The 72,089-nt window shown below is 32.8% G+C and overlaps 3 protein-coding genes and 1 non-coding gene across 4 annotated transcripts; 1 reads left to right on the top strand and 3 right to left on the bottom strand.

Annotated features, from left to right (window-relative positions):
• Window positions 1–21,788: 21,788 nt before the first annotated feature.
• LOC130965434 (uncharacterized) lies at window positions 21,789–23,316 on the bottom strand. The gene is given in 5 exon segments (XM_057890196.1): window positions 21,789–22,422; window positions 22,590–22,718; window positions 22,830–22,988; window positions 22,991–23,056; window positions 23,299–23,316. Coding segments are annotated over 5 exon segments (594 nt in total). The 3' UTR covers window positions 21,789–22,200.
• A 10,668-nt stretch (window positions 23,317–33,984) lies between these two features.
• LOC130965433 (uncharacterized) lies at window positions 33,985–35,508 on the top strand. Its single transcript, XM_057890195.1, has one exon. It carries the CDS (start codon window positions 33,985–33,987, stop codon window positions 35,506–35,508), a length of 1,524 nt encoding a protein of 507 aa, XP_057746178.1.
• A 7,814-nt stretch (window positions 35,509–43,322) lies between these two features.
• On the bottom strand, window positions 43,323–43,430 carry LOC130972067 (small nucleolar RNA R71). Its single transcript, XR_009083267.1, has one exon. It is a non-coding gene; the product is annotated as a small nucleolar RNA R71 (small nucleolar RNA).
• Window positions 43,431–54,792: 11,362 nt separating this feature from the next.
• On the bottom strand, window positions 54,793–56,756 carry LOC130965431 (uncharacterized). The gene is made up of 3 exons (XM_057890193.1): window positions 55,813–56,756; window positions 55,488–55,660; window positions 54,793–55,403 (listed from the first exon to the last, which is right to left on the bottom strand). Exons 1-3 carry the CDS (start codon window positions 56,754–56,756, stop codon window positions 54,793–54,795), a joined length of 1,728 nt encoding a protein of 575 aa, XP_057746176.1.
• Between the last annotated feature and the right edge of the window lie 15,333 nt (window positions 56,757–72,089).

Here is a 72,089-nt window from a genome sequence, read left to right as displayed (position 1 = left end):
CAAGCTAAATCAAGCTTAAGAAAGGTAAACCATATCATCTTGCATGAATCAGATCTTCATCCTTTCTTCCCTACTCTCTGCTCTATCCGAAAATGGCTGTGAAGGGAAAATTGCTATCTGCCCTATTCTGCTGTGCATCTACGGTCTTAATCAAGACTTGGGGACCAAGTTGGTATTCAAGGGTTCAGATTTTAGTTGACTATTGGAAAACAAGTTCAGTTACATATTCATGGCTTTCGGTCAAGTTGAAAAAGTCAGAAGGAAAGGTTCCAATTTGATGATTGAAAAGAAAAAGTGAATCTGTGGTTGGTGAAGCTCAAGGCTCAAGATGTTGACCTTGGAGGAAGAACCAAGGAACATGCAGGGAAATAAAAGAAGAGCTTGCTGTTCATTCAAGGTAAGGAGAGAAAACCAGAGTTTGAGAAGTTGAGTTCTGTGAAGTATTCCCTGTGAAGTTCCTCTACTTGGACAATGCTCTCTATCAAAGAAGCATTCTGCCAACACTGAAGAACAAATTCAGAGGTTTGCAAAGCTGGTTTTTCACATAGCTTAGAGGCTGTTGATGAAGTCAATCTCCTTCATGTTTTTCTGATTGTAATGTACTTTTCTAAGCTTATCTTTCTGTAATTTCTTGAGAGAAAAGGCAAAGTGAGAAAGCTTAAGAAAAAGCCATGAGTGAAAAGGTTGAGAGATACACTTGAGAGAAAAGTCTAGAGTTAATTTTCAGATTTCTGTAGGTTGGTTAATTGTCTTGTATCTTGTACTTGTTCGGTTTCCCTTTCTTAGTTGGGTTAGCACTAAGAGAAGATAGTTAGGTGTTAGCATAGCCAATGTCAAGTTAGGCTAGAACTTGAGTGTGAAATTGGTGTATGTAATACTGTTAACTATAGTGAAATTCTTCCATATTTGTGGAGGAGACTGGATGTAGGTTGCATAGCACAAAGCAACCGAACCAGGATATATGCTGGTGTTAGCTTCCTCTTCTCCGTCAAGTTCTGTTTTCTGTTTTTCATGAGACAAAAATAAATTGTCTCATAAATTTCTGCTGCTGTGTTCAAACAGAATCAGATTCGTAGCTCTGCTCAAAAAGGGGTCAAAACAGCAACTGTAAAAGGAAGGCATAGATTCAACCCCCCTTCTCTAAGCCTATCACAACCTTCAATTGGTATCAAGAGCTAAGGTCTCAAGAATCAAGCTTAACCGCTTGGAGCAAAGATCCAATGGCGAACAACTTGGGCACAACCACAGTTGCCTGCACCCTCACTGAAGGTCAGTCAAACAACCGACCACCTTTCTTCAACGGGAAGAACTATTCCTACTGGAAAGAAAGGATAAGGATCTTCATCCAATCCATTGACTACAACCTATGGAAGATCGTTGTGAGCGGTCCAAAGATCCCAACAAAAACAAGTGCTGATGGAGTGGTGACTCCAAAAGAAGAAGCTGAATGGAATGAAGATGATAAGAAGAAGATAAAGCTGAACGCTAAAGCAATCAACCTTCTTCACTGTGCTATCAGCTTTGAAGAGTACCGGAAGGTGTCTAGATGCAAGACAGCCAAAGAAATCTGGGAAAAACTTCAGGTTACACATGAAGGCACCAAACAAGTCAAAGAAACGAGGATTGATATGCTGCGAAAAGAGTACGAGATGTTTAGCATGAAGGATGGAGAAAGCATTGATGAAGCGTTTGAGAGATTCTCAATCATAATCAACAACCTTGATGCTATGGGTACAAACTATGCAGAACAAACCTTAGTGAGAAAACTCCTTAGAAGCCTCACAAAAGAGTGGGAAAACACTGCCACTGTCCTAACCGAGAGTAACAACATAAGTCCCGTAACCTATGATGAGCTGAGAGGAAAACTCCTTGCCTATGAAGCCACACACACAAACACAGACTCAAAGAAAAAGGGAATAGCCCTCAAGTCACAAATAGAACCGAAAGAGAGTGAGTCTAGTGATGATATTTCAGATGACGAACTTTTGTTTTTTGCTAGGAGATTTAGAAGGATGATGAAGAACAAGAGCAAATACAAAGGTTCAAGTTCAAAGGAGCACAAGATGGACTTGAGCAAAGTGACGTGCCATCATTGCAAGGAGGCTGGACACTTCAAATCAAACTGTCCAAAGCTCAAAAAGGAAGACAAAGGGAAGAAGGAAAGGAAGAGAGTACTCATGGCAGCTTGGGAAGATCTTGAGAATGACTCAAATGAAGAAGAAGAATTTGAAGGAGATGACAAAGACTGTTTCATGGCTGGAAACAACAATCTTGATGAGGTAAATTATTATGATTTGACCATTGAAGACTTGCATGTTATTATTGATGATCTCACTTTAAATACCTCAAAACTGCTTGATAAATACAATAGTTGCAGATCTGAAAGAGATGTGTTAAGAGCTGAAAATGATTTCTTAAAAGAAAAAGTAAAGGAAACTGAATGTGCTTTGGACATCATTGAAGAAAACAGATTTTTAAAATCAGAACTTGAAAAATTAAAAGGAAAGCACATTATGGATCCTTCTCATGAGTTAATTGCTGAAAATGAGAGATTAAATGATAGGATTAAAAGACTGAATGGTGACTTGGCAAAATTTGCACAAGGTTCTAGTAACTTGGACAAATTGCTTGCAAGTCAAAGACCATTGTTTGAAAAATCTGGTTTAGGCTACATAGCCAAGGAAGATGCCGTTTCCAACACTTCCTCTATAAAATTTGTGGCCTCTTCATCAAATACCAAATCCGTACCAAATAAATCAGGTATCGGACATGTTTCCACTTGTGAAGAAAAATCTGATGAAGAATACACAAATGAAACTGAAATTTCACCAAGAACTGGTCCGAGTTCAAACCGACCAGGTTTGGGCTATGTTTCGAAAAATGAGGTTGTTTTCAAGAAACCACCATTTTACAACAAAACCTCATATTCGAAAGGCAATAATGTTCAAAAAAATCCTGGTGAAAATACTTTTGCAAAGAGGAATAACTTTAATAAAAATCAGTTTGTTAAAAGAAATGCATCTCCTCCAAAAACCAGAAAATTTCAAAGCTTTAATCATTTCAAGCAATATAACTCACCTCAATTTCAGCGGCACACATCAGAAAATCATTGTGTTAATTGCAAGAAATTTGGTCACTCATATGCACAATGCTTCATTGAAAAGAGAGTTGTAGGAAACAAAGTTTACAATGTTGTTTGTGATTTCAATGCTCTTGGGCAGCCAAGATGGATTAACTTCAAAGGATCCAAATTAGTTTGGATACCTAAAGCTACTTGAAACTCTTCATGCAGATTTGCCTAGCATCCAAGAACAAAAAGGACATGTGGTACATGGATAGTGGATGTTCAAGGCACATGACTGGAAGGTCAGCTTACTTCATCAAACTGAATAAGTATGATGGAGGTTTTGTGACCTTTGGAGATGATGGTAAAGGTAAAATCATTGCTGTTGGAAAAGTAGGTAATGAGCAATCTACTTTCATTGATGATGTGCTTTTGGTATGTGGTTTAAAACACAATCTTTTGAGCATAAGTCAGCTGTGTGATTTAGGATATTTAGTTGTTTTCAAAAGGCTTGAATGCTGTGTTATAAATGAAAAGACAAATGAAGTAATGTTTGTTGCCAAGCGTTTCAATAATATGTATGGACTCACTCTTGATGAACTAAAAGATCAAAATGTAGCCTGTCTCCACTCTAAAGATTCTGAGAAGTGGTTATGGCACAAGAGATTGGGCCATGCAAGTATGTTTCAAATAAACAAACTTGTAAAGAAAGAATTAGTAAGAGGTCTTCCCTTGATAAAGTTTGACAAAGACATCACTTGTGATGCTTGCCAAATGGGAAAACAAACAAAAAGTTCTTTTAAACCAAAGGAAGACATCTCTACTAAAAGACCACTTGAGTTGCTACATATTGATTTATTTGGTCCAACTAGAACTCAAAGCCTAGGTGGTAAACATTATGGTTTAGTAATTGTGGATGACTATACTAGGTTTGGTTGGGTTTTATTTCTTGCACACAAAAATGAAGCCTTTTCGGCCTTTGAACCTTTTTGCAAGAAAATTCAAAATGAAAAGGATTTGAAAATCTCTTCTATAAGAAGCGATCATGGAACTGAATTTGAAAATAATTTGTTTGAATCCTTTTGTGAGGAATATGGAATATCTCACAACTTCTCTTGTCCTAGAACACCACAACAAAATGGTGTTGTTGAAAGAAGAAATAGAAGCATACAAGAGATGACAAGAGCTATGCTTTGTGAGAGTAATGTTCCAAAATTCCTTTGGGCTGAAGCGGTTAATACAGCTTGCCACATTTTGAATAGAACAATCATAAGGAAATTTTTGAAGAAAACCCCTTATGAACTTTGGAAAGGCTACCCACCAAACTTAGATTACTTGCACATCTTTGGATGCAAATGTTTTGTTTTGAACAACAAAGAAAATCTGGGAAAATTTGATCCAAATGCTTATGAGTGCTTGTTTGTAGGATATTCCACAACTAGTAAAGCTTATAGGGTTTATCATCAAGATGCTAGAATTATTGAAAAGTCCATACATGTTACATTTTGTGATACTAACTTGGTGCAAAGCATTTTGGAAGATGGTGATGCAGGAAATCAAGCTCAAAAGGATGATGAAGCTGCTCAGAATCATGGAAAAGAAAATTCTGAACAAGCTGAACCAGAATCAGCAAATGCTGAAAATTCAAGAGACAATTCCATTTTGTCTCATGAATCTGAAGGAAACTCTGCAGACAGCAGCATACAGATTCCATTGGTGACCGAATCTGCCTCCAAGTCCACCAGACCTCGTGAATGGAGATTCTTGAAGAATTATCCTGAAGAATTTGTAATTGGGGACGTCTCTCATGGAGTGCAAACTAGGTCTTCCACTAGAAAGGCAAATGAAGGATCAAACATTGCCCTTCTTTCTCAAATGGAGCCTCAAAACGTCAAGGAAGCCCTAAGTGACCCATCTTGGATTAAGGCTATGGAGGATGAGCTTCTTGAGTTTGAGAAGAACCAAGTGTGGACGTTGGTTCCAAGGCCAAGTGGAAAGAAAGTGACCGGCACCAAGTGGATATTCCGGAACAAGTTGGGAGAAGATGGTAGCATTGCAAGGAACAAAGCTAGGCTAGTGGCACAAGGATATGACCAAGAAGAAGGAATCGACTTTGATGAATCCTTTGCCCCTGTTGCCCGAATGGAAGCCATAAGACTTCTCTTGGCTTATGCTGCATTTTGTGGTTTTAAATTATACCAAATGGATGTGAAATGTGCATTTTTAAATGGTGTGATAGATAGAGAAGTATATGTGGAGCAGCCTCCGGGTTTTGAAAATAAAGAGCATTCTAATCATGTTTTTAAATTGTCTAAAGCTCTCTATGGTTTAAGACAAGCTCCTAGAGCTTGGTATGAGAGACTTAGCTCTTTTCTTTTGAAAAATGGTTTTCAAAGAGGCACCACTGATACAACTCTATTTATCAAGAATTCTAATGATTCTTTTATTTTAGTCCAAATATATGTTGATGACATTATTTTTGGATCAGCAAATGAATCCCTTTGTACTGAATTTGGAAAACTCATGACAAGTGAATTTGACATGAGTATGATGGGTGAACTTAATTTTTTCCTTGGGCTGCAAATTACACAAACTGAAAAGGGCATTTTCATTCATCAAGAGAAGTATGCCAATGAATTAGTTAAGAAATTTGGTATGGAAAATGCCAAACCCATGGGAACTCCCATGCATCCAAATTCCAAATTAGATAAGGGAGAAACTGAGAAAGATGTTGATGAGACTAGGTATAGAGGAATGATTGGATCTCTTATGTACTTGACTTCCTCTAGACCCGATATTGTGCAAAGTGTTGGATTGTGTTCTAGGTTCCAATCCAAACCAAAAGAGTCACATCTTTCTGCAGTTAAAAGGATCATTAGATATGTTCATGGCACATCCAATTTTGGTCTTTGGTATCCTAAGATTGATGATTTTTCTGTAGTTGGGTATTGTGATGCAGATTTTGCTGGTGATAGAGTTGATAGAAGGAGCACTTCTGGTTTATGTTGCTTCCTTGGGAAGTCCTTAAATGTATGGTCAAGTAAGAAGCAACCAACAGTGGCCCTTTCCACTGCAGAGGCTGAGTATATAGCTGCTTCTTCTTGTTGTTTTCAGCTTTTATGGTTAAAAACACAGCTTGCTGATTACAAGTTAAATGCTGAAAATATTCCCTTAATGTGTGATAATATGAGTGCCATCAATATTTCTAAAAATCCAGTTTTGCACTCTAGGACTAAGCATATTGAAGTGAAATTTCACTCAATAAGAGAACATGTCCAAAAGGGGGATATTTGCATTCAATTTGTTAAATCAGAAGAGCAATTAGCAGATATTTTTACAAAACCATTGGCTGAGGATAGATTTTGCATGCTTAGGACTTGTCTAGGAATTTTGAGTTATGATTCCTTGTTTGAAAAACACTGATGTATTTGCTGGAGCTTTTTTGTCTCATAAACAGGCATGAGACAATTCTGGGCAGGTGATGAACGTTTCCATCTAGTCCGTGTGATCTGGGCTTGTTTCAAGTGAATCTCAATCTGGGCCAACCTCATTACTCAGATCAAAAGTAGTCCAAGTGTATTTCATTGAATTCATACCACCTCAAGGCCCAAATGTGAATGTTACAATCTTGTTTGTTTTTTCTTTTGTGTTTCATAAAAGGCTTTCACTAAATGTTTTGTGGCCCAAAAGGTTTTCAAGAAAATTTAATTTTGGCCGAAAAAGGTTTCAGGTTATTTTTGTTGTTTTCAAATTTTTTAAAAATCAAACCAAATCTTTCTTTTATGAGGTCATGTCTTGTCAAGTCTTTTCAAATGGTGATGCAGTTGCATGGTTTTGGAAACTTGCTTTTGGGTACGGTTACCAACACTCCCTCTCTTCCCTCCATAACTTCTCCTCAACCCTTCGGTTTCTTCCCTCTCACACCACTATGAGGAAGAAAGTCATTGCAAAAAGGGCTCCTCGTGAAAAGATATACAAACTGCCCACAAAACCTTCCACTCGCTCTCAAGACCGAACCTTTACACCTTCTCCTTCTCCTCCAACCTCTCCTCCTCGGTGTGACCCCATGGCACGAACCAAGACTACTCCAAGGTTCCCTGCCTCTGCCAAACCTACTCCACCACCAAAGGCAACGCCTTCCAAACCTGCCTCCTCAAAACCTGGCTCTTCAAAGCCACCCTCATCCAAAGGGAAGCGTCCGGCGACGGAGGAACCTGTTCCCGAGCCATAACAACCCAGGGCAAGGTCAGTACCTGTGCGATCACAGAGAGGTAAAGCTCGAGTTCCTCTCTCATCTGTTAGAGAACCTGAAGTTGATCCTTTTGCTCACAAATCACACTATATGACATCTCACTCTGACTTTAATCCCCATCGTTTCAAATCTGCCATGAACCATGATTTCTATGAGGGAGTTATTCAGTATCGTACTCTATGTCCATCTTTTCTGGCTGATTTACCTGATTTGAAAAAGAAAGGTTTTCCTTTTGTTGCAAACTTGGAATTTTTAGACTGGAATCACCTTTTTGACATCAAAAAACCTGTATATCCTAAGTTGGTCAAAGAATTTTATGCGAACATGACTTATCATGAAGGAAGTGTGCATTCTTATGTTAAGGGCAGAGACATCTTTTTAAACAATGAAACTGTCAGTGATGCATTGAAGTATACTGATGTTGGGCCTTGTGCTTACACTTCGGTTAAGTGGGATGAAGGTGTTGGAATTTCTTATCTTGATGCATTGGCTCACATTTGTGAACACGTTTCTTTAATTGATGGCATCACACCCACACACAAAGCCCTAGGATATGAACGTGCTCAATTACACCGCATTGTCAACCACATTTTGATTCCTCAAAGTGGTTCATATCAAAGGGTTTCTTACACTGACACACTTGTTTTATATGCCCTCATTACAAAAACAGAAATATCTTTTGCATACTTGATGGCTAGATATATGTTTGATTCTGTTCGAAGTACAAAAGATAAAGCACTTCCTTATGGCATGTTTCTAACTTGCATATTTGAGCATTTTGGTGTTGACTTGACCAATGAGAAATATGAAAATAGACATTCATACCTAAAGGGGGGTGGTTCAGTGAAACAGAACAAAGGACCCACTAGATCTGAAAGAGTCGTCCTAGATGATGAAGATGAGGACTGTGTTCCTGAGGATTCTCCTGCTCCTTCCACCGAGGGTACCTCCATTTCCACTGGGAAGAAATCCACTCTGCTGAATGTGGTCAAGGATGTAGCTCAAGAGTTTGTATCTCAATCAAATCACATGATTGCCATGAGCAAGGAACAAAGGAAGTTAGCTAGCAAGCATGAGAACTTTCTGAAGAAATCTCGGGATAGGGTAGCTGTGCTCATGACCTTCATTGATAACCTTAACAATGATGAAGACATTGCCACTGATGTTGAAGAGGATGCTGCCTCGGAAGGAGATGGTTCTGATGCCTAAGATTTGTCTCATGAAGAATGCTGCTGCTGCTCTCATTTTGTCTCATGAATTTTAATTATTTTGCATCTGTTAAACTTGTTGGATGACTGTAATAACTTTAATTACTGCTGCACTTTTGTTGGTTTAGTTAGAACTTTTCAACTACTGTCTAACCTTTCCTTGCAGGGTTTAAATTGATGTTTTTTGTTGATCTTTTGAGTTGTCCACCCTTGATGACAAAAGGGGGAGTAAGGATAGTATTTGGTATCTTTTGATGTTAATGCAGCTACTAGTAGTTCATTCAAATTTTTTTGTGATGTAGCTCAGTTGATATCTCTTAGACAAAATAAATGTGTATAGCTTTCTTTAAGTACAATGCATAAACAGGAACAAAGAGGAAAGCATGAATCCAGGGGGAGCTAATCTTCAAAAAGAAAGGGGGAGCAACATAAAATCAAAGGGAGTTTTCTAAACCTAACTCAAACTTATTTCCTTTTGATTATTGCTTAAATTATGTTTGTCATCAAGGGGGAGATTGTTGAGTTAAGAAATTAACTAAATTAATTAATGATGACAAACATTATTTTTGGGCAAAATAAATAATTAGTGTTGATTAATTATATCTACTTATTAACTAATTGTTTATTGTTGCAGGCCAAATGTTAATAGCCCAAAAGGTATAAAGACAATGCAGCAAGGCTAATGGGTAAAGACCAAACAAAAGCAAAGAATAAAAGCCAAAGAAATCAGATGGGCCTAACGGGTTACATGATCCAAGCCCGAATTGATTTTCATTTCCCTCCATAATGCTTCAACCAATGCAACGTTCTTCTTCCTTCTAATCAAGTCACATCAAGATTTCAGAAAAAACAAGAAAGAGAAAGAGAAGAAAAGCTTCTTCCATAAGCCATTAACCAAAGAAGCAAGAAAGAGAGACTTGAAGCTTGAAGCACAGAAGCTAAAACAGAAATTCCAAGCTAAATCAAGCTTAAGAAAGGTAAACCATATCATCTTGCATGAATCAGATCTTCATCCTTTCTTCCCTACTCTCTGCTCTATCCGAAAATGGCTGTGAAGGGAAAATTGCTATCTGCCCTATTCTGCTGTGCATCTACGGTCTTAATCAAGACTTGGGGACCAAGTTGGTATTCAAGGGTTCAGATTTTAGTTGACTATTGGAAAACAAGTTCAGTTACATATTCATGGCTTTCGGTCAAGTTGAAAAAGTCAGAAGGAAAGGTTCCAATTTGATGATTGAAAAGAAAAAGTGAATCTGTGGTTGGTGAAGCTCAAGGCTCAAGATGTTGACCTTGGAGGAAGAACCAAGGAACATGCAGGGAAATAAAAGAAGAGCTTGCTGTTCATTCAAGGTAAGGAGAGAAAACCAGAGTTTGAGAAGTTGAGTTCTGTGAAGTATTCCCTGTGAAGTTCCTCTACTTGGACAATGCTCTCTATCAAAGAAGCATTCTGCCAACACTGAAGAACAAATTCAGAGGTTTGCAAAGCTGGTTTTTCACATAGCTTAGAGGCTGTTGATGAAGTCAATCTCCTTCATGTTTTTCTGATTGTAATGTACTTTTCTAAGCTTATCTTTCTGTAATTTCTTGAGAGAAAAGGCAAAGTGAGAAAGCTTAAGAAAAAGCCATGAGTGAAAAGGTTGAGAGATACACTTGAGAGAAAAGCCTAGAGTTAATTTTCAGATTTCTGTAGGTTGGTTAATTGTCTTGTATCTTGTACTTGTTCGGTTTCCCTTTCTTAGTTGGGTTAGCACTAAGAGAAGATAGTTAGGTGTTAGCATAGCCAATGTCAAGTTAGGCTAGAACTTGAGTGTGAAATTGGTGTATGTAATACTGTTAACTATAGTGAAATTCTTCCATATTTGTGGAGGAGACTGGATGTAGGTTGCATAGCACAAAGCAACCGAACCAGGATATATGCTGGTGTTAGCTTCCTCTTCTCTGTCAAGTTCTGTTTTCTGTTTTTCATGAGACAAAAATAAATTGTCTCATAAATTTCCGCTGCTGTGTTCAAACAGAATCAGATTCGTAGCTCTGCTCAAAAAGGGGTCAAAACAGCAACTGTAAAAGGAAGGCATAGATTCAACCCCCCTTCTCTAAGCCTATCACAACCTTCAATGTTAATGCACATATTATACTAACAATGCCCTTTATACGTGCACTAATTTATGTTAGTGTACAATGTATTAATTCAATTATTGGTTTCATTATACTAAAATGTGTGATAGATCCGATTTTGGAATAAAAGTATTCACTAGGAAGATCTGTAATTGGTGATTTTGATAATAAAGGACTAGAATTCAAGTCACTAGTTGATATGGAGTTAAAATGGTATTTAGGCTCATACTTGTATCTTTTGCTTGGAGCAGTGAAAATGAGTAAAATACATTTTTAGATTTTTTATTTTTGGCAAAGTTATACAATTAAGTAAGTATACATGATAATGGTTGACTCAACAACTCCAAGTATGAGAAGAGCTTGCCCACCAAATATTGAGTGTATGATTTCACATGTGGCTGTAGAAGCCATTATTTCTACTGTACTCAAACTTCCAAATGCAATAACTGAAATCGCAGAAGTTTGAGTAAAGTAGAAACACTTTCTATTGGCTTCTACAGTCATGTGTGAAATCATACACTCTAATATTTGGTGGTCAACTTCATCTCATACTTAGAGTTGATGAGCCAACTATCATCATATATATTTACTTGTATAACTTTGCCAAAAATAATGAATCAGTTTCGAGAATCAGTTCTAGGAACGCATTTTACTAATTTTCAATGCTCCAAACAAAAGATACAAGTATTGGGTTAAACACTATTTCAACTCCATTTTATCTATCTACAGAAAGAGTTCTGGAATCCATTTATTTCTTCTATAAAAGGCGATCCATTTCTCTCTTTCTCTTCATTGCATCATATACTTGATCTTACTCAAGTGTTTCAGCAATCCTTTTGAGTATTTTCCCACCGAGAAAAATGAGAGAAATCTTCAATAAATATGTTGGAAAGTCTAATCTTCAACTTGAAAGAGTGATTGAGCCAGGAACCATGACTCAGAGGGAGCAGAGCTCACTGATTCTGTTCTTGATGTTGTTCGCAAAGAAGCTGAAATTGTGATTGCTTGCAAGGTATGCGAGTCTAGTTGTATGTGTTTATCTGTTGTTGATATATATTGCTTCAATAAATAAACTGAAATTGTTTGACTCTGATGATGATGACAGGGATGAGGAATGGGGACGAGTGCATGGTCCTTCATAATTCCGACCAGTTATTCAAATCAGACGTGACCGTGACACCGGCAAGGTTTTCGAGGTTCTTGATAATCTTTTGCTCAAGGACGGATATGTATACAAAAAAGTATCTCCAGATTTGTGCCAACAGAAGAGGAGCTATTGAAGTTTGGACCATCTGAAAACAATGAATCAAAAGATTTGGAGTGGCTCTCTCAACTTTATGGTGAATCAAAGAAAAAACGGGTTGTAAGGAATGATAAGGGAGGTGGGAAAGGAGAGAGCTCATCACGTACTGGAGTGGAAAATGGTTTTGATCTTGTATGATCTTCTCATGAATGTAACATGATCATTTTATGATGGATTTTTATTAGAGTAATCAATCAAATATATGATAATCAACAACACCACATTCATCATAAAGATGAACGTTCAATCATGTTGTGAGCTTCCTTGAAACTTTTTAAGATGAAAGGGTTGCTCCTTAAGCTCCTTCAACAATGCCCTATGCAAAATCTTGTCACCTTTGGTCAAACCAGTTACACCAACACCATCAGGGTCCTGAAGAAAAGGATTATGAAGGGGATTCAACCCTTCCAAATTAGACCTAAGCATCTTATCCTTCCTCAAAAAGCCACCCTTTTTATCAAACCAATCACCCCAACCTTCCCTCAAAGGCGAATCCTTTCTTCCCAATTTCAAAGAAGAGCGTGCTCCACACCGTTTACCTCAACAACCTTCCCCCGAACACGTTCATCAATCGGAATATCATCAGAGCCAAACGTGGCCTTGCTCCGATCTTCATTACCCATTACCGGAGACCCCAAAAAGATTCCAACTTGGCGAGACCCATCTTCCCAATCCTCCGGGGAACTCTTGGTGAAGGTCTTTCTAATGGCGCCACCAACATGGTCGAAGAAGTAGCCGGAAACCTTAAGTGGGATGAAGGAGGGTTCTTCGCCGGCGTCAGCAGTGCCATCATCGTCGGATGTGTCACCGAGAGGGGACTGTTCGTCGACCATGTCAAGGGCGTCGATGACGGAATCGGAGAGGAGGGTGTCGTAGTTGACCAAATGGTGGAAGGGATGGATCCTCCGGAGAAAACGACGATGATGGTGGCGACGGTGATGATGGTGGCGGTGGTGGTTGGGGTTGTTGGATTGGGATGTGTGGTGGAAAGAGAAGAGGAAGAGGGTTGAAACGACGGCACATAGCAACAACTCGTAGCGGGGGCGCCGCTGTGATCGGAGCCGGAATCGGAGATTTCGAAACATTTTTTTTTCGGTGATTGGGGAAAAGTTTTTCTGTTTTGTATGCACTATCATCACCGTCGCCACCATCATCACCGTCGCCACCATCATCGTGTTTGGCCAATTAAAATTGAGTTGTCTTTTTTATTTGGGCCATGGTGAAAGAAGGTCTTGCTTGGAGTATTTCTATGGTTGGCCCATTTAGGAAAACCCAAGTCAATGATTTGGGCTCTAGACCCAACTTGAACACATAAGCTGCTAATAAATAAACTGTTTTGTGCATGCAGCAACTAATTAGTTAACACCAAATCCTTAAATAGATTTTAGATGCCCAAATCTAAATAGAGTCACGCGCATTAATGACGAGTGAAAATACGCGTTTTATCTTCTTCTTCTTTTCTTCTGCGCTTCTTCTTCTTTGCGCACACAGATTCTTCTTCTTTTTCTTCTTTTCCTCTTTCATTATCGTTATCACCAATAACACCAACATTTTGCTAATGAATTATTTTTTTCAATCATAAAATATTTATCATCTTCAATAATGATTAATTCTAAAGTGTTGATTCCATTATTTAAAAATAAAATCGGAATTACAAATTTTAAAATAAAGCCAAATTATCCCAATAACATAAAATCATCTTATTGTAAATTTTATCTTTTATTACAATAATATAAATTTAGTATTTGCTAGGTGTAACAACAAAAATGTGTCATGCATATTTAACTGAAATAATATTTAAAATTATTGTGAAGTGTACAAAATAAATTTGAATTAATTTACTTTATTTGGATTAAAATTAAATTTTTTGGCTGATATTCTAAGTAAACAAAATTTTTTTCTTCAAAAATATCTTTAAATTAATTTTATAAACTACCTAAATACCATGAATAATTTTATAGTTATTTGGGTTATACAAAAACAAATACACATTAATTACATGGCTTTTAAATAAGTTAGAATCAATTGGCTTTCACCAACTGTTTAATAGAATATAACAAATACACATTGAACTCTTTCTGTAGATAGACAAAATGGAGTTAAAATGGTGTTTAGGCCAATACTTCTATCTTTTGCATGGAGCAGTGAAAATTAGTAAAATGCGATCCAGAACTGATTTCCTATCTTTGGCAAAATTATACAATTAAATAAGTATACATGATGATAGTTGGCTCAGTAACTCCAAGTATGAGAGGAGGTTGCCCACCAAATATTGAGTGTATAATTCCACATATGGCTGTAGAAGTCAGTGTTTTTACGGTACTCAAACTTCCATCTGTATTCAAAATAAACTTGATTACAAAGTTGCATATCTTGTATGTATGGTATATAAATAAGAGAGACATGCATGCAGGGGAAGAAGATGAAGTAGGTACCTGTGTCTCTATTGATTTGCTCTCCAAATGTAATAACTGGTAGCAAAAAAAATATAGGTAGTTGATTGAAGCAAGAAAATACAGAGATCAATATGGGATGAAAAATGAACCCATATCAAGACTTATTGACAGTTACTATATAACAAGCAGTATGTAAGTACACATTCTAATCCCTAGTTTAACAGTTGCAACAGTGATATGTTCCCAATATACTAATTACCATCACGAACAGTTACGACAATAACCAGAGAAGAGACATCACAACAGATTTCTATTTGGTATAATAACAATATCATCAAGAGGTCTTCACTATCCCATCAGCCTCCAACTTGACAGTGACAATATCATAAAAGTTTGGGGGAAAAAAGGTTTAATAATAACCAACATCTTTTTTACAAAAAATTTAAGCACTTTAGTTGCATTCCATTGGCAAACTTTGTGTTAGTACTTGAGATGAAATTTGAATAACAAAAAAGCTAAGCAAAAAAAATAATTTCCTACTACTACCAACTTTATCTTCTCGTATAAATTAAAATCCATTTCATTGTCAACAATTTGATTAAAAAGCTAAGCAACACAAATAATTTTAAAGACTTATGGTTCCAGGAATGAATTCCAGATCTGTATGAGAAACTAGATTGTGGAGCCAAACCCAACATGCTATTATGTTTATAACTTAATCTCTTCGGTTTTCTAAGTAAACCAACTTTTTTCCCTCAAAAATATCTTCAAATTAACTTTATAAACTACATAAATACCATGAATAATCTTATAGTTATTTGGGTTATATAAAAATAAATAGAAAAGACAAATAAATCTCTAATTTTTTTATTCAAAGATAAATAAATTTTTGACTAACTTAAAATATAAATACGTCATTCATCTTGAATTCAATTTCATATTTTTTACTATTTCTTGTCCCTTGTCAAATTTTATGCTTATGCACTTTAGTTATTTTTTTTAAATGATGTAAAGTGTAAACACTATTTTAGCAACGTAAATTTCTTTATCAAAAATATTGCTTGCCAAATGATTAAGACCGGGTGGCTTTTGAAAACGTTGAATTTGATTTTGTATTTTCATAGATAAGATTGCAATATTTTTAAATGTAACAATTTTTGTTATATTTTTAGTAAAAAAATAAACGAGAATGTCTAAATTCATAATCTTGTATGTAAAATCTATTCAGGGAGAGAGTTCACTTATACCAACCGGTTTTAAAAATATAGTAGACAATATTATTGTGTAGAATAATCTAGTCAACAAGTAATAAAGCCACATGAATTGATTTCTAGTTAAGGAACTTTAAAAAGAGGTAGGTTATAAGTAACAAGATCTGTTAGCAAAATATGGGTCAAAAGAAGAATCTAAACACTCCTTTCTTGAAGATCATCAACAACCTAGTTTAAAATAGTAATCAATACATTTTTATGTTAGTTTTTTAAGTACAAAAAAATCATTGACACCAGAACAGTTTATTAAGGTGAGTAAGTTTATGATATGATTGAGATTTATATAAGCTAAGCTTATTATATGGTGGGTATTGTATATCTTCTAAGCTAGGTTCACCCACGATGAACTTAAGAACATCACTTTGTTTCTGACTACATTACACAGAGAAAGAAAAAGAGATTATTCCTCGCAAAGCAAAAGGTGTTATGAACACTCAACTATACATCACATGGTTTCTGAATAAAGAAAAAGAGAAAAGGAGTGCGAGAAGATGAACCTAAGAACATCACATGGTTCAAGGAACCTGTTTCAGACTACATGACATCGAAAGGAGCCAACCTACAGTGCTACCTATATATACCAATTTAGTAAAGAAAGAAAGTGGAGAGAAGATGGTGGAGACAAACCTATATCATTGATTCTGACTACATTACACGGAGAAGGAAAAACAGAATATCAACGTACGTGTGTAGCAGTTTCCTCGCTTACTCAATCATATATCACAGTTGATAAGAGAACAAAGAAAAGAAATTAAATAGGATCCGTCACTTACTCAAGTAATTCAGCATCTCAACCAACCTTCTTTTTGAGTATTTTCCCACTGAGAAAAGAAGAGAGAAATATTGATTCATCTCAACCATCTCGTAAATGGAGGTAATCCCATAGTTTGTCTCTCTTAAATTCTCTTTTCAAATTCTTTCTTGACTTGATTCATTTTTCTTTCTTCCAAATTACACATTCACAACCAGCCAGACCGGAGAGAAGTGAGACTGTGAGAGAGTGACGAGAAGAGACTGAGTGAAGAGAGACGTTAAACGGTGATGGAGCTGCGTTTTTTTGTTTGGTTGTTCATACTTCATAAACAGGGGACGTTGAGTGACAGAGCCTTATTGATAGTCTAATAGACATTGAGCCTTTTTTTTTATTTTGGACCATTTTTTTGGTCGGTCTTTTTTATAAAATATTATGTTATTTCTAAGATTAATGTAAGTATGACATCTTATTTTATTTTATTTTATTTTTTTATTTCAGATTTGGAAGGCAGCCTTGGTTGAAATGGTTGCAACTTTTTATCTGATATGGTCATCAACGGCATTAATAATTTTTTGTTTGAATTTTCATGAAAAGCTTCCAGAATTTGTAGTTCCAATTGCAATATTTTTTATATCCTATATATTTTTAATGGTTTTTATGCAAATTGGAGTACATATGAATCCTATTATCACCTTTGTTGCTGTCCTAAGAGGTATTATTACTTTTACACGTGCACTAATTTATGTTAGTGTACAGTGTATTGGTTCAACTATTAGTTTTATTCTACTAAAATATGGGATGGATCCAATTTTAGAACAAAAATATTTCTTAGGAGAATGTGTTATTAGTGATGATAATAAAGGATTAAGATCCGAGTTCCAACTTACATTGTCTGTGGAATTTGTTTCCACATTGTGGGTGCTATTTTTTGTTGATAGTCAATTTGGTTTTTACAAAAAAAATTAACAACATTAGAACTATCAATAATGTGTGCGCTTAGGTAGTGTTTGTTTAGTGTTTTTGTCCATCAAATACATGGACACGGGAGTACATGTGTGTTGTTTGTTTTGTAAGACACAAAAAAAAGAGAGACACGGTTACACACAAGAGTACATAAAATACGTGTATTTTGTGTCTCTCCCAAATCATGAGATACGGATTTTCATCTTGAGACACAAATTAAATTAAAATTTTGGACAAATTTATCCTTAGTTTTTTTTTTGAAAATTCCAGATTTATCCAAACCATTTGGCCCTTTTCTTTTCCTCTATCAGTGTCTCAACCCCCTTCTTCTTCTTTTCAGATCTTGTTCCTTCTTTCTTTATTTCTTTCTTCTTCTTTTTTTTTCTTCTTCTTCTCCTCTCTCTCTTAGAAGTCAGACCACTGTCTCGCCTCCGGCCTTCTTCAATCTCCTTGCCGCCATTGCTAGCCACATCCCTCACTTGGAACTCCGCCGATTCAACCTCTCCTCTCACCATTGTGTTGTCTCTTTTCTGCCTCTTGCCTCTGCGCTTCTGCATCTCGCCGTGTCTCCTTCCCTCCTTGTCACAGGTTTCACCGCATCGCCCCTCCCTTACCGTTTCGGACTTGCCGTCAATGTGGGTGCCTCATTTTTTTTGCCGTCGATTGCTATTATTCCTTCATTAAGAACCGTTGCTTCTGCTCCTCCTTCTCTCTCGAAGGGTTTGGCTACGGAAGTCCAAATCCATCGTCATCCAGATTCGCCGGCGGCTTCAAGCTTCGACGGCGCTTCCCTCCACATCCTCTCTCTAGCAACGTCGTTCATCCTTTCCACAGAGAACGTCTCTGATCTTTTCCTCTTCTATTATCCCTTTATTAAAAAAAATTAAATCTGTGTATCTTATTTTACAGATATGCAACAAATTAAATTTTTTGTTGATTTTATTAAATTTAATTTAGATTGACATATTGTTGCTTTTGTATTTGGTTCAAGATTACAGTGGTATTGATGTTGATGATAACTCTAAAAGAAAGGATTTGACAAAAGTAGTGATAGAGAAAAATGATGGGGATAAAATTGATATTTTAGTAAAATTTTGAGTTGTATATTCTGTTGTGTCTAAGTTACCAAACAAGATAAAAAATTGAGTGTCTTTTTATGTCTATGTACTCATGTGTATTTGTGTCTATGTCTTTATTATTTTAAGACATCAACCAAACGCAACCTTATAGCTGGGACATTAGCTTTGGTTGTGTCTGTATCTATGTTTATTACTGGCAAACCAAGCTATGGAGGAGTTGGACTTACCCAGCAAAGTGTTTGGGCGCAGCTTTATTAAAAGGGGGATTATTGTGGAATAAGCATTGGATATTTTGGGTTGGACCATTTTTAGCTTGTATAACAAATCATGTAATATTTATATGGATGTCTTTTAATACCAAGAAAAAAAAATCTGTATACCTGCCTTTATGTAATAGTAGAAGTGATGCACCGAATTTTCCAGCGCTTCGCCGTCACTTCCAACTTCGTCTCCATCGCTTCCAACTTCGTCTCCGTCTTGCCCTGCTTCCAAATCGCGTCTCAGGTTTCCTAAAGCGTCGCAGGTTTTCTCGGGGTTTCTAGCAGAGGTCGATCGGGAAGTCCCCGGCCAGTCTTTGCCGTTGAGGGGTGATATTGACGAAGAACAAGGCTGTAGGACGTTTGAGATTGAGTCTATTCTGTCCCTAGATTAGGTTGTGATTGATATCCTTTATGTATGTTGACTTTTTTTTTTTTGGTTTCTATCTTCAAGTTTTAATTTGCTCGTAGCATTCTATTCTTCCCAATTCTAATGTTTTTCAATTTTCAAATATGATACTATTTTCAATCTGATGTCATTATCTTCATCAGGTTTGATTCTGTTCCAATATCTGTTGTTTTTTGTTTATTAGTTGAATATTATTGTTCCTTTCTTTGTTTTTGTTGTGGCAATACAAGAATTATAATGAACCCATTTCTGCATCTTATATATGGCAATCTAAATCTCTGTGATTAATGCATCAGATGTTGATGGAGAACCATACCCTTTTTATTTTTTCAATTATGTGGTTTATTTATATATCATGTATATTGTTTTTATACTTGTGATCCTTTTTGAGACATCACATAAGATTTTTCTTTCACCAAGAATTGATTTCTTGCTGGTCCCAAAAACAATATTATTAAAATAGTTATTATTATTATTATTATTATTATTATTATTATATATGAATGGATAAGATAACTTGGTCGGTTCTGTGGGACTCTCTTTTTTTGTTACAAATTTGCAATTGATTTCTTTTCTTTGTTACTTCACCTTTTTGTGCCTATCTTCTTATCAACATATATAAGGAAGAATCTGGTTAAGGAACATGCTGGAAACTAAAAATATTAGTGTGTCAAAGTGTTGATTATTTGCGCTGTTCAAACTTCAAATCATACCTCAAAACTAATTAACTACTATGCTTATTAAGAAAATGCTAGAAAGTTTGGAGTTATTAGACTTTCAGAGTTCGTAGTAACAAAAAGTCGACGTATGTTTGGAAAGTTTTGCTTCCAGCTGCATTTTGAAGGCAATGTCATATTCTGGGGACAAAAAAAAAGTTGCTCTTTTTTGTGGCATGCTTTTGAAAAAGTAAAATTTCTCAGCTAACAAATATAACTATATGTGCTAAAGACAGCAAAAGAATAAATATATAAAGCATAAGATACATTAGTCACAACATATAGCAATATGATTCTAAGGATATTATTGTGACGTGTAAAATCAATGTACCATATGAATCAGGATTAACGCATATGAGATGTTTGTTTTAGTGCTCCAATGGGGTTTTTGTTTCATAGATGTTGAATGAGTTCACACATGGCAAGCAAGAAAAAGTGAGCAAGAGTGAGTTCAAGGAGGTTCTGTCAGACATTCTGTTGGGTATGGTTGCTGGTTTGAAGAGAGATCCAGTTGTAATTCTACGCATTGATGGTAAAGATCTTCTTGAGTTTGTTAATGGTCCAAGTTATGAAGCTGAAATAGCATCCATATTCTCTCAGATTGGTTCCCCTCAAAAATCACTTCGTCACCATATAGTTACAGCTCTTTCTCTAAACTCACTGTTGATCAAGGAATTCATCCTGCTTCAGATTCTTGAGTAATCATCAAATACCAACCTTTGTTACAAACTTTGTTTGCCTTGATCAAGTACATGACCCTATATTCTGACGTCGTTCGATTTGTGTAGTCTAAGTTCTTATTTGTTTGTCTGTTAATTATTGACTTCTTAAAACTGAATATTTTACACACACTTATGCTAAGTTCATTTAGTTCTTAGCTTGCATTGCATTGGTATAAGAATATATATGGCTGGCCAATAGTAAAATATTTTACATCAATTTTATTTACATCTTTAAATTTGATCATTTGGGATATACGATTTTACTATCTTTGGAAGTCGCATTGTTGTTTGGCAAATGGATAATTACTCCATATATTATGCATGCTAAGAAAGGACAAACCCAAAAGATCCAATGTTCATTTCACAGTGAAGATGGCCGGATGGGCATGAGTTAAAACGGATTTGTAATTGACTCAATTTCTTAGAATTGCTTTCTCAAATGATCTTCAAGTTTGAAGATGGCATGAGCCCAAGGCCAACTGAGGGAAATTACACCAAATAATTATATGCCAATTTTGTCTATTTACAGAAAGAGTTCGATGTGTATTTGTTATATTCTGTTAAACAGTTGGTGAAAGCCGATTGATTTTAACTTATTTAAAAGTCATGTAATGCATTTCTGTTTTTACATTGTAAATTTAAATGCCATCTCCATTTCTTTATGCTGCATATAATTCTTTTCATTATAGGAATGTGTAATCAATACAGAAAAAATAGGGACATTGATATAAGTTTTACCATCCTTGTTAAGTAGAAATTCCAATGCATCAAAATTTTGGTATAGTGTTAGATCACGTTAACTGATATAATTGTATAGTAATATGCTTCACTTGCAAGAATATTCACGGTACACAAAAGTCAAAAAAAAGAGTAACATGACTTTTAGTTCTAAGCAATTTTTTCAGTTAGCTAACAAAGCCAATTCTTGGCCTAATATATCTCCTTCAATAAAATAATGAAAACAAAATCATAATGAAGAGTTACCGTTTACAAGAGCTTTTGGAGAATAAATCCTCCAACACGTGTGTTTGGTCATCATTATATTATTTAGTTTTTGTTATCACGTAACAATTAAACTAGCAGTCCACCCGCGCGTAAATGGTGCAGCAGTTATTAAAACAAATAGCCATTTTTTGTACATGGGCATTGTTATCTTAGATTACAAAGTTTCTAAACTGAATAATATTTGTTGGAGTTAATCTTAAGATGGTAACTGATAAGTTTGCTGTGGTATTTGAATATGACCATACGAAGTAATGCTGCATAATTATAAGAGTAATAAATTAGGCAATGTGTGGAGATCATGGCTGCAGATTATTTTTACAATGATTGTGGTTATGCGTGAGGTAATATCATTTGGCCATTACAATACAACTTTAGGAAGCACAAAACCACATGGATTAAAATGCAATTTTTATTTTTCTTTTTTTATGCCATGATAAAACAGCCTAATTTCTGCACAGTACAACAGGAAGTGATGATCAACATACCCAAATAAACCAGGAAGTGATTGCTGACTAATAACTCTTCCATCTCCATGACATTTTCTAAGTTTCCACATTCATAAATATCCCCACAGCATAATACAAACTTGACAAGTCATGCTACTAATTAATAGTTTCCATATGTTATATATTATTATGATATGATTATTATTTCTTAAGTGTCATATATATATACTTGGGAGGAGGTTATGCTGCTGTTTCAGTAGTTGATGGCTTGAGAAGTGAAGAAGAAGAACCAAGAGGCTCAGGCACTACAGAGTTGGAAGAAGCTGATATGGGATTTCCCTCAAGCTGCAACATAATACTTCCTAGTATTTCAGTTAACACTTTCTTGAATTCATCTTCTTTAACCATCTTTGCATCATCTGCATTCATCATCTTGAACACTTCTCCAATAACCTTATCCATCTGCATATATAACAATCAACTGTCACAAAATTCACCTACCAACTTTTGAAACAGATCAAAATATTACTCCCTCTGATTTAAAATACCTGTCAATTTGGATAAATCATGGTCCGAACTAACAGTTATAAATATATAAAACAACTTCGATAAATTATTTGGGATCATACCTCTTCAATTGCACCAAATGGTGGTAATCCAGCAGATGGAGACACTCCATCTAGTGCTAGCCGTAGATACTCCTTTGAAATTTTTCCATTCTTATCTTTAGGCAAATTCTCTACAACTGAATTCAAAGTCTGCATATCCAACAATAGATTGGTCAACTCAATGCAAGATTTTAACAAAAGTAAGATAATTAGTATATATAATATATAATATGATCCTAATTTATAAAGAAATGAATTAACCTTGTCAAATTCAAACTTGTTGGATAGTAGTCTCTTAACACCAGATCCATCAAAGGTGTATTCGCTATGACCAACAATGACAGGTTGCTCCTCAAGCCGTTCAGCTGCACTTAATGCAACTTTCTTAAACCCCTCCAAAAATGTCTCTTGATTTCAGAAGCAAGAGGCTTATCCCAATCAGGTCCACCTTGAGATAACAGTACAGGTTCCACAATGTTGCTAAACACCTAAATAGATTAACATAAACCAATAAGTACAAAATGAACTTAGCATTACTGTGTGTGTAAGTCAACAATTAACCGACTTCGACTATATGAATCAAACGATGTTAGAATACATGTTTGATGGCCACAAAACATGGCCCGAAGTCAAAATTAACTCGTTTCACGCAGCTCCATCATTTTCGCACTCATAGTCTCATAAATCTCAGTAAGGCATTGTCTATCAATAAGGATCAGCAATCTCATACCATTTTCTCCTCCTCCATCCATTTTGTTCTTCAGATTTCTCTCTCTCTTTCACCGTTTTCATTTTTCTTTTCTTTCCTTTTTTTTTTGCGCCGAAAACCCTAGATCTGTACCTCTCTCACTGACGGCGTTTTTTGGCCACTCAACGTTTCTCTTCACTCAGTCACTTCTCGTCACTCTCTCACCTCTCTCCCGGGTGGTGTTGTGGCACTCAAGCGCTCTCTACTCTGGTCTCACTCACTGTCTCGCACTCAAGCTCGTCAGTCGCCGGTGGCAGAAACAGACGGAACCTGCATCTAGTCCCTCGGCAGAAACAAACGGAGCCTTACATAGTAATATTAGATGAAAGACTCGTATCCAAGAGATTGAAAACCGATATCACAGCAAACAGGCCTTAAAAACAGGTCAACAATTATACGGTTGGTTTTTTTGGCTTTTGATTGCAGTTTATAGTAAATGAAAGCAATTACTTATTTTTTCTGTTGAGGCTAATCATATTAAAAGAAATTATATATTTGAATTGCATCCACAACCTAATCACCAATGTAAAACTATATTGAAACAATCACAATGATAACCCGGTTTAATAATCAAACATAAATCTTTCTTTAATTAAATCATCGGGGTTTTTCAACGGAGAAAAAGCAAAAGGAATAACAATTCAATGCAGTGAAAGTGAGAGAGAGTGTGTGCGATGACAAAAACCTTCTGAAGACAATAAATAAATATCATACAAATTTTAAAGAATAAAATATTGGGAGCTACTCAAATGAAGATGCAAAAAACATCTTTTTATGAAGATGCTTTGTATAAAAGTGTAATTTATTAATTTGGCCACACTTCAAATAAAAACAACACTTTCATAACATATCAAAATCTAATCCTACAATCCATCATCCAAGGGTCAAAAAGAAAAATCATCATATGAAAATAATTATAATATCTTCATGGGAGTACCCACCTAAAATATTTACCATCTTCAAACTTTATTTTTTGACGAAGGTAAGGCAGGACAGATCCGGACCAACCCGGAAAAAACCACAAATCCCAAAGAAGTTTACCCTCGTTAAAAAAAAGGTTTATTCTTTAAAATTATACTATCTCCGTCTTATTTTATTTTCTTTTTGCTTCAAACATAAAAGGCAACAATGATCGAGTTAGTTGCCACAAGAGTAGAAAGAAGTTGCTCTTAATCTATTAGTCGCAGTTGCAGTGTTTTTGATATCATTTAAACTCCTACTAATAATGGTTTCCCTTTCTAAAAGACACCTTAGTCCGACAATAATTTTAATATCACTGTGTAATGACATACATTAGTATAATAATGATATTAAAGTTATCGCAAGACTAAGTGTCTTCTAGAAAGTGAAACCCATGTTCGTCGCACTAACCTCCCAAAACTTTCCTCCTATTTGGTTCCCACATTCACCAGCTTGAATGTGCAAGATTTCTCTCATTTTTCTCAATGGAAAACTACTCAAAAGGATTGGTGAAACACTTGAGTAAGATCAAGTATATGATGCAATGAAGAGGAAGAGAGAACTCGATGGCCTTTTATAGAACAAATAAATGCAAAGAGGGGATATTATATGATAAGACTTGTAAATTTGGTATTTCACTCTTTTTTCTCCATATATAAAATCATAATTATTAGGTAAAAAACCATATCAACTAGAAACCGTGTAAAATTATTTTTTCTTGCAGATTTTTATGTAATTAATAATTTTAAATTTCACTTAACCAGTATTAAAGTTTAATTAATGACAATAACTTTAAACTTTAGAATTTTTACCACAGGATATAATGGTCATTTCATTTAGAAATACCTATACATCAAATATGCTGGTTCTCTATTATATGGTCATTAGTGCACGAATTATAGTAATAACATCTTTTAAAAGTGCCTATTTAGATATATCATTGGTTTGGATTTAGCTAAAAGTTTTGGAAGCACTAAACACATAAAGTAAGTTATTTCTTTTGAAAGTGCAAGGGAAACACCTTTTTATAGTTTGTAAATTTTTCTGAAAGCTTTCAGTTTCCTCCTTTAAAAAAATAAATTAAAAAAAATGAAGATTTTAACTAATTTTTAAAAGAGTATGTATTACTCATAATGTATTTTTTTTTCTATTATAAAAAAGGTAATCTTTATTTTTGAAAAATATTTTTTATCATAATCAATAAAACCTATAATTTAGTATCGTAATTTTTCACAAGGGTTCAAATGCTTTCTACTCTCAAAATGGAAAGACTAAAAATCTATAAGATATTTTTTCTTATTATAAGCATAACATGTGTTGGATCCTAATTTATAGATTAAAGTATTTTTAATTTTTTTTAGAGATACATGAAATAAGTTGGTTATTCATTTGTTTTTACAATTGCATCTTCTAAAAATAATTTATGAAAGATGGGTATGCTAGATTGTTTCAAAAAATAAAAACCAATGAAAAGTTTATACTATAGTTCAAAGACATGAAGTTACTTTTATATAATTTGTTTTACTGAAAAAGAAATATTATTGGCCAATGAGTAATAACTCAAATGGCATAAACTTTCCATACTCATCTAAGAGGTTGCGGGTTCGAGTCTTCATATCTTTGGTAAAAAAAAAAGAAAAAAAAATATTATTAGTAATTCTTAATTTTAGAATATCACATCAATCAACTTTATGCCTAATAATTCAATACTTTTTGTATTTACTTTAATAGTACTATAAAATACACAAATAATAACTATAATAATGTTAGATAAAATTATAACTTATGTTTGGTCTTTGCAAGATTTACTTTTAAATTGATTTAAGTTAAGGTAGTTATTCAATGTTGTTTTATTTTATTTTAATAATTATGTTTTTAATATAAATATAAAAGATTTTAATTTTGGAAACATAAATTAGTAAAGATAATTTTAAAGAATATACAAATAACTATTTTTCATTGTACAAAACTTCTTCTCTCTATTGATGTCCATAAAATTTTTCAATAGACGTAATTTAATACAAAAGTTATAAAAACTTTCGAGTTTACAAGTTTAGATTCTAAATCAATGAAATTTATAATTCTACAAATAAACTTTTACAAGTTTGAGTTTTATTATTGAAGTTTATGTATAAAACATGTATAATTTGGTCCATAATTAGTAGAGTAATTAACTATAATTAGAAATAATTTCCTGAGACAAACAATGCAATCGACAAATTTAAATTAAGGAGCTTTCAAGGACTAAGGTCCAGTTTGGGTAACCAATTCAATTAAGTTCCTTTTGATAAAATAACTTAAACAATAAATAACTATGTTAAAAGTAATTTATAAATAAGTTATTTTGTGTTTGGATTTTTAATTCTAAAAATGCTTATTTTATAGAAATGTGATGAAAAGTAGAAGTATTATGAGAAAAGTCATTTTTTTAACTTCTCTATAAACTCCTAAATAACTTCTTAAAAAGTTGCAATTTGGTTTTAAAAATTGTACCAAACATTAATACTACTACTTTTCATAAGTCAAAAATAAAAAAAGTTACTTCTAAAATTTTCAAACGGACCCTAAATAAGATTCAAAATATTTCGGGAGAAGATTTGGCTTAGAAACTCCCAGTTCCAACTCCAACCGTAGTAGAGACATCCGCTACTATTAGATTCAGTGTCCACAAAATTTAATAGGTTCTTTACGTAAGGACCCAATGATTATTTCAAAGAAAAAATCCAATGACCATCTCCAATCCTCTAAATCGGGTTTTGATCTAATTTCTTCCAATTTTAACAAATTCTTTGTCAAGCATTTGATGGTAAAAATGAGTTTTTTATTCCGACACTTGTATTTTATGATTCAAACATACAAAGATTTCTTATCTATAACTAAATGTCAAACTAACTTCAGCAGGAATGCATTATTCATGGCTCTAGAATGATGAAAATTTAAATATATTTTTTTTAATATACAAACCTTTTCCAGTTAAAAAAATGAATGTTTCTCTTATTTGCTGAGTCATTTTAAATAAAATTATGACAAATAATATCAATTTTATTAGTTTTTTTTTTTTTGAGATATTTATGTCGAAACACTTTCTACATTGACAACTTTCAGAAATTATATAAAAATAGAGTTATATAGAAATAACCATTCTATTTGGTCATACAGAATATGTTAACTTGAAACAATGTAAATAGGCACTTTGGAACCTCGGTTAAAAACTTCACCATGTACAACAACAATAATTCATTCAACTGAATATTTACACTTCCATTTTTTCTTTTAAATCTTTCCAATCAGTGTGTCAAACTAAGATAATTACATAACCATGCAAAACAGTAATTATAATAATGTACAAAAAAAACTCAAAGAGGAGCCAACAACACTTCACTGACATACCCTCCTTTCATCCATCCCAACTCAAACCCACCACCACTACTCTCTGTTTTCCAACTTGAAATTGAAAAACACCAAAAATAATTAAATTACCCAAAATAAAATAAAATAAAAATTAAATCAAAGACAATAACAAATACATTTAAAAACAAGTAAAAAAGGAAAAAAAAAAACAAAAAACTGAGAATCTCCGGCATATACCTCCCATCTTCTTTCTCTCTAGTGACTAGTGCACATATGTTTCCCTTTATTCCAATCATGCATCTTTGAGTGGTCCAATTTTTTATTTATTTATTTTTTTTCTCTTTTAAAAGTAAAACACATGACATGACTCCTCAGCTTTGATAGCAAAAGCTTACCACCACCATCACCAATATGGCCTCACCACTCATAAAAGGTTTTTTTTTTAATTTAAATAAAATAAATATTTTATTTACAAAAATACATAAACGCTTAAGTATTTACGAATTACATAATAGAACACATCTCGAGTATTCAGCAAGGTTTCTAAATATAAGCGCATCTCGGCATCTCAGACTCCGTTCTGTAACAGTGTGACGTCGAGTTATATCTAGAAAATACTCGAGATATGTAAAAAAATGAAGATTGATTACGGACTACTGAGCATCTGGGATATGCTTAAAAACGAAACGGGATCTTAGCACCCAAATTATAAATCATCATAATTATGTTATATGATATATAACGTGACCCTTTTTCTATTCTCTCATTTTTCTTTCTTTCTTTCTCATCAATTCAGTTATCCTAATAAAAATTCTCACTACCCTCACTATCCAACAGTACTGACACCATTCAATTCAATTACATCACAATAAATCACAATTTTTTTCCTCTTTTTTTTTTCCTTTAAATTTTAATAATTTCACCTCATTTTTTCTTTCTTTTTTGGTACTATTATTCCTTCCTCTTTGAATAAAATAAAAGAGAGAAAGAAACAAAGAATCACTCACGCTATAGCTATACCTAGCTAGCCTTGATCAATGTAGTACTAATAATAGGGTGAGAGACTTGTATTGGGTAGGGTTTTCTTTCCACGTTTTTTTATTATTATTTTTATTCAAACATTGATAAGCTGTTCCTTTTCATTATTCTGAGTATCACAAGTGGTCTTGTTGAAGATGGAGATATTGAAGGTGACACTGTGGCTGAAGCAATTTCTATATTCTTCTTCACGTTTAGTTGGTGATACACTTGCCTTAGTCTTCTATCCCCTTTTTCAGTGCTTCTTGGTGAGCTACATTTTTATGTAATAAATCAATGAAATTATATAATTAATTAATTTCAATCTTTGATAAGAAGAAAAAATATATATTGGCATGCATATTTTAAAAAAAAATCTTTAATATCAGCAATTTTTAGTATTTTTAATTATTATTCCAACATTATAAAATTTTTTACTTATGAACAGTATAAGAAAGCCTTATTTTATTAGAATTTGTTTCAACTCAGTATATAAGATATTATTATTATTATATAGTAAATAACTAATGCTGGTTTCTTTCTGTATTATATATATTTTCTGTGAACATACCAAAGGATATTCAATGCTAATTGTACTAGATTAGAGTAAAATGAGAGACAAATATTTAATATTATAAGATTTTGAGTATGTAGCATGTTACTATAAAATCTTATATTTCTGTATAATCTTTTTATCACTATATTTTGACTAAAAGATAATAATATAATGACACATTATTTATTTATTTATTGTGTACCTATCATTCTATTAAATAAATCATGTATGTTGTGCTTAGAATTATTTTTAATTATTATGTGTTTCAAAAATATTATTTCCACAACAAAAATAAAAAGTAGTGATAATTGAAATCTCAACTTGTGTCTTTTGGATCAGTTACCTCAACACTCAACAGTAATCAGTAAGTTGAATGTACTTAAATAAAATACGTAGTATGTATCATGATAGAAATGCATTACTAAATATATATTATTCATTTACTAATCGGATGACTGATATGAGTTGCAAATATTAAGCACTTGGTGGATGAAATTTAAGAATATAAAAGGTTGAGCTTTCCTAGCTAGCAACAATCTCAATTTAATAATTGAACTTGCATCATGATTGATTAAAAAGAACGCATTACCTCAAGTCCTCAACCTATAGGAAATTAAAAGTAGTTTACGAATGCTTATAAATTCATAAATAAGATGGAAAATTGGTCTTAGCCTTGGCGCCGTACGCACGCGCTGGAGTTTCGAAAGTTCCGAGCCAGGGTCATGGATCTGGGCGGCGTCCATGGCCGTTTCTTAACAAATCTCTTTGGCGTGACTGCTTAACAAATTTATTGCGATTAAGGTGGTCATAATCCAAATCAAAACCATCTCTCTTCCAACTGTCAAACTCTCATAGGTTCTATCATATCTAGCCTCCATAGACGGCACCCTACTAGCAACTGCTACAACAAAAAAAATCTCAAATCAATAATGGTGCTTGAGCTGTCAATTTTTTTACCACATATATGATGTCCTAGCTTTAAAATATTAAACATGTGTCTCTCATTTTTTACGAATTCAATGAAAGGTAATGCCATTTGCTTTGAGAGGAAAACTGCTACACATGTACCTTAATAATGTCTTTTTCTTTTTCTGTGTAATGTAGTCAGAAACAATGTGATGTTCTTAAATTCATCGTCGGTGACCTAGCTCAGAAGATATACAATACCCAACATATAATAAGCTTAGCTTATATGAATCTTAATCATATCATAAACTTACTCACCTTAATATATAGCTTCTTTTTAGTGTCACTGGAACTGTGAAATTATTGCCGTTCATATCATAAGCTTACTCATCACATGCTTCCAGGTTCTTTGTTTACCCTCCAAATTCTAATGTATCTATATTGGAATCAAAACGTCCTTTGATTAGATATCGGTAGCAATATAGGTAGCATTCATTTTAATGTTTGTCTCCTTCTCGCACTCCTTTTTTCTTTCTCTATCTCTTTATTCTCCATGTGAATTGGCCATTATAATATGTTAGAAAATATAGCTATTAGATCAATTTCATGCTTTATTAAATCGTATAGCATGAAGATGATGTTGCATGTTGCTCTCTTTAGTCTTAACACATTAACAACAGAGTAAATGTTTACCACTTTACCCACATTTAATAATAATGTTTGGAAAAGTCTAGGGGGCCAGCAGTTTTATTGAATTTTGGCCAGCATGTAACCAGCAGAGGAAGGTGAGCCATTGGATGAAATTTCACATCAATCTTACACCATCAAATTATCATTGATGACTAGTTGATGGCTAACAATCACAAAAATTGCTGCCCCCTAGCATTGCTCATAATGTTTATGGCTAGGAAAGAAAAACCAAAATCATGTTGAACAAAATGAACCTTGTGGGAGCCAAATAATACAATTAATAACTCTAGCCCATCATATCCTATTCTATCCCCACATTGTCATACTTTATCCATCTTTCAATTCTTTAGGATAATGAATAATTAATTACAACAATATTAATATTGCTTCTAGACCACTTACTTAGATCTCATCAACAAGATTAATAAGTTGCTCTAATATTAACTTTGGTGATTTATTTTTAAAGAAAATGAGAGATGTTAATAGATTATTTTTAAATCAACTCTACTTGTACGAGATTAGAATAAAATGAGAGACACATGCATGTTTAATATTTCAAAGCTAGGACATCATATATGTGATAAAAATTTGATTGCTCAAGGACAATAATTTGATCATTTCTACAATAATGTGAACAGCGAATTAACACACAATTGATAGTGATAATAATAATAATAATGCATGCAACTATTGAATTGTGTCTCTATATTTGATCAGTCACCAACAAGTAGATTTGATACTTTATATTCACCAAAACTAGACAACATAACAAAGAATATGATGACATGTGACTTAGGCCAAGGTTGTATTCAAATATTTAGGTCTTCAATAATGCAAAGATCATCAATATTCACCAGTAAATAATATATAAAGAGCGTATTAATTATTTTTTAATTCACACTAATTAAATCATAAAATTTAATTTCGAAAACTATATTAACTATGTCAATTGGCCATTATAATACGATAATATTAAAAAGAAAAAAAACAGAATTTATATAAATTTTAGCTAATTTTTTTTATTACCAAACATTTTTGTTATTATAGTGATATTTAATTATCACTATACTAAAAGTTGTGAGACAAAAATTCACTTAAATACTAACATGAGTCGCATTATTTTAAAGTAGAGATCTTAATCATTTTTAAATCAAATTGATTTGTCCACCAGTTTTAGAACTAAAAATAAAAATTACGTTTAACTATTGTTACGTACTTTAACTTGTGCTTATATTTAATAAATGTCGTTCATATATAGTAGGAGTCTTTAGCTACTTAACAAATTTATTTAAGACTATAAATAATATAAACAAGTTTAGATTTTTTGAAGAGTGATAGTCACTTCTATAGAATAATTCGTTAGAAATTAGCAAAACGTGATAATTTTATTTCTACTATTAATAAAGTTCTGCTATTCTATAAATATATCATATAGGGGTATCCAAAAAATTTTCATAATAAAAAGATGAATCATCATAATCATCGCAACAACAAATGTCTAGGAAATATCCAAATTTGTGTACCTAATATTGGCAATTATTAATTATACCGAGAAAAAATATTTTATGAATTTTCGGTAATACTAAAAAAAAAATCAAAATTTATTTGATTTAGCATTTATTAATTGTGATAAAATATATAAATATTAAATAAGATAAATTACAGTTCTTTTTAATTAATTTTCTTTGGTTATCAAATATTTTCTTAAATTTTAGCCTTTTCAAGTTTTCATCTTGAGAGTAGAAAGCCTTTAAACCCTTATATAAGATTATGGTACTAAATTACAGGTCTTATTGATTATAGTAAAAACTATTTTTCTAAAATAAATATTTTTTTTATAATAAAAAAATAAATAAATACATGATGTATAATGCATATTCTTAAAATTTAGTTAAAATCTTCATTTTATATTTAACTTCACTTTTCAAAATAAAAAATTTTATATATATTTTTTACATAGCCAAATTGATAAATAAACAAACCATATATATATACGAATTATGCTATGGCGCTCAAAAATTTTTTTTTTCGGTTGGTGCTGAAAATAGATAGCGTAGTGAGAAAGAGTTACGTGTGTAAGTTACCTTGATGATAACCGATAATTTCTGTAGCGTGACGAGAGAATGATGAAGGAAAATTTTTAATTAGATGTTATTTGATTCCATTAATGATAATGATTATGTTGTTGATCTATTTTTGGGAGTCCAACAAATGATTGTAATGACATTTTTTGGAGTCTAATAAATATTGAGTATTGACATAAAGAAATGTGTGGCAAATTTTAAATTTTTGACGGCTTCTTCTTGTATAAGTCATTTTAGATAGTTTCCAAATTTTAGATAGCTCCAATTTTCAGTCTTTTTTATGATTCCTTGATCATGCTTTTTTTATTTATTTTTTATAATAAATTTTAAATTTTAAAAATTTATTTATTTTTATGTTTTTTAAATTAAATATTAATTTTTATTTTTTTAACAAATTAGATATTATTTTTTAAGTACAATAGGTCAATAACAATCACTTTTAGATATATGTTGTTGATTTTATAAAATTTTTATTATTTCTTATTTTGTATGAGTTTTTTGCTATTTTTTAATGTACTTTTGTATAAAAAAATTTTATTTTTTATTTGGTTGTGTAAAATTTGTAATTGTAATTAATATATAATACGTTTATTATCAAAATTTATATAATATAAACTATGATCTTATCAAAAAGTACAAAATAGATGAAAAACTAATTATAAGTAACAATTGAATCATAAATAATGAAAATATATAGTTTAAAATAATACTAAATTAAAGAGAGGGGAGAAGTGAGGAAGAAGAAGTTATGAGTAATGCTATCGTTCAAAAGAAGATACAAGCAGCAAACTATCATCCACAAATCAGTATCGGCTTAGCAATAGAAAGAAACAATGCTGAAGAAAGAGACGAAAAGGAATATTCAAAGGGGATTGAAGCAACGACGTGCTTTGTGTTTGGAAAACAAGGGCAGCAGTTCACAAAATCTACCAACAAGAGACAAAACTTAAAGCAGCTAGCGAAAAAACCTATCACAGTGTCAGGAGTTAAAAGGAGTTCACATGGAGAAATGGTCCCACTTAATAAGAAGAAATTATGTTCAGAGGAAAAGATGCAAGCGGAAGAGGGAGAGGGTGCCACCCCACAATGGGCACCCAGTGACCAATGAAGATGATGATGTGGAACTGTCGGGGTATGGGGAATCCCCTGACAGTTCACAACATACAAGAGATCTCTAGATCTCATTCTCCCGAGGTAATGTTTTTATGTGAAACTAAGAATATTACCACGAATGTTACAACTCAATGCAATGAAGCAGGTTTTCAGCAGGCATATTGTGTGGATCCTAGGGGTCAATCTGGTGGGCTAGTGCTGGCATGGAAGGATAATGCAGTTGTCTCAATTCTCTCTAGCGATGATTTCTTTATTTTCTTTGAGTGGACAGACCCTACCAAACAAAGGAAATGGGAAGTAGTTGCTGTTCACCTACATTGTGATGACAACATTCGGTTTAATCAATTCCGAAAAATTATTGAGATCAAAATGACAGCTAGCCCCTATTTTCTTGTGATAGGCGACTTTAATGCCATCTCCGCCTATCATGAGAAAGAGGGAGGAAGAATGAAGTCGGCCTCATCAATAGAGGCTTTCAATAAATTCATTAGTGATGGTGAGCTGGTGGACTTGGGTTACGAAGGGAGAAAATTCACTTGGAGCAATAGACAATACGGTGACAACCTAATTATGGAACGACTGGATAGACGCCTCTCTACACATCATTTCAGAGCAAATTATTCGCAAGCAACAATACTACATTTAGATGATACAGGCTCTGACCATTGCCCTTTGATGCTACTGGCAGATAGGGAGGAGCACAAGGCAAAAAGAAGATTTCGATTTCAGGAAGGATGGTGTGACAATGAGGAAGTTCTTAATATGGTGAAAGAAACATGGAGGACTGAATTTAATGGCTCTCCAATGTTCAAGCTGTTTTCTAAACTGAAAAAATGCAGGCATGTATTGGTAGAATGGCAGAAATCTGGCTCTAGCAATTCGCAACACCTAATTTCTGATTTGGAAAATCAATTGAAGCTGGAAAAATTAAAGGGGACAGAAGCAACAAGATCAACTATTTTACAGTTGGAGGAAGAATTAGCTAAAGCCTACTTACAGGAGGAGAGATATTGGAAGGAAAAAGCTAGAATTCAATGGCTGAAATGGGGTGACCAAAACACAAAATTCTTTCATGCTAAATTCCAAAGTAGAAATCGAAAAAACAAGATTTTCAGACTACAAGACAGCTCGGGTAATTTCAACATAGATCCTGGAGGTATTGCTCGAATTGCCACTGAATACTTTAAGGAGTTGTTCACTTCCTATAACCCCTGTACTGCCTCGGCAGAACTGCAATCTTTGGAGAGGAAAATTGATGATGCTACTAATAAAAAACTTACTAGAAGCGTTTTCGAGGAAGAGATCAAGAAAGCTACATTCTCCATTAATCCGTTCTCAGCCCCAGAAGATGATGGATTCACTGAAAAGTTTTATCAACATTGTTGGGAGATTATTAAATGTGATCTATGTAGTGCTATTAAAAGCTTTTTCTCTGGAGGTCGGATGTTAAGGGCATTCAATCCTAATTCCGAAGACGCAAGGCACAAAAACCATGAGCCAGGTTCGCCCCATTAGCCTCAGCACGGTCCTCTATAAGATTATATCTAAGATTCTTGTCCACAGAATGCAGGATATTTTGGATAAAATCATAAGTGCTAATCAGAGTGCATTTATTAAAGGTCGCCTGATCAGTGATAATATACTAATAGCTCATGAACTTATGCATTTTTTGAAAAACAATAACCATGGGGATCATGAGATGGCAGTGAAGCTTGACATGAGTAAGGCTTATGATCAGGTTGAATGGTGCTTTATTTGGAAAGTCATGGAGAAGTTGGGCTTTTGTTCTAAATGGATTGACTGGATCAAGGAATGTGTTACCACTGTGTCATACTCTGTTACTGTGGATGGTCAAGCTCATGGTTACTTTAAACCATGCAGGGGATTGAGGCAAGGCGATCCCCTTTTCCCTTATCTTTTCATTCTTTGTGCAGAAGGGCTTTCCCATCTGCTCCACAGAGGAGAACAGAGGAGAGAGATCTCAGGTCTACGACTCAACGGTAGATGTCCTACGATTAGTCATTTATTCTTTGCAGACGATTCAATCCTATTTTGCAAAGCTAATGAGCAGGAATGCCAGAGACTACTAAAGATTTTGGAAGATTATAAGAACGCTAGTGGGCAACTTATTAACTTCTCGAAGTCTTCAGTATTCTTTAGCAAAAATACCCCAATACAGATTAGAGATGCCCTAGCTGAATCTCTACAAATTCCACATATGGGCAGACAGAATAACGACTTGGGACTCCCAGCAGTAGTACATAGATCTAAGAGGCAGACGTTCAACTCATTAAGGAAAAGGTGGAAAGGAAGCTGCAAACATGGAAGAGATCTCTCCTATCCGTCAGTGGTAGAGAAGTTTTGGTGAAGGCGGTAGCTACAGTTGTACCTATGTATACATTGAGCTGCTTCAAGCTCCCTGATTCATTGCTTGAGAAAATACAAAAGAAGATTCTGAGTTTCTACTGGGGTCAGAGAGGCTCTGAAAGGAGGCTACAGTGGGTGAGATGGGATATAATTTGTAGGGAGAAGAAGTATAGAGGGCTAGGTTTTAAGGATCTTAAAGCGTTCAATTTAGCTATGCTAGCCAAGCAAAGCTGGAGGATTCTTACTAAGCCTGAGTCCCTAATAAGAAAAATTTACAAAAGCAGATATTTCAAATATTCTTCCTTTTTACAAGCCCCAACAGGTCAGCAGCCATCATGGGCCTGGAGAAGTCTACTAGACGGAAGGAGAATTCTGGAGGAAGGGATCGAATGGAGGGTAAGAAGAGGTAATCGGATTAGGATATTTGAAGACCCATGGCTAAGGAAGTTTAATCATATTTCAGACTACCAGCAAAACAATCACAATCCAGACATGGTATGGGTAAACCAACTCATCAACAATTCCAGATAGTGGCAAGAAGAACTAGTTAAAATCATATTCAGAGCCGATATTGCTACTGTGATTCTACAAACAACTATCTCAGAAGATGGGAAAGATAGCATTACCTGGAAGTGGGAACAAAACGGATACTACTCGGTTGCTTATGGGTACCGTACTGCTTTTAGACTTTCTCACCCTCCAATTCAACAGCTCCCGGAAGTGTGCAGAGAGAAGAGAGTTTGGAATAGCTTGTGGGAATTGCAATGTCCACCAAAGGTCAAAGTCTTCCTTTGAAAAGCTCTCCACGGTAGTCTACCTGTCCGAAATCGATTACACAATAGGTTGCTGACGATCGAAGATATATGTCCGATGTGCCATGAATTAGGGGAATCAGTAAATCATTACATATTTGACTGTAAGCGTGCAAGAAAAATTTGGAGAAAAGTTGAATTTGAAAATTTTGTTACCTTCAATAGCTCTGAAGATTTCTGGAGGCGATGGATAAAACTTATAGAGGCGCTGAAGAGAAGACCCAATTGAAAGACAAACAGTGCTCTTACTGTAATTCTCGCTTGGAAGATCTGGCTAGCACGAAACCTTAAAATTTTTTAAGCCAAAGACTCTGCTATTGATGTGCTCTATTCATCTGTCGTGGAACTCCTTGAAGAATTTGGGAAGAGAAATGTAAGGTAGTGGCTACAGTAGATAGATTCAAGACATTCATGTTGTCATATTTTGATTCTTGTAATGGGTTAGTAGTGTAATGGATTAATGGGTAATCTTTTTATTTCATTGGCTGTCCAGATTGGACCCTTATCTTTGTACATTCATTTTACAAATTTAAATGAATAAATAATTAACTTTAAAAAAAAAAAGAGTATTGATAATACTAAAAAAATTATAGAGTATTTTTTTGTTTAATATTATAACATGTATAATATTCTCTTTTATATTTTTATTTTTTATTATATTTATTTTATTTATATGATAAATAATTTTTATATTATATTTATTAGTGTTTTGATTTTTCATGTATATTATTATTTTTTGCAATTTTTATTGTTTCTTTATTCATGTTAACTTTTTTTTATTATTTACTATTTTTTATGTTTAATATTTTTGTTTTTGTTAAAATTTTTGTTTTTTATTCGATCCTGTAAAATTTATAATTATAATGTTCATATATTATGTTTTATTGTAATTTTTTTATAATATAGATTATGATTTTATTTAAAAAAAATAAATTATATAAAAAATTAATTAAAAGAATTAGAATTGATTAAAGGACTAATTTATTTTTCTTTTTTATCATCTTTATTTTTTTCTTATTTTTCTCTTGCACCCTCTCTATTTTTTTGTTCTTGGTTAAAATTTTCTGAACATTTTAAAAAATATATTAAATTATTTAAAAATTATTAATTATTAATTTTACATAAAAATATTTAGTGCAAGAGATTATTATTCAATATTATGGCAATCCTTTTGCTTAGTGCATATCACACCTTATTTGATGAATGTTATAATACTTTTCTATTATTTAGAATTTTAAAACTCTTTTTTATTATCAATATTGTAATCTATGTTAGCACAGTATTCTAAGAAGTATTCTATTAATAGAGTTTTTATTATATATTGATAACATTATTAAATAATTAATGTCAAAAAATTATATTTTTTTAAAAAGTTAGTATTTAAAAAATTAATACTAACTTAAAATTGTACATTTAAATAAAAAACATAAAATAATCATAAAATATTAATCTCTCATCTTTATTTATTTATTAAGCAATATTTTTTTAAATTTTAGTGTTTTATTCGTGTTAATTTTTTTATTGAAATAAAATAAAAAATTATTGTTTCCATAACAATTTTTTTATTTTTATCTTTTAAAATTTATTTTGTTTTAAAATTTCATAAATTCATTACAGTACGATCTAAATCGTACTGGTATATTTTTATTTTTAATTAATCTAATTTTATTAACATAATTTAAAATTTTAAATTATAAAATTTTTAAACTAAAATTAAAATAAATATAATTTAATTAATAACTTAATTTAGTTTGATAAAAATAAACGTATTCGTATTATTATACTCATACTTATATGATTAATTATATTTATTCAGTTTAAAAAAAAGTAACTATTTAAAACTGTTAATTATAAATTAAAAAATTAATATACTTGTATTATTTTTAATATGACTACGTTTACAATACTCCTGTTAATAATTTTGTGAATCGACCATCTATAAAGTCTTTAATTATTTAATGAATCGATATTCCATATATTTCTATTTTAAAGTATTTTTAAATTAGTGTTTTACTGTTAAAATTTTTATTGTTTTCTTTATATTTATTTTACCTATTCTGTTTTAAATTAAAAAATTCTTTATATTTATTTTACCTCAGAGCTCTCTTTCTTAAATCTCACTTCTAACCAAATCTATCACCGTTATTCATCACTGTCACTGCGTCTCGTTCATCCTTGTATCTCCTTCATTGTTTCTATTATCGCGTCGCCACTGTCTCGGAGGGACTTCGCTTCACTGGCTTAGTGTCCCGCAGGTGATGAGCGGATAATTTGTACGCTTTTTGGCATTGTTTTTAGTATGTTTTTAGTATGATCTAGTTAGTTTTTAATATATTTTTATTAGTTTTTAGTTAAAAATTCACTTTTCTGGACTTTACTATGAGTTTGTGTGTTTTTCTGTGATTTCAGGTATTTTCTGGCTGAAATTGAGGGATCTGAGCAAAAATCTGATCCAGAGACTCAAAAGGACTGCAGATGCTGTTGGATTCTGACCTCCCTGCACTCGAAATGGATTTTCTGGAGCTACAGAAGCCCAATTGGCGCGCTCTCAACGGCGTTGGAAAGTAGACATCCTGGGCTTTCCAGCAATATATGATAGTCCATACTTTGCCTAAGATTTGATGGCCCAAACCGGCGTTCAAAGTCACCTCAAGAAATTCCAGCGTTAAACGCCGGAACTGGCACCTAAATGGGAGTTAAACGCCCAAACTGGCACCAAAGCTGGCGTTTAACTCCAAGAGGAGTCTCTACACGAAAATGCTTCATTTGCTCAGCCCAAGCACACACCAAGTGGGCCCGGAAGTGGATTTCTATGTCATTTGCTCATCTTTGTACACCTTAGGCTACTAGTTTTCTATAAGTAGGACCTTTTACTATTGTATTTGACATCTTGGTAGCTATCTTTGAGTTTTATGCTATCTTAGATCATTGGGAGGCTGGCCTCACGGCCATGCCTAGACCTTGTTCTTATGTATTTTCAACGGTGGAGTTTCTACACACCATAGATTAAGGTGTGGAGCTCTGCTGTACCTCGAGTATTAATGCAATTACTATTGTTCTTCTATTCAATTCCGCTTGTTCTTTGTCCAAGATATCACCTGTTCTTCAACTTGATGAATGTGATGATCCGTGACACTCATCATCATTCTCACTTATGAACAAAGTGACTGACAACCATTCTTGTTCTACAAGCATACGAGGCTTAGTGAATATCTCTTGGATTCCTGATACACGATGCATGGTTGATCGCCTGACAACCGAGTGCTCGCCTGACAAACGAGCCAGCCATTCCGTGAGATCAGAGTCTTCGTGGTATAGGCGAGAACTGATGGCGGCATTCAAGAGAATCCGGAAGGTCTAACCTTGTCTGTGGTATTCTGAGTAGGATTCAATGATTGAATGACTGTGACGTGCTTCAAACTCCTAGCAGGCGGGGCGTTAGTGACAGACGCAAAAGGATCAATGGATTTTATTCCGGCCTGACCGAGAACCGACAGCTGATTAGCCATATGCTGTGACAGAGCATGGGAACATTTTCACTGAGAGGATGGGAGGTAGCCACTGACAACGGTGAAACCCTACATGAGCTTGCCATGGAAAGGAGTAAGAAGGATTGGATGAAGACTGTAGGAAAGCAGAGAGACGGAAGGGAAGGCATCTTCATGCGCTTATCTGAAGCTCTCACCAATGATATACATAAGTACCTCTATCTTTATCTTTATGCTTTATTCGTTTATCACTATACCCATTTGAGTCTGCCTGACTGAGATTTACAAGGTGAGCATAGCTTGCTTCATACCAACAATCTCCGTGGGATCGACCCTTACTCCGTAAGGTTTATTACTTGGACGACCCAGTGCACTTGCTGGTTAGTTGTGCGAAGTTGTGTTTATGCCATGGTATTGAGCACCAAGTCTTTGGAGCCATTACTAGGGATTATTTCGTGTATTAAAAAGTATTGATCACAATTTCGTGCACCAAGTTTTTGGCGCCGTTGCCGGGGATTGTTCGTGTATGGACAACTGACGGTTCATCTTGTTGCTTAGATTAGGTATTTTTTTTTCAGAGTTCTTAAGAATGAATTCTAGTGTTTCATGATGATCTGTTGAAATCTGGCTGGCTGAGAAGCCATGTCTAATTTCATTGGACCGAGGTTTCAACTAATCATCACAATTGCTTGTTGATCTCTATCAATCTTGCTATTGGAGCGATGATCTGCTAAGGCTTGGCTGGCCATTGGCCATGTCTAGTGTTTTGGACCGAAGCTTTCTTTGAAAGCTTGGCTGGCTGTGAAGCCATGTCTAGTTCCTGGACCGGAGTCTTAGACTAGCATTGCAATGATTCCTGAAATTCAAATTGAGAATTCTGAAACCTTTATTTTCTATTTCCATATAATTTTCGAAAAAGCACAAAAAAAATTCACAAAATCATAAAAACCAAAAATATTTGATGTTTCTTGCTTGAGTCTAGTGTCTCATCTTAAGTTTGGTGTCAATTGCATGCATTCATTCATGTGTCTTAAGGATCTTCAAGTAATTCTTGATGATTTCTTACTCTGATCTTTGAATTCTTTTGACTTGAGTGTTTATGTGTCTCATATAGTGTCAGTAGTATACAAACTGCTAAGTTTGGTGTCTCGCATGCATTGTTATTTGATTCTTGTTGCATTTTGATTATTAAAAATCCAAAAATATTTTTAATTTGTGTCTTTTCAAGTCAATAATACAAAGAATTGAAGATTCAGAACATACTACAGAGGAATTATACAGAAAAAGCTGGGCGTTCAAAACGCCCAGTGAAGAAGGACAGACTGGCGTTTAAACGCCAACCAGGGTTCCTGGTTGGGCGTTTAACGCCCAAAAAGGTAGCATTTTGGGTGTTAAACGCCAGAATGGATACCATTCTGGGCGTTTAACGCCAGGATGGCACAAGGGGGAAGATTTTGTTTTTCAAATCAATTTCTTTTCAAGTTTTCAAAAGTTTTTCAAAATCAAATCTTTTTCAAATCATATCTTTTCAATCAAATGTTTTCAAAATCAATTTCTTTCCTTTTTCAAAGATACTTGCTAACAATTAATGATTTGATTGAACAATTCAAGTATGCTGTCTTTTCTGTTGAGAAAGGTTTAATGTTTGAATCATATCTTTTCTTGTTAGGCAAGTCATTAATTTTTAAAATCAAATCTTTTTAAAATGTTTTTCAAATCATATCTTTTAAATCACATCTTTTTAAAACCAATCATATCTTCTTAACCACATCTCTTTCAAAATAAGTTTTCAATCAAATCTTTTTAATTTCTAATTTCAAAATCTTTTTCAAAAATCACTTGATTTCTTTTCCACTTTGAATTTTCAAAAATTATCAATCAATTTTTCAAAATGTTTTTGACATCTTTTTAATTACTTTTCGAAAATTCTCTTCCCTTCTTCCCACATCCTTCTATTTATGGAGTACTACTTCTTCTTAATGCACAATTCGAACTCTATCTAATCAAGTTCGAATTCTTCTACCTCATTCTTCTATTTTTCTTTTCCTCTGACACCTCAAGGAATCTCTATAACTGTGACATAGAGGATTCCACATTTTCTTGTTCTCTTCTCTTTCATATGAGCAGGAGCAGAGACAAAGGCATTCTTGTTGAAGCTGACCCTGAACCTGAAAGGACCTTGAAGCGAAAGCTAAGAGAAGCTAAGGCACAACTCTCTGTAGAGGACCTAACCGAATTCTTCAAAGAAGAAGAACCCATGGCAGCCGAAAACAACAACAATGCCAACAATGCAAGGAAGGTGTTGGGTGACTTTACTGCACCTACTCCCGACTTCTATGGGAGAAGCATCTCTATCCCTGCCATTGGAGCAAACAACTTTGAGCTTAAGCCTCAGTTAGTTTCTCTAATGCAACAGAATTGCAAGTTCCATGGACTTCCAATGGAAGATCCTCATCAGTTTTTAGCTGAGTTCTTGCAAATCTGTGACACAGTCAAGACTAATGGGGTTAACCCTGAGGTCTACAGACTGATGCTATTCCCTTTTGCTGTAAGAGACAGAGCTAGAATATGGTTGGACTCACAACCTAAAGATAGCCTGGACTCTTGGGAAAAGCTAGTCAATGCCTTCTTGGCAAAGTTCTTTCCACCTCAAAAATGGAGTAAGCTTAGAGTGGAAGTCTAAACCTTCAGACAGAAGGATGGAGAATCCCTCTATGAAGCTTGGAAAAGATACAAACAATTAATCAGAAAGTGTCCCTCAGACATGCTTTCTGAATGGAGCATCATAGGTATTTTCTATGATGGTCTCTCTGAACTATCCAAGATGTCTTTGGATAGCTCTGCTGGAGGATCTCTTCATCTGAAGAAGACGCCTACAGAAGCTCAAGAGCTCATTGAAATGGTTGCAAATAACCAATTCATGTACACTTCTGAAAGAAATCCTGTGAACAATGGGACAAGTCAGAAGAAAGGAGTTCTTGAGATTGATGCTCTGAATGCCATTTTGGCTCAGAACAAGATATTGACTCAACAAGTCAATTTGATCTCTCAAAGTCTGTCTGGAATGCAAAATGCACCAAGCAGTACTAAGGATGCTTCATCTGAGGAAGAAGCTTATGATCCTGAGAACCCTTCAATGGAAGAGGTGAATTACCTAGGAGAACCCTATGGAAACACCTATAATTCTTCATGGAGAAATCACCCAAATTTCTCATGGAAAAATCAAGAGAGACCTCAACAAGGTTTCAACAACGACAATGGTGGAAGAAACAGGTTTAGCAATAGCAAACCTTTTCCATCATCTTCTCAGCAACAGACAGAGAATTCTAAGCAGAACCCCTCTGACTTAGCAACCATGGTCTCTGATCTAATCAAAACCACTCAAAGTTTCATGACTGAAACAAGGTCCTCCATTAGGAATTTGGAGGCACAAGTGGGACAGCTGAGCAAGAAAGTTACTGAACTCCCTCCAAGTACTCTTCCAAGCAATACAGAAGAAAATCCAAAAGGAGAGTGCAAGGTCATCAACATGGCCGAATTTGGAGAGGAAGAAGAGGCAGTGGACGCCACTGAGGAAGACCTCAATGGGCGTGCACTGACCTCCAATGGGTTCCCTAATGAGGAACCATGGGAATCTGAGGCTCAAAATGAGACCATAGAGATTCCATTGGATTTACTTCTGCCCTTCATGAACTCTGATGAGTATTCTTCCTCTGAAGAGGATGAGTATGTCACTGAAGAGCAAGTTGCTAAATACCTTGGAGCAATCATGAAGCTAAATGACAAGTTATTTGGAAATGAGACTTGGAAGGATGAACCTCCTTTGCTCACCAAAGAGCTGGATGACTTGTCTAGGCAGAAATTACCTCAAAAGAGACAAGATCCTGGGAAGTGCATGGATGAATCCATCATCCTTGGTAGACCCTTCCTAGCCACAACAAAGGCTGTGATTGATGTTGATGGAGGTGAACTGATCATTCAAGTGAATGAAGAATCCTTTGTGTTTAAGGCTCAAGGATATCCCTCTGTCACCATGGAGAGTAAGCATGAAGAGCTTCTCTCAAATCAGAGACAAGCAGAGCCCCCACAGTCAAACTCTAAGTTTGGTGTTGGGAGGCCACAACCAAACTCTAAGTTTGGTGTTGAACCCCCATATTCAAACTCTAAGTTTGGTGTTGGGAGGTTCCAACATTGCTCTGAGTATCTGTGAGGCTCCATAAGAGCCCTCTGTCAAGCTACTGACATTAAAGAAGCGCTTGTTGGGAGGCAACCCAATGATTATATTTTATATATTTCTCTTTGTTATTTTATGTTTTTTTTGTAGGTTGATGATCATAAGAAGTCACAAAATCCATTGAAAAAGCAAAAACAGAATGAAAAACAGGAAGAAAAACAGCACACCCTGGAGGAAAAATTCACTGGCGTTTAAACGCCAGTGAGGCTAGCAGTTGGGCGTTTAACGCCCAGTCTGGCACCATTCTGGGCGTTTAACGCCAGAAAGGGGCACCAGACTGGCGTTAAACGCCAGAAAAGGGCAAGAACCTGGCGTTAAACGCCAGGAATGGGCACCAGCCCGGCGTTTAACGCCAGAAATGGCTCAAAACGTGATTTTGAATACCATTTGGTGCAGGGATGACTTTTCCTTGACACCACTTGATCTGTGGACCCCACAGGATCCCCACCAACCTCACCACTCTCTCTTTTCTTCACCCATTCACCAATCAACCTAAAATACCACTTCTCCCCCTCCTTGGCCGAATACATAAGCCACTCCCTTCTTCCTCATTTCTTCTTCTTCTACTCTCTTCTTTCTTCTTTTGCTCGAGGACGAGCAAACCTTTTAAGTTTGGTGTGGTAAAAGCGTAGCTTTTTCATTTTTCCATAACCATTTATGGCATCCAAGGCCGGAGAAACCTCTAGAAAGAGAAAAGGGAAGGCAAAAGCCTCCTCCTCCGAGTCATGGGAGATGGATAGATTCATCTCAAGGGTGCATCAAGACCACTTCTATGAAGTTGTGGCCTTGAAGAAGGTGATCCCCGAGGTCCCCTTTTCACTCAAAAAGGGTGAATATCCGGAGATCCGCCATGAGATCCGAAGAAGAGGTTGGGAAGTGCTTACCAACCCCATTCAACAAGTCGGAATCTTGATGGTTCAAGAATTCTATGCCAATGCATGGATCACCAAGAACCATGATCAAAGTGTGAACCCGGATCCAAAGAATTATCTTACAATGGTTCGGGGGAAATACTTGGATTTTAGTCCGGAAAATGTAAGGTTAGCATTCAACTTGCCCATGATGCAAGGAGATGAACATCCTTACACTAGAAGGGTCAACTTTGATCAAAGGTTGAACCAAGTCCTCACAGTCATATGTGAAGAGGGCGCACAATGGAAGAGAGATTCAAGAGGCAAGCCGGTTCAACTGAGAAGGCATAACCTCAAGCCCATCACCAAGAAAAGGATGGAGCAAACAAGAGACCTCTCTCATCATGAGATCCCTGAGATGCCTCAAGGGATGCACTTTCCTCCACAAGACTATTGGGAGCAAGTAAACACCTCCCTAGGAGAATTGAGTTCCAACATGGGACAACTAAGGGTGGAGCACCAAGAACATTCCATCCTCCTCGATGAAATTAGAGAAGATCAAAGAATCATGAGAGAGGAGCAACAAAGACAAGGAAGAGACATTGAGGAGCTCAAGCACTCCATAAGACCTTCAAGAGGAAGAACAAGCCGCCATCACTAAGGTGGACCCGTTCTTTAATCTCCTTGTTCTTTATTTTCTGTTTTTCGAAAATTATGCTTTATGTTTATCTATGTTTGTGTCTTATGATCATTAGTGTCTAGTGTCTGTGCCTTAAAGTTATGAATGTCCTATGAATCCATCACCTTTCTTAAGAATTGTTCTTAATTGAAAAAGAAAAGAATTGCATGAATTTTGAATTTTATAACAGTTTAATTATTTTGATGTGGTGGCAATACTTTTTGTTTTCTGAATGTATGCTTAAACAGTGCATATGTCTTTTGAATTTGTGGTTCATGAATGTTGGCTCTTGAAAGAATGATGAAAAAGGAGACATGTTACTGAGGATCTGAAAAATCATAAAAATGATTCTTGAAGCAAGAAAAAGCAGTGAATACAAGAAAAAAAAAGCACAAAAGAAAGAAAGCAAGAAAAAAAAAACGAAAAAAAAAGGGGAGAAAAAGAAAGAAAAAGAAAGAAATTAAGTTGTGATCCAAGGCAATAAGAGTGTGCTTAAGAACCCTGGACACCTCTAATTGGGGACTCTAGCAAAGCTGAGTCACAATCTGAAAAGGTTTACCCAATTATGTGTCTGTGGCATGTATGTATCCGGTGGTAATACTGGAAGACAGAGTGCTTTGGGCCACAGCCAAGACTCAATAAGTAGCTGTGTTCAAGAATTATCATACTTAACTAGGAGAATCAATAACACTATCTGGATTCTGAGTTCCTAAAGAAGCCAATCATTCTGAATTCCAAAGGATAAAGTGAGATGCCAAAACTATTCAGAGGCAAAAAGCTAAAAGCCCCGCTCATCTAATTAATACTGATCTTCATAGATGTTTTTGGAGTTCATTGCATATTCTCTTCTTTTTATCCTATTTGATCTTCAGTTGCTTGGGGACAAGCAACAATTTAAGTTTGGTGTTGTGATGAGCGGATAATTTGTACGCTTTTTGGCATTATTTTTAGTATGTTTTTAGTATGATCTAGTTAGTTTTTAATATATTTTTATTAGTTTTTAGTTAAAAATTCACTTTTCTGGACTTTACTATGAGTTTGTGTGTTTTTCTATGATTTCAGGTATTTTCTGGCTGAAATTGAGGGATCTGAGCAAAAATCTGATCCAGAGACTCAAAAGGACTGTAGATGCTGTTGGATTCTGACCTCCCTGCACTCGAAATGGATTTTCTGGAGCTACAGAAGCCCAATTGGCGCGCTCTCAACGGCGTTGGAAAGTAGACATCCTGGGCTTTCCAGCAATATATGATAGTCCATACTTTGCCCAAGATTTGATGGCCCAAACCGGCGTTCAAAGTCACCTCAAGAAATTCCAGCGTTAAACGCCGGAACTGGCACCTAAATGGGAGTTAAACGCCCAAACTGGCACCAAAGCTGGCGTTTAACTCCAAGAGGAGTCTCTACACGAAAATGCTTCATTTTCTCAGCCCAAGCACACACCAAGTGGGCCCGGAAGTGGATTTCTATGTCATTTGCTCATCTTTGTACACCTTAGGCTACTAGTTTTCTATAAGTAGGACCTTTTACTATTGTATTTGACATCTTGGTAGCTATCTTTGAGTTTTATGCTATCTTAGATCATTGGGAGGCTGGCCTCACGGCCATGCCTAGACCTTGTTCTTATGTATTTTCAACGGTGGAGTTTCTACACACCATAGATTAAGGTGTGGAGCTCTGCTGTACCTCGAGTATTAATGCAATTACTATTGTTCTTCTATTCAATTCCGCTTGTTCTTTGTCCAAGATATCACCTGTTCTTCAACTTGATGAATGTGATGATCCGTGACACTCATCATCATTCTCACTTATGAACAAAGTGACTGACAACCATTCTTGTTCTACAAGCATACGAGGCTTAGTGAATATCTCTTGGATTCCTGATACACGATGCATGGTTGATCGCCTGACAACCGAGTGCTCACCTGACAAACGAGCCAGCCATTCCGTGAGATCAGAGTCTTCGTGGTATAGGCGAGAACTGATGGCGGCATTCAAGAGAATCCGGAAGGTCTAACCTTGTCTGTGGTATTCTGAGTAGGATTCAATGATTGAATGACTGTGACGTGCTTCAAACTCCTAGCAGGTGGGGCGTTAGTGACAGACGCAAAAGGATCAATGGATTTTATTCCGGCCTGACCGAGAACCGACAGCTGATTAGCCATATGCTGTGACAGAGCATGGGAACATTTTCACTGAGAGGATGGGAGGTAGCCACTGACAACGGTGAAACCCTACATGAGCTTGCCATGGAAAGGAGTAAGAAGGATTGGATGAAGACTGTAGGAAAGCAGAGAGACGGAAGGGAAGGCATCTTCATGCGCTTATCTGAAGCTCTCACCAATGATATACATAAGTACCTCTATCTTTATCTTTATGCTTTATTCGTTTATCACTATACCCATTTGAGTCTGCCTGACTGAGATTTACAAGGTGAGCATAGCTTGCTTCATACCAACAATCTCCGTGGGATCGACCCTTACTCCGTAAGGTTTATTACTTGGACGACCCAGTGCACTTGCTGGTTAGTTGTGCGAAGTTGTGTTTATGCCATGGTATTGAGCACCAAGTCTTTGGAGCCATTACTAGGGATTATTTCGTGTATTAAAAAGTATTGATCACAATTTCGTGCACCAGCAGGCCGTTACCGTACCCGCATCATAGCTGTCTTTTCTTCACCGTGATTACTTGTCGCATACTTCTCCCATGTGATGTGAGTGGCCAATGATGCTGTTGTGCTCCTCTGTTCTCGACACTTTCGGCATCCTCCATTTTTGTGCTGTCGTGCTTCTCTATTACTTTCCACTTCTATTTTTCTGTCGTCATTCCATTCACCTGAGTCATGTTCCCTTCTTGCTTGAGTCATGTTCCCTTTTTTTGATTGCTTTGTTTAGTCTATCTTAAATTTATTTCTGTATTCTAGATCTGTTCTTTTATTTTGAATATGTTTTTTATCCTATTCTTCAAATTTTTGTTTCAAATAGAATGGTTTTAGGATACTTTAAAATTTTACCCCTTATTTTAATTTTTCTGTTTTTCTATTTTAGATATGTTCCTAAACCGTTCTCCAATTTTTGTCTCTATTTTAATTATTCTGATCTTCTATTTTTGTTTTTTATGTTAGTGTTTTAAATTAAAATTTTACTTTCTAATCATTTAAGTAGACTAACCCTAAAATAATATCTTAATATTTAAACTTAATACTAAATAATATATTTGGTTCTATTCATTAAATTCAAATTTACATTTCTGTGTTGTTTCTTTTAGTTACTAAAAAAAAATTCAAATTTAAATTTTTATTTTTTAATTTAATAAAATAACTTTAATTATTTAAAGAGTATTTTTATCATTTAAAATTATATGAAAAGTGCATTTTAGTCTTTTAAAATTAAATTTAAATTTTAACATTATAAATTTATTACATGATATCAATCCAAATTAGAATTAAATTTTTAAATAAAAGAAAAAAGAAAAAAATTGCAACGAAAAAATATGAATAAAAAAAAAGTGAATGATAATTGAAGTGAAATTAGAATTAGGTAAAAGTTATATAATTTATTGTTGAATTGGTTGTTCGAGCTTATAAGTCTGTCCTTAATTTTTATAAGGGTATTTTTGTCTTTATAAAATTATCTATAAGAGTATTTGATAAATTAAAATTTAAAATTATGTTTTCTAATTCATTTAAACAAATTTAATTCTAAAATAATTTTTATTGTTTAAATTTCTAGTTTTTTTATGCATTTAAACAACATCAATACCAAAAAGATGATTTTGCCTTTTTATTAATATTTAAATAAATATTTTATAATTTTAAAATTAATCTTTAATTAAATTTAAATATAATTTTTTAGTTTTGCTCTTTTTAAAATTAAATTAAATTTTTAATTCAAATTAAATAAATTTAATCTTAAAAAATATTTTAATCTTTTAAAATTAATACAAAAAAAATATGTTTGACTTTTCAGTTTTTAAAACCTTTTATAATAATATTATAATATATTATTATAATATTATTATAATAATTTAATACGAGTAATATTAACCCAAAAATATAACAGATTTAAAATGGTCCAAATTAAAATAATAATCTTAGTCTAAACAAATTTTAAATAAAAAAAAACAAAAAAACAAATATAAACGTTAACTTTTGTTTAAGTCTTTAAAAGGAGATTTAATATTCTAAAACTTCAAAGAGCATTAAATCAGGCGCCAACAAACTTGCGTCAATTTTGTTAGTCCCAATTTAAATATTTAGAATATGTATCATCTTCGCAAAAGAAAAAATAGAGAACCAAGAAGCAGTCAAATGAGATGCAGAACAATGTTTTTTTTTTTTTTATCCAACGTGTATAATTAGAATATGCTTACATGATTGAATGTTCATCTTTATGATGATTGTGGTGTTGTTGTTGATAGGTTTGTAAATTGTTGTATATACGTTACTTCCCAGTTCCTTGGGTGCAAAATATTGTCATATGTTACTAGGTACTAACAATTAATTTACTCTTAGTTAATATTTATTCTGATTAAGTTTATCTCTATCCTACATTTAATTGTTTTTGGAAGGAATTTGCTGATTACTTACTTCTTCGGTGTTACACCAATTATCTATTTAGGAGTATTTTGCCTTAATATAATGCTTTTTGATGAATTAAGGATAAGATTCATAAAATTCGTTAGTTTTTATGTTAGAGGCTGAACATTATATACTTAAGAATCTGATTAATGGAGTGCAAAAAACAAATCATGTCACCTCAAGCTAAAAAATGCAACGCATGTTCAAATTTTAGCAATTGCAGTTTGCGGAGGAATTTGGCCAGGTGAAGCTATCAAGTCTTATCAAGTCGTTGATGTTAAGGTCTCTTGACTAATAAGGTTTAAAGTGTATCAATCGTGTCTCTTATTCTTTAAATTTCGACTATGAAATTTGCGCAAGGTCTTAGATGCCCCAAAAAAACAGAAACTTGTTTCAATAAATACTAATATAGTTGAAACCTTTTTTTCGTATATTATTTTATCAAGTCCTTCTAAAAAAAATAGAAACTCGGTAAGTCATACACTAAGATAATTTAATAGTCACCAAAAATAGTATAAATTTAAAGCGGAGTGTTAGGTAAATAATGACTTTTTTTTTTTGGTGTAAAATGAGGGTCAAGGACCCTAAAGGAGAAAACACTCAAATGGTGCCTCTTAGCCGAAGGCAACCATGAAAATCAGAAAAAAGGAAGTGAAGAGAATCAGGTGGTGGTGCATAAAAAATGTGCAGTCCGTTGGGGAGCTCTTGGCCCTTTTTGCCTAGACAATCAGCAACAGTGTTTGCTTCTCTAAAAATGTGATTCCACTTAATAGAGGGGATGCGTCCTGCAAGGATATTGATATCTTTTACCAAGGTTGCACAAGGATGAGAATTTGGACATCCGTTTTTGACAAAATTAAGAGTCATCTTAGAGTCTGATTCGATGATGACATGATGAATATCATTTGCCGTTGCTATTTGAAGGCCTTTGATGACGGCCCATAATTCTGCATGCATTATGGAACAACTACCAAGGTTGCATGAAAAACCTTTTAAGAATCTACCCCACTGGTCTCTAAAAACTTCGCCACAAGCGGCGTTATTATTGTGCGAGTAAAACGAGCCATCAACATTGATTTTTATAATACTCTCCGGCGGTGGTATCCACCGGATGAGGTGATCTAACTTGTTGGGCTGCTCCTTGATGAGATTCTTTCTCAAGCAATTTAATACTTCAATTGTCCGTTTGTGAATAGAAATAGCAACCGCACCTAGAGCAGAGATTTTTCCTTCGAAAACCAGCTTATTTCTATCATACCATAGGGCTGATATTCCCATTCCAAAAATGTATGGCCAGTTACCTCTTTGAATCAGATTAAGCAAAATCCACTCCCGCAAATCTGTGTTAAAAAACTCACCCAAAAGGTCTTGAGAAACTAGAGAAGTCCATACATTTCTGGTAAATTGGCAGTCCCGAAGGACGTGAATGGTAGTTTCCTCCTCAGCGTTACATCTCGGACAGTTAGCAATATTTGTCATGTGTCTTCTGGCTCTTGCAGCATTAGTAAGAATAGCCTCGTTAGTTACTAATCAGAGAAGGTACCGAATCCTTTCAGGACAATTCCACTTCCAAACCTTTTTAAAGACCTGGACCGGCATTGAAGGATTACGATCCAGGGAGTTATAGGCTTATCTGAAGTTGAAGGTTCCATCACTTGAGAGGTTTCAGGCCAATTGGTCATCATCTTTCCATGGTGAGGGAGGTGTCATCGCGATGATTTTTCCCACTAACTCCTCCGGCAGCCAAGTCCTTAGCTTATTTGCATCCCAGTCCCCTGAAACCAACAAGAAGTCATTTAGTGAGATATTACAATTATTTGTTTCACTTACCTGCAGAGCATATTGATTGAGATGGCTAGCTGTTGGCACCCAATTGTGTTCCCAAAAATTAATTTTAGAACCGTTTCCAACTCTCCAAATAGAGTTCCGCTCCACATCTTGCCAGGCCGAGCAGATTCCTTTCCAAATATTGGAGTCGTTCTTTTTTCTCCCAACAACGGGAATGATATCATTCCCATATTTGTACTTAGACCGCAGAACTCTAACCCATAAATAGTCTTTCTTTGTTGTTAGACCCCATCCCATCTTTATCATAAAAGCATGGTTGAGATCCTTAGCATGCCGGATACCTAAACCTCCAGAGTTTTTTGGTTTATTGACCTTCCTCCAACTCAAGAGATGAGTCTTTTTCACTTGACCTGTTTCGCCCCAAAGGAATTTCCTACAATTTAAATCAATTAAGTTACAAGTAGATGAAGGAAGCAAAGCAGTTTGCATAGTATAACTAGGTAAAGAAGTTAAAACAGATTTTACCAGAGTAGCTTTGCCGGCGAGGGAAAGAGTTCTGGCTTTCCAACCATTTAACCTAGCCTCCAGATTATTAATGATCGATTTGTATGTGCTATCGGTCACCCTTGAGTGCAGCAAAGGAACCCCAAGGTATTTACCCAAGTCATTTGTTCTACTAAATTGTAGCACCTCACTAACACCTTCCCTTATATTATGGTTGATATTGTTGGAAAAAAAACATGAGTCTTCTCATTATTGACTCTTTGACCTGAACTGTTGCAAAAGGCTTCCAGAACTTTCTTAATAACGTCTGCTTGTTCCATGCTTGCTTCTGCAAATAGAATCATGTCGTCGGCAAAGCACAAATGGGATAATTTGGGCCCATCTCTGTTGAGACTAATCGGATTCCACACTTCCATATCAACAGCCACACTAATGAGTTGGGAGAGCCTCTCAATGCACAACACAAAGATGTATGGAGATAACGGATCTCCTTGGCGAATACCTCTAGAAGGCAAAAATTCATCAAGGGCTTCTCCGTTCCAGAGCACTCTCATACGAGCAGTGGAAATGCACGCATAAACCAGGCTAATAAAATGATCAGGCATACCAATATCCTCGAGAGTATCTTCAATGAAGCTCCATTTTAGTCTATCGTAAGCTTTCTCCAAGTCAATTTTGATTGCCATCCATCCCTTTTTACCTTTTTTGCTTTTCATGGAATGGATAACCTCCTGTGCGATAACAATGTTATCGGAGCTTTGTCTTCCAGGGACGAAACTGCATTGAGTAGGTTGCGTCAACTTACCCATGATACCTCTGAGTCTTCTGGCCAGGATCTTGGTAATAATTTTGTAAGAGACATTGCACAAGCTGATGGGACGCATCTGCTTCAGGTTCATTACGGGTTCCACTTTAGGTATGAGGGTAATAAGTGTTTCATTAATATCTTTTACCTTTTGTGGATTCTGAAAGATATTTTGAACAAGCTGACACAAGTCTGTACCAATGAGATCCCACTTATTCTGGTAGAAAATTGCCTGTATCCCATCTTTTCCCGGTGCTTTGAGGGCCCCAATACTAAAGAGAGAGTCTTTAATTTCATCAGCCGAGATGTTCCTACCAAAACTCTCTAGCTCTTCATTGCTCAACATAGGAAAGGCTTTGCTCAGAACAAAGGGAATGTCAGCCATATCATCAGTGTATAAGTTTTTAAAAAAGGAGGTAGCCATGTCTTCTAAAGCTGAGCATTCTGTAATCCAAACCCCGTTATCATCTTGTAGAGACTCAATCCTGTTCCTTCTTCTACGTGCCATAGTTGTGCCGTGAAAAAACTTGGTGTTTCGATCTCCGAATTCAATCCAGTTGCATCTGGACTTTTGGAACCACAACAGTTCTTCCTGCTCTAGGATGACCTCATAATCAGCCCACAAGTCTTTTTGAAGTTTTTCAAGAAACTTGTTATTTCTATTATTCAAACTGATATTTATACCCTGAAGCCTTCTAAGAATCCTTGACTTTTTTTCTGTTAATATCTCCAAAAACCTCAGAATTCCACGTCTTCAGAGAGCTTTTAAAATTCTCAACACCATTACTCCAAGATTCTTGGACCCTCCAGTTATTGGAGACCAGATTATCGAAATCTGGATGATTTAACCAAGCTGCCAAGAAGCGAAAAGGACGTCTTCTCCTGTTGGGGAGAGCAACAGGAGAAAGTTGAAGATAAATGGGGGAGTGGTCGGACTTTAAAGAAGGTAAATGTTTAATGGAAGCTTCAGGAAATTTAATTTGCCAATCAATATCGCTAAGAGCTCTATCCAGGCGTTCAAACAAGTTACCTCTTTTCCAAGTAAAGGGAAAGCCAGAGAAACCCAAATCCAAAAGGCCTACATCCGAGACGCAAGATATAAAATCGGGGCAAGCATCACCACTTTGAGAAGGAGCTCCTCCCCTTTTTTCATAACTGTGTAAGATGGCATTAAAGTCGCCAATGGTGCACCAAGGAAGATCAATAGAATTCCGAAGATCTCGAAGATTATCCCAAAGTGACTTACACATCAATCTCTGAGGACTCCCATAGATAGCCGTTAGCATCCAGGGCATAGAATCTCTACCTTCAATTCTCAAATGAATAAACTGAATATGTTGCTGAATAGCCTCCACTTTCCAGTAATGGGAATCCCACAAAACTCAAATACCTCCCGAATGGCCCCTAACCTCTTCCACACAGCAGCTATCAAACCCTATTTTATTTCTAATAATTTTACCCCGGTCCCCACTGATGTGGGTCTCAAGTAAAATGATCAGATGAGCTTCATAATTTCTCCTCAAATCCCTGATAAGAGTGGGAAAACCTTTACCACCCGCTCCTCTGCAATTCCAACAGATGATATTCATAAGACGTAATAAAGAAGAAAAGGTCGAATAGACCAACACCATTAAGAGGATCGGTTGGAACCCCCTTTGTTATCCGATTTGGATTGGCATTGAGAGACTTGCTCTTTTAGTTTGTTGTTTGAAGACGGGACCCCCGTGCTGAGATCCGGGGGTTTCTTCGGTGACTCCACCTCCACGTTCTTTCCCTTCATCTTCACTGAGAGGGGCCGCTTACTCGAATGATCACACATGAATTCACTCTTCGCAATGTTATCTTCAAATAGCACATTCACTCTCTTTGTCATGTCAAAGGCTTCCCATTGTTGTTTCTCAATTTCCCTCATACGATTCAAGATCTCTTTTTCTTTCAATTCGGTCTCGGGGTTCCTGGAAGAAGAAATTCTATTTTGCATTACTACAGAAGCTTCAGGAAGGATAGAGTTCTTTTCTTGGACCTTTGCTTTAGTCTTAAAGCCTTTCTTGGGCAAAATTGGCCCAATTCTTATGGTAGGATTTTTTTTATTTGCTTGTGGGTTTTTACTTGCTCCTGGCCTTAAAACCTTTTTTTGGCCAAGATTAGATTTGATAGGTCTTTCTTGGGCTTCCTTTGGATCAAGCCCAACCTGCATGGTGGCTTGTGAACACAAGTTCTCACAAGGCTCATTTTGACAATTATTCTCTTCCACATTTAAGATATCAAACATGGATCCACCTTCCACTTTTTGCCTTATATCATCCGTAGCATCTTCCACAATGAGAAGGTTATTATTAGAAGGAACGGATTTAGTTAAATCAGACGAGATTCTTCCCTGTTTCTTCCGGACTTGCCTCCTCACCATCATCCACGGACCAAAGTCAGGGGGATCCTGATTGAGCCTACTATTGTTATCTTGGCTTTCCTTCATGCCTTGATTATCGCACAAATCATGACTTTCCATATCCACTGTTGGTTCCCCGGAGACTCCCGTTCTCGGCTGAACGTCCTTGGTCGCAACACCTTCACTGCACTGATCAGCCCTGTGCCCATATTTTCCACACGAGAAGCAGATGAGGTGGAGCCCTTCATACTCTATGTTAAGAATATTTCCCATGACCGAGATTCGTGGTACAAGTTTTTTAGATAAATCGATTTCCACACATATTCTAGCAAACTTCCCTCTTGATTAAATAGACGTAGTTTTGTCGATCTTGAGCATATTTCCAATGGTGGATCCAACACGCCACAGAAAATGGTGGTTATATAGCTCAATAGGTAGGTTTGGAATACGTATCCATGCTGCTATTTTCCTGACTGCATTCTCAGAAGAGAGAAAGAAAGGCCTCCATCTTTGAACAATAAGATAATGTCCGGCAATCATCCAAGGTCCTCCAAGAAGAGCATGAGTGTAATCTTCCTCATCTAAAAAATGAACCAAGAAATAGTCACGATCCATATCAATAATATTAATCCTACCTTTTTTAACCCAGTCTCTATTTAGACGTTGTTCTATGAAGCCTTGGTGCACTCTTTTGCCAAGAACTTTGACAATAAGTGCTGCTTTCCATGGTTTACACTATTCATTGAATTCCTCCTTAGAGATCGGAATGACCGGACAAGGGTCAAAGGGCTTCTCGCCCTCAGAAGGGCCACCTTCCTCCATATACCACCGATCTTCCGGATTAGGAGTATCTTCCTCAATCTCATTGGTAAGAAAGGAATGATCTTTTGTACTAATTCCTGGTGTTGATAGCAAGAAAGCTTTGTAGGAGATCTTGGTCTCTTCATGGACTTTCGAGAGAATCTCATCAGCTACTTCCATGTTATCTACATGTTGGTTGAGATCCAATGATGAACGATCTTTGACTTTTTTGGTGCTTCGTTGCACCTGATCATCTTCTTGAGGCGAAACCCTACTAGAGCTTTCTAACGACATTAGTGTAGGTAAATAATGACTATCTTGAACAATATGAACAATCACCAATCAAATAAAAATACACTACACCTCCAAATTAATTATCTAAATTTTAATGTTAAAATAATTATTCATACACCTAGTAAAATGAACATCTAATATATTTATTGTTCACATTATTTAATATTTTTATTGTCTACTTTACTTTTTCAAATTGAAATCATGCTCTAAGCCATTATGATAGATCAGAATCCAAATTTAAACTATTAGATTACCTTAACATACCCTTTCTTTCTCCCCCACATAGCTTCCCCTCAACTGCACACACACACTAGTTGAATTGAAGCTCTTTCAAACACATCCTCCACCAAATACAACCACAATCCTTCTATCTAATTCTCTCCACTTAGAGAACCAGCCCGCACTACCACCGAAGCCAAGTTCTCTATCGCCGCCGGTGTTCAGTTTGGATGGGCTTACAGCGCATCTTGCTGACACGCTACGTCCAGCTGCTTGGTATCCCACACACTTGGGCTGCTTACATCTTGTTCTGTGGACCAATAAGTGGAATGCTCTGTGCTCGTCCAGCCTATCGTAGGGTACCATAGTGACCGCTGCACGTCGGTTTGGACACCCACTGCCTTTCAAAAGCTTTTTTTTATTTAATTTTAATGAAATTTGATTTTAAATTTTAAATTTAATTTATTGGTTGTATTATTTGACTCCCACACCATTCATTTTGTTTCACATTATTTTAGTTTTTCTTTCCAATCCATAAACATCATTATTAAATGTGGGTAAACATCACTCTATTGTTAATGTGTTTCTTTTACCACGTAAGAAAAAATAAATAAAGACTAAAGAGAGGAACATGCAACATCATCTTCATGCTATGCGATCGATCTAATAAAGCATGAAATTGATCTAATAGCCGTATTTTCCAACATATCAGATGGAGACAGACATTGAAATGAAGGCTACCTATATTACCACCTATATCTAATCAAAGGCCGTTTTTATGATAGAAATACATTACTAAATGTATATTATTCATTTATCGGAAGACTGAGTTGTAATTATTAAGCACTTCGGTGGATGAAATTTGAAGTTGTTGTAGAACACACTATGTATGCCATGTTTCAACTTTAAAGTTGGTCCAATCTCTTTTGATTGGGTATGATTTAAGAATATAAAAGGTTAAGCTTTGCCAGCAACAGTCTCGATTCAACAATTGAAATTGCATCACGATTGATTAAAAAAATTAAATACGCATTACCTCAAGCCCTCAACTTATAGAAAATTAAAAGTAGTCTACGAATGCTTATAAATTCATAAATAAGATGCGTACACAATGTACATAAAACGTGTATGGTCCAATGCCACAACAAAAATTACCAAAAATTATACCAATCTGTTTTGGATGCTAATGACAATACTGGCAACTGCTACAACAAAAGCAAATCTAGGTGATTCAAATCTCAATTCAATAATGGTGCTTGAGCTGTCAATTTTTTACCACATATATAATATCCTAACTTTAAAATATTAAACACGTGTCTCTCATTTTATACATTCAATAGAAGGTAATGCCATAGCAGGGTCCTTGATGTTCTTAATTTCATTATCAGTGAGCCTATCTTAGAAGATATACAATACCCAACATATAACAAGGTTAGCTTATATGAATCTCAATTATATCATAAACTTACTCACCTTTTAAATAATTTTTTTTTTTTATTTCAGCAAAAAATCCCGAGTTCACCCGTTCACGTGGAAAAAAGAAGGAGACAGACATTGAAATGAAGAGTACCTATATTACTACTATACCTAGCTACATCTAATCAAAGAACGTGGAAGCATGTGGTGATGGGCCTAAGGGTGATGCAGAAGAACCACCTTCATTTAATCATTTCACGCTTTCTGACTGCAATCAGAAAACAAAACATACAATTTTATCAATTATCCAATTCCTTCTTCAACATTTTTGAGCTAATAAATAGAAGAAAAAAAAAAACAAAAATTGACACTAATCATATTACTTAATCAAATTAAAATTAGTAGACACTAATTAAATCACAAAATTCAATAAAAATAAATATTCAAAACCTAAAAAGAGATAACTAAAATTATTTAAAAAAAATCAAAATCTAACAAATCGAGATATCTAAAATTATTTAAAAGAAAACATCCAAACACTAAAAAAAACAATCTAACACTGTCTAACACTAGAATATAAATACACATTATTAAAAATAAATTAAACCACACATGTATTTACATATAAATACATTGGTCACTAATTTTAAAAACTAATTTTAGTTCACAAATAGCATTTTTGATAAATAATATACATTTAATTAGTAATGTATTTCTATCATGATAAATACATACTATGGGAAAGCTTTCACATATACCACATCACTTAAGTGGAAATCTGCTATTTCATGTACCGTCCGTTTTCAAGTTAATCATTTGTTTTTTATTATACATAAAAATTACCAAAGAATCCCTAAAATGACAAAAAAAAAAAAGCTAATCTAATAAGTAGCTTTCATGCTACTTGAATTGAGACTGCGGCGAGAGCCAAATTATTATTCTAATGGCTTGAAGTTATTGAATAGCATTTCGAATTTGTAGAGTTGGGCAAATCCTGAAAAAATTATTGTAAATTATTTGGCCATAATTTCACCATTTTTTTCACTTGTGTCCAATCATAATTTTTTTACAATACAATTATCCTCCAAATAAAATTTAAAAGAAATACTAAAAAATATTAAAATTTATTATTTTTTATCATTAATTAATAGAATAAAATATGCTATTGAATTATTAAACTAAAATAATTATATCAATAGTTAAAATAACGATAAAAAAATAATAAATTTTAATTAGGAGTGCTAAGGAGTTAATAGGTTTTGTGATCTATAGTCATTAATTAGTTATCATTAATATTTTTAATGGTGTGAATTTACATCTAATGGTGTGGAATTACTTATTTTTCTTTTATTAGTTAAATACTGACCAAATTTTAATAAAAGTACTAGCCTCCTAAACTTTTTCAATTATCCTCTAACACTCTAACAATTTTCAAAATTCAATACACATTTATTAATACAGTACTTTTTATCATCCGGAATAATTAAAATAAGGATTTAATTAACTTATGTTATAAAAATAAGGACACATTTTAAAAAGATAACAATAGATTTTTTTAATACTTTTAATGTATTTAATGCATTAAAAATATAAAAATAAATCATTTTTGTAATAAATTTTATAAAATATATATTTTTTAATTTTTATGGTATACTTAATTTATGTTCTTAAGACACAAGTTAACAAAATTCTTAAAATAATACTACACAAATAAAATAATAAAATTTATATATTTAAAATAATTCACATAAACAATTCAAATGCACTTTAATATTACACTAATGTCTTAAAATAAAAAAGAGTAATTCTTTATATCTGATTTACTTGTAAGTTTTACTAGGTATGCTTTATATATTACTTTTGGGCAACCCTTTCAACAATTAAGAGATCCATTCGAAAAATACAGAGACTAGCTAGTTGAAGTAATGAGCTCCTAATATACCAATATTGGGGCTCGTTACTTCAATCGAGATAATGAAAAATTATTTGGTCTTTTTAGTTAGAACAATTACTTAGAAATACATTTTTTGAAATATCCCTTCCTATCTGATAAAAAAGGATTCCATGATCTTGAACTGATCTTACCTGGAATTGCAAATTTCAAGTTTGTCTATGAAGAACAGATATAATTATATTAGTGTCTATAATGGATTACTTTTGTATAATACTAATCGATAGGGTCTCATTGGTAATTGCTACAAAATCTCGTACATTAGAATCCATAATTATGGTTATGTATCCGAGTCCATTAGTATGGAACATTCTCCTTTTCAAGTGAAATCTCCTAGTATATGAAAGAGTGATAAAGTGCTTTCGTTGTTGTAGAATAAGAAGTCTTCGTATCTTAATGCATGTATTTAATTTATTTGGAGCTATTAGAGCGGGATCCACTTTTTGGGGAATATGAGTTAAAACAATAACAAGAATATTTTTAGTGGAACATCTTTGATAATTGCTGGAGAGATAGTTCACTAATAGACCGAGAGATAAGTAATTCGACTCATTCACATCCATTGGATAATGGAGATGGAATAGCCGTTGGTTGGTTAGGACATCCTAGCTTTAGAGAAAAAGAGGAGCGCAAACTTTTTATAAGACGTATGCTTACTTTAATTTTTTTGGGACATTTTCAGTTGTTTTGATCATGGTTCTGAAAATCGAACCGGACCGGTCGGTTCAATCAAAATAACCAGGAATCGGTCACCTAACCGGTCCGGGTAAGGTCAGAAACCGTCTGGCAAAAAATCGATAAAAAAAAGTGCTAAACGGGTAAGGTCGAACCGGAAGTTAACCGGTGAACCGGGAGAACCGTCCAGTTTTTTAACGGTTTTTGGTTTGAAAGTAAAAGTGCTAAACGGCGTCGTTTTGTCTCTTGAGAAAAAAAAAAGAAAAGGCTAAACGCGGCGTAACAATACGGGCAGTACAGAAGGCTCCCTCTCCCTTCACTTTCACAATTCACACAACCTACACCCTATCAGAGAACTCAGACAAGAACAACCCCCACCAACAGCTGCTTCTCACCCTCTTCTCCTCATCGTGGAACATCGCCGTCGCTCGCGCCGCTCACTTTACCGTCACACGTCGCTCATCTTGTGGAGGCGGGGAAGAAAGAGGAGGAAGGAAGCTGATGGTGGTTATGGTGTGTTTGCCGGCGGCAGTGGAGGTGGTCGCGGCGGCGTTCGGGTCGGAGGATGGGAGAAGAAACAGTGAGAGGGAGAGGAAGAGAAGGAAGAAAGGGGAAGAAAAGAGGAAGAAACAGTGGAGGCGGTCGGCGGCGTTCGAGTGTCGCTGCATGCTTCTTCAATGTCGTCGGTGGTAAAATCTTCGACTCTAACCTGGTCGTTCTTCCCTGATTTGAGTTTCTAATTACTAGCAGTAGCCAGCAAGTTTGCAGCTCCCCCGATCTGAGATCTACCTCTCCTTCCCGTTCACCCACTACTCTATCAATCTGACATATGCTTATTTTTTCTTAATGCAGAGTTCAATTTTTGAATTCCTGCTGTTGTCAGTATGAGAAATCTTTTCTTTCTTGCTGTTGTGGAAATTAGAATCCCTAGGATTTGGAGTTGAGTTAGCATGAGTTTTTGTGGAATCTTGATCTGGAAGAAGCGTTAGAAACATGCGTTTTTTAGAAACATGTGTTTGTGGTGGTTCTTGAAGTCTGCAGTGTTGAATCTTGGATTTGGTTGCTTTTGGAGAAAATGTTAGAGGTCAAGGGCATCCCTAGGTAAGCTTGGAAAGAAGAAGAACATTTTTTTTTTTTGCATTTTGTGTCTTAAGACTTGTTCTTGTTCTGATGATGTTCTGTATCAATATTTGAGAGACAACTAGTATGCGCTGAACTCTCTATTGCTAAGATCATTCTTCTGAAACCAAATTCCTGGCCCTTTAATTAAACCGATTCAACTATGGTTCGACTCCGATTAACCATTGAACCGTTGAATTAGTTACTTGACTGGTTCAATGACCGGTCCGATTTTCGTAACCTTGGTTTTGATAAACGGAGACAGAATTAATTATTAGAGTCGATATTCCTTTTCGAAGTATAATATTAAACAGGTAAATGTAAATTGCTTCTGCAGAATAAATGCAAAAAATAAAAAAGATAATTAATTCAATAAAATGTAAATTATAATGTCATAACCATTTCTTTATCCACACCCACAAATTTATTTAATTTCTATTCATATTTTATGTTGTGAACAAACATTTTTATTAATATGACGATAATAGAAAAAAATTAATGCATTATAAAAATATCGACGACTAGGCTGTCGATTTTAATATTTTATTTTTAATTTTTTTTAGTACTATCGACAGCAAGCCGTCGAAAATTATCGACGGCAGAAATAGCCGTCGATTTTTGGCGTCGAAAAAAACGCTTTTTCTTGTAGTGATTTATATAATTTTTATTTTTTATGTTTTTAATATATAAATATTATAATTTTTTTATGATGTTAAAATTATTATTTATTAGATATTAAATAAGTTCATTAAACAAGTATATTTTACATATTTTATCCAATACTTAATAAAATAAATTAATTAACAAAAAATAAAAAATAGATATTTTTATATCTTATAAGAATAAAGATAACTTCTTTATTTGACAAGAATTTATTAATATTTTTTAATTAAAAAAAACTAATCATGATTATATGTATTATTAAATATACAATGTTATATTTAATTGTAAAAAATTTTAATTTTTTTTTCTATTAAAATTTTAGATCCATCCTATTCAAAACTTTTTTATAGATAAATTGTGATAAGAAATTGGGTACTAAATTTATCATTAAGATCCATAACAGTACTAAAATTTAAAAACACAAATTACACTAAACAATCACCAAGATTTAGTAAGGAGTGACATAGCTACTAAACCATAGTATGCAGTAGATTCTCATTATTTAGTATATTTATGTAGAAAAATAAGTATATGCAATTATTTTTACCGAATTAACCACTTACAATCATTTATACAATCTTTACATATATCATTTGAAGTTAGAGATGAGAATAAGTTAAGGCCAACTGATCCCAAAATTCAAGTTCAGGTCATTAAATTCACGATCTAAACTTAAACTCGCAAATTGATTTAAATAATAATATAAATATAATCAATAATTTTATATATAAATAAATTATAACTTATATATATTATTTATCTATTAATTATAATTTATTTTTATATTAAATTTTACATAAAAAGATGACTATAAAATTTTATAGCAAAACATTAATTAAATTTATTACGTTTTACTTAGTTCATCTTTTATTCAACTTCTAATAAAATAAAAAAAATATTTCAATTTAGATATGACAAAAATAAAAAGCGATGCACTCGTTTTAATAGACTTTAGTACTAAAAAACTCGGGAATTGGAGACCTAAGGTGGGCAATGGACTCCCAAAAGTTTTAAAAAGTTTTTAGTAGTTAGTAATATTAGTTTAATTATATTAGTAATGTAATATTAGTCATGCTTAGTGTAGATTTAACTTGGTATGAAAACATAATTTATAAATAAAATATTCATTTTAAAGTGAAATTAATAAAAAAATATTATAATTTTATATTGTAATTGATATTTTTTATAATATATAATGTTATTTTTATTTTAAAATAATTTTTATATAAATATTATATAATTATTAAATATAATCTTTAAAAGTAAAATTTTAAAAATTTATTATATAAAATTTACAAAATTATATATATTGAATTGACCTAATATAAATTGTTGTTTTTATATTAAGTTAGACTAAATTTGAATATTTAAAATAAATCTAACAAAATATTAATATTTTATTGCAGTACATTATTTATTATTGTTGCAAATTACAATAATTTACAGAGTATTTTGTTTTCATATCTAAGGTCCATGAAACCATTAAAAAAAAATCCTTAACCCAATATTTTTCAATCGGCTCCCCAGGCAATTAGGCAACCGACTTCCCACTATCGACAATAGTTTGATGCGTTTAGGAAAACACAAGGGTAATTCCGTAATTGACAATATGGTGTTTTTGGATAAGGGTATCACAGGTTGAAGGTTTTCCTTGCACTCCCTTTTTATGGAGTATATTGCAGATTTCTAGCAATCAATTATATCCATTACAATATTTTAACAAATTTCCAATAAAATGATATGGTACATCTGAAAACTTTCCCATACTATATATTTTATTTAAGTACATTCAACTTACAGGTTACTGTTGAGCGTTGAGGTAAGTGATCCAAAAGACACAAGTTGAGATTTCAATTATCAGTTTATCACTACTTTTTATTTTTGTTGTGGAAATAATATTTTTTGAAACACATAATAATTAAAAAGATTTCTAAACACAACATACATGTTGGATAAAAAAACACTGTTCTCTGCATCTTATTTGACTGCTGTTTTGTTCTCTATTTTTTCTTTTACGAAGATGATACATAAAACTAAAAATATCCACCAACTACTTAGAACAATATAATATTATTGTAATGTTTATATTTATCTTTTTTATACTATAGATGAAATATGTATCACGATTTAAAGATCTAAATACTCTCTAAAATACACATGTCCGTAAATAAAATTTTTAGTTAATTAATTTATTAATAAAACCCATGATTTTTTATCATTTTATGATAAAATATGATCAGTATCTCCCTTTTTCTTTTAGCTGGAAAGTAAACATTATCCTCGGCCAGGTAAGTTCCAACAAATGATCCTGTTTTTTGTTGCTGTAAATTATCTTTTCCCCTTGAATTTGTTGCTAATTATCGGTGATAATTGAATTTGTTGTTGTCTTACTAAAATAATAATTTAGCTAAATTTTTTATTATTGTAAATCATACTTGGAGCTAAAGATTTTATTGTTGAAAATTATCATAGTGAATTTAAAAAGAGAATTTAAGAGGAGACTTAAATTTTACTTTTCATAATCTTTCATAATTCTTTTAACTACTATTTAAATTATTTTTACTTATAACTAATTACTCTACTGATTATGTTAGGACCAAATTATACATGTTACATACATAAATTTTAATAATAAATGATAATTTATAAGGGTTCAAATGTCTTTATTCTCAAGATAAAAAGATTGAACTTAAATTAATAACATACAATAAAAGATATATATTCTATTATATAAAAATCGGATGTCTGCATTTAATGATGAAGTTGACGTGGCATGCTTCGAAGAGTGTTACCCGATTTAATTGTTTTAACTCATTCAATATAATTTATTACACTGAATTAATTATATCAACTAATTGATTTGATTAAATATTTAAATATAATTTGTTATAATTTATGTTACTTAATTAATTATACTACATTAATTATAATTCGTTATATTAGTGAATTAGTCTTTTCATTTATAAAGTCTAAAATAAAATAAATAAATTGTTATTTATTCTAATTAAATTTATTTATATACTATATATGAATTAACGTCTATTCTATCTATTCTATTATATAAAAATTGGATTTCTACACTTAATGATGGAGCTAACGTGGCATACTTATGAGAGTGCTTCTCGATTTATTTCTTTTAACTCATTAAATACAATTTATTATGAGATTAATTATATCAACTAATTGATTTGATTAGATATTTAAATATTACATAATAATTATAATTTATATCAATTTGTTTTAATAGTATTTCCTAATTTATTTCTTTTAATATTCTGGTAGTATTTTTTAATTTATTAAATCAAATTAGGTATAAATTATGTATATTAATTAATTGATTTGATTAAATTATTAATAATTAAAATAATAAATCTATAAATAAAATAAGTAATTGAGATATTTTTAACTAATAATTAAATCAAATTAAATTATATGTATTAAATCAAATTCAAATCATGTGAATTAAATACTAAACTAAAATATGATAATTTCTTGCTTATTCAAATTAAATGCAATAAATACAAATTAATTTTATTAGATTATGATGATTTTCTGGTCTTCTATATATAGACAGCTAAACAAAATGATAAGAATCATTATTTGTATCGCTCTTGCTATTTTAATTCTTCTTCTTTTTTTCTTTTTTTCTTTTCTTTATATAAAATTTCTTTTATGGATAAATGAAAAGGTATGGATGAATAGTGTTTCATTGATTGTTTGTTTATAACTTAAAAATGTCTCAATTTAGGCATTATCGTTGCTGATGGAATTGGACGGCAATGTGCTCGGCATACTTGCATATTAAGAAATCAGATCATGTTTTCAAGGTGCACCGATGCAAACTTTTGGAGCTGCCGACTGCCGCTGAATTCATCGTATAGCTGGAGCAAATTATGATATAGTGAAAAAACATTTATGCATGCATGCTATTCCTCTTTATATATGTATCCCTCTATTTTTACAATTCACATCTTTATATATTAGATTCTTTTTGACATTATTTAAATTTGATATTTTTTTCTATTTTTACGTTTCTAATCATTTTTTGTCTTAATATTTTGTTCTCGTCAATTTCTATATTTTATTTTAGGTTAACTCTGTGGTTCAAATATAATCATTTATGTTATTATTGAATGTTATGAAATTGACCTGATATTAACAATAAATAATTCGAAAAAGGTATTTTTTGGAACAATTCACCTAAATATAAATTGTTACGTTAAACAGATGATGATAAATATTTTTATATTAAATCTCTTATAAAAGAAACTTATAGAAATGTTATGTTATATGATATAATTTGATTATATATTTTTTTTATCTTCAATCTAAATTATTTGAATTGGCATACTATTTATTTTTAAATTTAATTAAATATCTAAATATCTTACAATTTAATATAATTTAATTTACATAAATACATATTTTTAATATTTATGTAATAAATTTTAGAGATATTTTTGCAAGTTATAATTTTTTATCTGTATATTTAACTTTTAATAATATTTTTTTATTTATTTATATTATTTCTATTATTTGAGTATCAATAATGCGTTAGAAATTTTTTATCGTATAAGTTATTTTGAGAAAAAAATGATAAAATTTGATTTATAAAAATTTAAACTTGAGCGTTTACTATTATTAAGCTCAAATTTTAATTTATTTTTTATATTATATAAATATTAAATTCTTTGATTAAATACTTATTTATTTATGATAGGATATTATATATATTTTTATATTGGCAATTAAATTTCAATTGCTACACAAAAATAATATATTTTAGGTAATTATACATTCTTTGTTATTTTATAAATCATTATATATTTTTAAAATTGTTTAATTATGTTTATTCTTTTAAAAGGATTACTATTATTAGAGAATAACAAATATTTATAATAGTTTAAAATTGAAAAAAAATAAAAAATATTAATATTCTGAATTTTCGAAGTATAAATCTTAAAATAAATATATATGATTATGATTAATGATTATAATTGGAGTTTTTATTTTATTCTAATTTTTTCCAGAACATATTTGCCTTATTTAAGTTTTATTTTTGAATTGATTGCTTTTTTTGTAAAATATCAATTAAAATTTATACCTTGAATAAAATAGTTACGTGTCTAATAAAATGAACAAAAAAATATTTTTATTTTTAGTAAAAATTTATGTCATTTTAGCTTTTTTTCTATATCACATCTTATATTTTTACTATATTAAAAGAGAGTTTTTATTCAAATTAAGAAAATTTTTTAGTTATTTTTTTAGTTTTAAATATTATTTACTAATATAATAAAAAATTAAAAATAACAATAATTACTCATATAATTAAAATAGATATCCTAATATATACATAATTCTATGTATACCAAGAATTATTATATATAATAAATAATTATTTATTTTTTATAATTACTATTTATAAAATTCATTACATAATTTTTTCATCTTAATATCAATATTTAATGAATATAAGATACAAAATATTATTTATATTATTTAACATACAAAATAAATATCTTAAATCATCATGTAGAACAAGAAGTATAATAGTGCAAATACTTATTTACTTATTTTTTCTATTTATTTATTCTATTATATAAAAATTGAGTTTCTACACTTAATGATGGAACTAACGTAACATGCTCCAGAGAGTGTTTTTCGATTTAATTATTTTAACTCATTAAATACAATTTATTACAATGACTTATTTATATTAACTAATTGATTTGATTGAATATTTAAATATTAATATAATTTATTAAAATTTATATTACTTAATTAATTAGACTACGTTAATTATAATTCATTATATCAATGAATTGGTTTTTTTTATTTATGAAATCTAAAATAAAATAAATAATTTATTGTTTATTTTAATTAAATTTGTTAAATTAGATGACGCATAGCAACGCACACGGTGGCAGAACAGACACGACAATAGTAGTAACTGGGCAGGTAGAATAACGGCGACGAGATGGAAGTTGCATGTTCTTCTTTATTGCATTCGAAAGTAAGTCAAGCAATATTCTACTCTCCTGGATTTTTGGGAGCGAGGTCATATAATTGAGGGCAAGAAAAGTCGGGTAGCTATTTGGTTTTTCAAGGCTTTTTTTTTTCAGATTTTTAAATACCTAAAAGAGCACCGTGTTAAATATCATATATCCTTTATTTCTTTCTCTTTTTTTTTTTAAATGTAGATGAATATAAAATATATTAGAAATTGTCTACGAAAAAATTAAATTAAGTTAGACAAATATATATATATATATTTATTATTATTGTAATTGAATAAATCAAAAAAATAATTAAAAAATATCGTTATCCTTAAATTTAACTCTACCTATTATGCAAAATCTCTATTTATATGATTTATTTCTCATTATATCTAGATTATATCTCATTAATAATTATAGATAAAAATTTTTATTAATTGCATTTTAAGTTTTCAATTATATGTCAGAACTAATTTTTTTATCTAAAGTTAATATAAAAAAAAATTCACATCAAGTTATCTAGACTCTAGAGTCATTAATAAGTTTTTTGACCAATAAGATGTCATTAATAATCTTTTCTAAAAGTTTAAGTTGCATAAATATAATTAGATAATTTTAATAAGAATAATATTACGGATTTAAATTTATCTATTCTATTATATAAAAACCGAATTTTTGTACTTAAGGATCGATGAACCTGACGTAGCATGCTTCTGAGAATATTTTTTAATTTATTTCTTTTAACTCATTAACTATAAGTTATTACGATAAATTAACTATATCAACTAATTAATTTGATTAAATATTTAAATATTATATAATTTATTATAATTTATATCAATTTAATTTGGTAGTATTTTTTAATTTATTTTTTAATTTATTAACCCAAATTTATTGTGTGTACTAATTAATTAATTTGATTAATTTATTAGTCATTAAAATAATAAATCTATGAATAAAATAGGCAACTGAGATACTTTCAACTAATAATTAAATCAAATCATATATATTGAGCTAAATTCAAATCATGTAAATTATGGACCAAATTAAAATAAAATAATTTCTTACTTATTTAATACACTTTTTGTATTTATAAATAAATTATTGTCTACTTCAATATATGAAATTTTTATGAATTTTTTATTGCACAATTTACTTTAACACAAATAAATTAATTTATAAAAATTTAAATTTGAACGCTTACTATGATTAAACTCAAACTTTAATTTATTTTGTCATATTATTATATAAATATTAAATTATTTGATTAAACACTTATTTGATTATGAAATGATATTATATATTTCTTTATATTGACAATTAAATTTCAGTTACTACACAAATATTATATTTTAGGTAATTGTATATTTTTTTGTTATGTTGAAAATTATTATATAATTTTAAGATAATTTAGTTATGTTTATTTTTTTTAAAAGTATTGTCATTATTGGAGAGTAACTAATGTTTGTGATAGTATAAAATTAAAAAATAAAAATATAAAATATTAATATACTGTGTTTTTGAAGTATAAATCTTGAAATAAATATATGTAATTATAATTAATGATCATAATTAAAAGTCTTTATTTTATTTCAATTTGTTCAGGACATGTTTATCTTAAATTTTATTCCTTTATTAATTAGTATTTTTTGTACATTTAATTATCATTAATTTATATAAATCAAAATATATAACTTAAAAAGATAGATACGTGTCTAAAAAATTAAAAAAAAAAATTTTTTGTTAGTAAAAAATTTATGACGCTTTAGTTTTTTTTTTTGGTATCATATCTTACATTTTTATCATAAGTTAGAGGTAAATTATTAAATATAAATTAGATTTATTACTTATTACCCTACTTCAAATTCATTAAATTTGATTTAAATGGAGACAACTAGGTAACGTTATTGAGTTTAAGGGATTCAGGTAATTTTAGGGTGACTTTGGTTTATCAACGTAAATTAACCTAATATGTGATATTAGTTTTTGTTATATATATAAAAAAAATGTGACATATTTATGCACTGTTTAGATTAGAAGAATTTGTAGAGAAATAACATGTTGGGGAAGAAAATGGATGAAAAAATTAATTTTTTATTATTTGGTTCAACAAAAAAAATTGAATAAAAAACATAAAAGTGTATATGAAACTCACGTAAATTTTTTCTCTTCAAAGTTGCGAAGAAAACTGATTCAAAAGTGCAAACATGGATAAAAATACAGAGTTACCATTTGAAATATAATTTATATATAATATATAAAACCATTAATATAATTTTTCTCTATTATAATTTTTTCTCTTCTTACTTTTCCTTCCATTCAAGCAAAAGAAATTTTTTCCTCTATTTTCTTTTCATTCATTTTTTTTAACCTAAACAACACACACAAAAAATATACTTTTCTTTTTATTTTCTTTCCTCTTATTTTTTTATCTTATATCCAAACAATAGCTTAGTGTTTATCCATTTA

This window comes from Arachis stenosperma, chromosome 3 (genome assembly GCF_014773155.1).
Source record: "Arachis stenosperma cultivar V10309 chromosome 3, arast.V10309.gnm1.PFL2, whole genome shotgun sequence".
NCBI classification, from domain to species: Eukaryota; Viridiplantae; Streptophyta; class Magnoliopsida; order Fabales; family Fabaceae; genus Arachis; species Arachis stenosperma.
This window is presented reverse-complemented; position numbering and strand designations above follow the sequence as displayed.

Bases quoted from the DNA above. Each gene is read 5' to 3' on its own strand.
- LOC130965433 (XM_057890195.1), top strand. From the start codon at position 33,985: ATGAAGATGATGATGTGGAACTGTCGGGGTATGGGGAATCCCCTGACA.
- LOC130965431 (XM_057890193.1), bottom strand. From the start codon at position 56,756: ATGGGAAATATTCTTAACATAGAGTATGAAGGGCTCCACCTCATCTGC. The intron at 55,661-55,812 runs GTCTTCAAACAA...TTGGAATTGCAG, and splicing joins GATCTCAGCACGGGGGTCCC to AGGAGCGGGTGGTAAAGGTT. The intron at 55,404-55,487 runs GTATTTGAGTTT...TGAGAATTGAAG, and splicing joins GGTTAGGGGCCATTCGGGAG to GTAGAGATTCTATGCCCTGG.